General features: G+C 48.6%; 4 protein-coding genes across 4 annotated transcripts; all 4 read right to left on the reverse strand.

The window, feature by feature from the left end:
• Positions 1-5,254: 5,254 nt before the first annotated feature.
• Positions 5,255-16,516, reverse strand: IVD (isovaleryl-CoA dehydrogenase). The gene is made up of 12 exons (XM_005888942.3): positions 16,323-16,516; positions 14,707-14,796; positions 14,420-14,471; positions 12,663-12,832; positions 12,137-12,230; positions 11,000-11,136; positions 9,608-9,704; positions 8,522-8,615; positions 7,929-8,010; positions 7,246-7,350; positions 7,068-7,140; positions 5,255-6,424 (listed from the first exon to the last, which is right to left on the reverse strand). Exons 1-12 carry the CDS (start codon positions 16,473-16,475, stop codon positions 6,291-6,293), a joined length of 1,281 nt encoding a protein of 426 aa, XP_005889004.1. The 5' UTR covers positions 16,476-16,516; the 3' UTR covers positions 5,255-6,290.
• Positions 16,517-29,297: 12,781 nt separating this feature from the next.
• On the reverse strand, positions 29,298-39,242 carry KNSTRN (kinetochore localized astrin (SPAG5) binding protein). The gene is made up of 9 exons (XM_014483018.2): positions 38,899-39,242; positions 38,641-38,735; positions 35,377-35,506; positions 34,523-34,567; positions 32,925-33,030; positions 32,661-32,754; positions 31,611-31,666; positions 30,784-30,858; positions 29,298-30,088 (listed from the first exon to the last, which is right to left on the reverse strand). Exons 1-9 carry the CDS (start codon positions 39,240-39,242, stop codon positions 29,957-29,959), a joined length of 1,077 nt encoding a protein of 358 aa, XP_014338504.2. The 3' UTR covers positions 29,298-29,956.
• Positions 39,243-49,351: 10,109 nt separating this feature from the next.
• Positions 49,352-64,115, reverse strand: DISP2 (dispatched RND transporter family member 2). Its single transcript, XM_070378530.1, has 8 exons — positions 64,000-64,115; positions 59,004-59,333; positions 58,688-58,717; positions 58,422-58,545; positions 58,049-58,164; positions 57,594-57,724; positions 57,127-57,224; positions 49,352-56,677 (listed from the first exon to the last, which is right to left on the reverse strand). The coding sequence occupies exons 1-8, from the start codon at positions 64,113-64,115 to the stop codon at positions 53,411-53,413; spliced, it is 4,212 nt and encodes a 1,403-aa protein (XP_070234631.1). The 3' UTR covers positions 49,352-53,410.
• Positions 64,116-65,827: 1,712 nt separating this feature from the next.
• On the reverse strand, positions 65,828-67,426 carry LOC138989533 (mRNA decay activator protein ZFP36L3-like). Its single transcript, XM_070378531.1, has one exon. It carries the CDS (start codon positions 66,229-66,231, stop codon positions 65,830-65,832), a length of 402 nt encoding a protein of 133 aa, XP_070234632.1. The 5' UTR covers positions 66,232-67,426; the 3' UTR covers positions 65,828-65,829.
• Between the last annotated feature and the right edge of the window lie 2,006 nt (positions 67,427-69,432).

Raw genomic sequence — 69,432 nt, forward strand, 5'->3', positions numbered from 1 at the left:
TGTTAACTGCTAGCTCTGGACCTTGGAAGTAGTCTCAGCATTGGAGAGCAGATCCCCGCTCTCCCCAGCCAGTGCAGTCATACAAAATTCACATCCCTGCAGTCTTCATGAACAACCTTGCAATGGCCCCAACCCCAGCCTTTCACTCTGGGCCAACAGCAGGAGTCTGGAAAGAAAGAAAGGGCTGGGTAGGCTACAGCCCAGTTAGGAAGGATGTAAGGTCTCACATCCCTAGCCTCTTCTCATTTCCGAGTCCTCCTCCCCTGATTTTAGATCTTAATTCATCTTACAATACATTTAAGTAAATCATTTTACTTTAGCAAGTAAAAGGACCTACTGTATAGCCAACCTTGCCCAACATGGCAGCATCAGGCAAGGTACACAGGTATGGACAGAAACTTTGCTACTCTGTTCCCATAAATAGAACCAGCATTTGGGATGGGTCCTGGATTGCCCTGAAAATATTCAGCTTTGCAGAGGCTGCCTCCTGAAACCCAGGCAGATGCACCCCAGGGACTCTCAAGGCAGGCCAGGCAGGTGGCCCCCATTGCAGGGCTTATCTCCCTTGGGCAGCTGCCAGCTCACGCTCCTTGCCTCCATTCCTGTGGCATGTCTAACAGCCTGTCTCTTGGTGAGTGCAGCCATGTGAGCATCTGTATGTGTGCATGTGTGTTTGCCCAGTGGGCACAGGGCATGGGTGTGTTTGGATGGAGATGGGCCTATCTCTGGGGCTCCCTGCATGGCCCTACTTTTCTCTCCTTTCATCCCTCGGTCTATTGCTGGTGAGGGAAGCCCTCTGTACTTCCTCCATTGAGCCCCTATCCTCTGCAGAGGGAAGATATTGCCTGTGCTGAGATATCCCTAGGCTGGGAATATCATTCCTCTCTCCAAGACCACTCCCACTTACCTGTTTAGCCTGTACTCTTCCATGTCTTCCAGGGTAAAGCTGTATCAGGCTGCCTGGCAGAGTAAGTGGAAATAAAACTGTCCCTCTCTGAGGCTGGTCTGTGCTAATTCAGTGCTGGTCCAGGGCATGGTTCTCAGCTTGTCCATAAAGGTTTGTTGACTATGGCTTATAGGCCTGGGCAGGAAAGCAGTGATGCACACTCTTTTGTTATCTGACTATTCCTTTTGCTGAGAAGAAGCTCATGGTATTGGCCACAGGGCTGGTATGCCACCTCTACCTTGGGTCACTTCTGGTGGCATCACTGTAAAAAATATAGGCATAAAACAGCTTTGGAAAACAATTTGGAATTACCTAATAAAGGTGATCATGTGTACCTACAACATAGAAATCCCATTCCTGGGAATGTACCTGGAGACTTATACACTTATAAACCGGGAGACATATACAGAATATTTTAGAATAGCCCCAAACTGGAACCCACCCAAGTGTCCATCAACACAAGAATGGATAATTAAATTGTAGTATTTTCACACAATGGAATATGATACAGGGCAAAAGTGACCAAATTAAAGCTCCACTCATTAATGGGAATGAATCTTTAAAAACTACACAATGATGAGCCAGAGAAGCAAGACAGAAGTATATATTTAGTATGAGTCCCATTGCACAAAGCTTAAACAGATAATCAAAATAATACCATTAAGGGAAACACACAGAGGCAGGAAATCATAAAAGTGAGGAGAGGACTGTCACTAAATTCAGAATCATGAGGCACACAGGCTCCTAAAATACTTAGAATGTTCTCTTCATTGGCCTGGGTGCCGGGTACAAAGGAGTTTGTTGTCGTTTTTCACACTGCATACATACATGTTATATACTTTTCTGTATATGTTCAATACTATATGTTTTATTTAAGGAAAAAAAAAGGATGGTGTGTGCCCTGACTCTGCCCTCTTTTCACATCCAATCTCTACGCTTGTCTTCAGCTGGCAGAGAGGGGGCGGGGGTCCCTTATCACAGTTCCTTTCTGTTTCTGAGGGGGTCAGAGGACTATGGGAGGTGAGGGCCTTCCCTCTGCAGCTGGGCCCTGCTACTCCAGAGTGGGAAGGCCTGGGGGAAGCAGGGCCAGGAGAGGCCGGCTGGCTCTGCTGTCTCTGCCAACTCTGGGGATTAGGCCAGGGCTCTGGCCCACCTGTTGTTTCACTCATTCAGCGTGAACATAGCCACTGAGCACTTACTGTGAGTACTGGGTGCTGTCAGGAGGGTTCAGATAAGTGAGAAATGGTCTTTGACCTCAAAGATCTGTACCGTATACAGAGGTAATCACATATACAAATAACTATGGTATCAATACAGGCAAAATGTGAGCTTAGTATCACATGACCTCTCATTTGCACTTTCAGTAAATGTTTGTTGAACACCTATTATGTGCCAGAAACTGTGCTGGATAGTGAACATAAAAAGGCAGTTCAATCACAACCCTGACCCTTAAGTTCTTAGTCTAATGCATGGGAACAGACACAGACGAGATACTATGACAGTGGGGAAAGCCCCTGATGTAGAGATGCCCAGGAGAAGCAGGAAGAGGCACCACTCAGGATGGGTGAGATGGGGACAGAGGACTAGGAAAGGTTGGAGAAGGGAGGCCTTCCTGAAGGAGGCAGTTCCTGAACTGAAGCTTTCAGGGATGAGGAAACAAGACCAAGATGAAGGGCTAGGACATCCTCTGCAGAGGGATAAGCTGGAGCAAAGGTACAGGGTAAGAAACAGTTTCAGGAGGACTGTTTCCAACCAGAATACAAGTACTCAGCAGGGATGGGAGAGGAGCAGCTGGAAGGGATGGCCAAGGCAGATCAGGGTCACATTTGCCTGGCAAACTTTAGATCTTATAAGTGCTGGGAGCCACTGGAGGCTTTAGAGGGGCTTGATAGTTACCCTAGCTCAATACAGAGGAAGGGTTGAGGTATATGGATTGGAAGAAGACAGGCAAGTTGTCAGGTTGTTGTGGATCAAAGAACTATTCTGACAGGCTAGCTGTGTCTGAGAGTGGGTGGTGGGTGCAGGAGAGGCCATTTTCAGGAACAGATCCTTGCCAGAGTGACCAGGTGTGTCACACAGGGCTCCCCTCTGGGACTAGTGTGGGAAGAGGCAGGGACAGCCAGAAATGTGGATGGGGCTTTGAATCATCTGATCCTGGGGCCCCACATGCTGGCCTGTGGACATGAGTCATGTAGTGAACTTCTTATAAATCAAACGTGTGCACTTCAAAGATCTATCTGCAATTAAACCAGTAAAGTAGCCATATCGCTTAAAAGCATGAAGTGAATTACCAACAGAAAGCTCTTAAAGATTCAAAAGGAGTTTCACCGTGGAACTGGATGGAGGGGAGGGTTTGCAGTTTTTGTTTCTTTAAATTAACATAGTTCAAAAACCATTCACATAAAACAAATAACTCCCACCCCCGCACAAACCGGCCTTTGTTCTGAATTTATGTTTTTTTTTAATTGATAAAAAGTGGCCTTTCTTGTATGAAGCGATATAAGATAGAGAATAGCCGGCTGTTGTTGAGCCCTATGCATCTTGAGATACGAGTTTGGTAGCCGCCAGTCGCAAGCACCCTGCAGTTGTGGCGAGCGGCCGACAGGGGTCAGGAGAGCTCCACGCAGGACTGGCGGAGCCGCGCCCGAGCCCGAGCTCGCGAGCCAGAGCCAGAGCCAGAGCCGAGCTCCGCGGTGCGCGCGACGCCTCGGGTGAGACGGTCTGGCAGAGGGAGGGCCCTGGACCCTCTGGACCCTGGACCTGCCCTAGGCTGGGGTTCTCGACTGAGGGTCCCGGGTCTCGGTTCCATCAGGCGGACGTGGACTGGGCGTCCGTCCCCAAATCAAAAAGAGGCGTTCCTTCTCAGTCCCCCACGCTTGGCTGACACCAGCCTTGGCTCCACGTCTGGGCGTGGCTGGTTCACCTACGGTTTTTTCGCCTACGGTGGGCAACTCACCCATCTTCCGGAAGCGGGCCCGGCGCCAACTTTGTGTCTTGGACCGGATTGTCATGATCAAGGAGTTAGTATTGCAAAATGAGACTTGAAATATTTATATAGGGGAAGAAGTGTCGTTACCAGGTTATATGAGTTTGGGACTCGGGCCGCTGGAGGCGTGTCCTCAAGGCCCCAGCTCAGCTGTTCTAAAAGATTGCCTGTACCTCCTCATTATCCCTGGAGGTGTGATTAGGTCTGGGGCCCATATAGGAATCCGTGTGTGTGTGTGTGTGTGTGTTTTCCCCACAGGGTTGCCAAGTTTTGATAAAGGGTGTGCCCAGACCACACTTGGAAAACCATTCCCTTAGCTTCTGTTGCCGTCAGGACAGGCAGGCAAGTAGGAAAACAAAGAACGGGATGGTCGTCAGCAGGGGAACTGGGCTGATAGTGACCTGCCTAAAACTGGAGTGGAAGGAGGCAGCCCCCCCGGAAAGAGCGGTGCTGGCAGCTCGTGCTGCAGAGTTGCACAATGCATGTAATCAACCCCACACTCCAAGAACCCCGTGGCCCCTGCTTTCCCATTGTTCACGACTCAGACTTCACTTTTTTGGCTTTACTTTTAAATATTTTTATTTCACATATAGCATCTGTAAAATCATTGTTCTCCCCACGCTGGAGGCAGAGCTACATTATCCTCACTGACTGGCTGAAATACCCCATTCTGATGTTTTTGGGCTTCCAGCTACACTTTATTATTTTGAAAACTTTATTATTATTTATTTTTTGTCTGCACCATGCAGCATGTGGGATCTTTTTTTATTTTTTTATTTTTTTTTCCAGAACACATTTCAGTTGGTGCCAAAGCATGTGGGATCTTAATTCTCCAACCAGGGATCAAACCTGCACCTACTGCATTGCAAGCACAGAGTCTTAACCATTGGATTGCCATGGAAGTCCCCAGTTACATTTTAAGTCCAGCAAGACCACCATTTTAGCCACATTCATCTCCAACACAGTAGGGAGCAGGGTGGGAAACTGAAGGGACAGGGCTACAAGCCCCTCAGCATAGGACTGGGCTGGGGTTGGCAAGGAACGGATAGCACCTGTCACAAGCATCAGGCTGGGAACAGCTCCTGGCTACAGGCCAGGACCAAACGTCAGAACAGGCGCCGCTGGGCTGCGGACCAAGAAAACCAGGTCTCTTTTAGGGAACTCAGATGGAGTGGGACAACCCAAAACTGTCACACCCTGACTGTGCTCCATCCAAGCAGCCATGCAGTGGGGCTCCACGCTGGCATTCTCAGAACCCCTATTTCTGCTGATCTGGATTCTAGCTCCAGTTCTGATTTGGGGAAAACCAAATTGTTTTGATCTTTTTAAAAAAACATGGGGATGGTTTCCAGCAATTTATGTTTCCTTCTGGCTCCAAGACTTTTTCCACCCTGGGCTCCCTCCTTTCTTTAAAAATCACTGCAAGATCTGGAAAAGGAGGACTGAGTACTCCTCTCTCCTGTGGGTTGATTCCACCCCTGCGTCTCCCATCACCAGTGAGCAGGCTGGAAGCAGGGCCTGGATCAGCTGCGCTCCAAGGACACAGGGCTGGAGCCAGACAGAAGGCAGGAACAAGTAGACTGCTTCTTTCCCAAAACACCAGTTTAGAAGCAGATGGGTTTGCTTCATGATATGTTTAATACAAAATGGCAGCAGCCACTGTGGAGTGATAACAAATAGCCATAGGGTGTCCAGAGAAATGTGCGCAGGCAGCCTCGGCTGGAGTCGAGCCAGCCAACCCAGGCCTGCTGCCCAGTCAGCTGGGGGCTGTCACATGGCCAGGAATGGACAGTGACACTGGCAGGGTAGTGCTGGAGGCATCGAGCCCGGCCTTCACGAGCATGCAGACCTCTGCCCACTGTGGACTCTGGGTGGCACAGGTGTTCTGAAATGCCTGTTCCTAGAGCTCTGCCCAAGTGATGGAATTCCAGCTCTAAAAAATGAGGGACGGAGGAGGCTGCACTGACACACTGATGAAAGCTAATGCCCCACAGAAACTGGCAGAAACAAAGGCTGGGTTTTGTGGGTATTTTTCCCCATAAAGAAAAGAGACTACCAAGTTCAAATTAATGAACTTGGTAATACTTCTGGTGTACTTGAGCAGAGGGTTCCCTGGCACAGGCTCATCCGAGGAAAAGGTGCCCCTCCTGGGAGTGGGAGCAGCAGGCTCTGAAGTTACAGAGCAAGGGCACAGTCACCAAAGCCCCAGAGAAGCTAGCCTGTTTCCTGAGGAGTCCATGTTAAATCACTGCACACTTCTGGGCCGGTGGGTGGGGCTTGTTGGGAGGAGAGATGTGGCAGTTGTCCTTCCAGAGAAAGGCCTCAAGGTGCTGGGAAGCAGGGTGAAGGGTCTAGGGGTTAGTGGAAGTCTGCATTGAAAGCTCTGCCGATGACGAGCCGCCTCACTTCGCTGGTCCCAGCCCCGATCTCATACAGCTTGGCATCTCTCAGGAAGCGGCCCATGGGAAAGTCGTTGATGTAGCCATTGCCACCTGCAGCCATGGATGGGGCAGAGAAGAAAGACAGTGGGAAAAGTGATAGGCAGTGGGCAAAGCAAGGGAAGCAAACAAGATCAAACATCTAGAAATGGGCCAGGAGGAGAGACTGATTGAAGAGAAGCAGCAAAAGGTGGTGAGAGGGAGGGTGGACGGGGGTCGGGGGGTGGCCGGAAGGCCACTCAGAGTGCTGAGGATGCCTGGCAGAGGCAGGGGAACCACTGGCAGACATGGAGAAGGCGGCGGGAGGAAATTGCACAGTAGTTATTGGGTGCCAGGCCCAGAGCTGCACAAGTCACAAAGCCAGCCAGTGGTAGAGCCAGGATTTGAACCCAGCCATCTGGCCCAAGCCTGCGCTCTTAACCACTGTGCAGCAGTGAACTGAGGCTGTTCTACCTCTGAAGTGTCTCCTTTCCCCCATTTCCCAGTAACGGGACCAGGCTGGGGAGATGAGAGGAGGGCACTGCCGAAGACAGTAGCAACTTGTGGTCTCTGGTGGTTTCCCATTTGCTTTTCCATGTCCTCCCGGTAACTGTACTAAAAGTACAGGTCAGCTACAGCACAGGGTGAGGAGTGGAGGGGAGCCTCTTCCCGGAGGCAGCCACAGGCTCTGGGAATAGGGAGTGAGAGGGGCACTCACCCAAACACTGGATGCCGTCCAGGGCTACCTGTGTGGCACACTCGGCCGAGTAAAGAATCACCCCTGCACAGTCCTGCGGGCGGAGGCTCCAGGTCAGCAGGGTCAGCCGGGACTGCGCGCAGGGGGCCCAACCCCGCCCCTTCCCTGGTGTGTGCCATCCCCTGGGGCTGGCCCTCACCTTGGTAGTGCAGTGGCCCTCATCACAGGCCTTGGCAACGTTGTAGACGTACTGACGACAGGCCATGAGACGGGTGTACATATCTGCCATCTTCCCCTGCATCAACTGTGCCCAAAAGTAGGCCACAGGTCAGTGTGCTGGAGACACGCTCCTCTCAGAATCGCTCCCTTGTCTGCAGTAGCAACCTGAGAGCCAGGACTGGGGGCCCTCAGGCACAGAGAGGCGATGGGACTTGCCTAGGAGGGCAGACACGGCAGCGGGCCTGGAGTTCAGGCCAGAGAGCTGCCGCTGAATCGCAGACCTGGTCATCTACTCACAGACCAGAAAGCATGCCTTGGAATGTTACTCCCTCCCCACAACCAACTGGGCTTCACCCTCCAACCCTCCTAGGTTATTCACCTCAAACAAGCAGGAAGGTGACAGGAGACGGACTGCCTGACGGCTTCCAAAGCCAGGTAGCAGGCTGAGGAAACCAGTGCCCCAAGTATTCAAATGCATTTTTTGTTTGTTTTTTGGCCATATCTCAAGGCTTGCCGGATCTTGCCGAGGCTTGCTCAGGGAAGTCCCTCAAGCTCATTTTTGGACAAAGAAGAGTAAATGCCCACAGCACATGCCCCATTTGCTCATTTGTTAAAACCTGAAACCAGAGAATGAGTACATCTTCACAAAACCATGCCACTCACCTGGAAGTGGCCAATCTTCTGGCCAAAGGCCTCCCTCATGTGCAGGTAGGGAATAGTGTGGTCGAGGACGGCCTGCATGATCCTGCGAGAAGGAGAGAAACACTGAGGAGGGGCTTCGCTCTTATCCCACTGCCAGCTGTGTGTGTGCCGGGGGGATGCTAGTGTGGAAAGGCCTGAGGTGGGGGCAGCCAGGGGAGACAAGGAGCTGGCGTCCGAGGCAGGAGTAAGGAGCCTGAGGACGTTCATCACCCCTGCTCAGGCACTGCACTGACGGCCCAGCACTTGTGTCCCTTCCCCTGAGACCAGGTGGAGTGGTGGGACCCTGCAGAGATGTAACCCAGGCACCCTGCTGCTTCAAGTTCTGAGTAGCTAGTCAGGATGGCTCCTCAGGGTTTTGTCTGTCACCTAATGATATTTGTCTTCAGTGTGAAGAAAGCAAATGTGACAGGAAAGGTAACTTTTTTGTCTCTGGGAGAGGAGGCGCAGCAGCTGGGAGGTGGCCCCCGTGGGCCCCCAAGGGGAAGCTGCAGTGGGGCCACCTGCCAAAGAGCTGTGAGAGCCCCCCCACCCCCACCCCCAAGCCTTGCACTCACCCAAGGGGCCCACCGGCCAGCACCAGCCGCTCCAGGTCCAGCCCACTCATCAGCACATAGACGCCCTTACCTAGGTGACCCAGGATGTTGGCAGCTACGGGGAAAAGTGCCGGTCAGAGGGGAGCGGGCAGTCCACAGCCTCTTCATTTTTAGAAAAGCTGCTGGGTTTAGTAACAGGGCTCTCTCACAAGCCAGGTTATGTTGAGATGGCTCTGGTCAATACAGCCCTCCTCCCTCCCTAGCGAGGCCCATGGACAAAGCTGTCCAGGAGACGGGCCCTTTGGAGCTGGTGACGGAAACTGCTGAGCACATCCCCACCCTGGAAGCGAGGACACTGGGTGGCCTCGGGGGCTGTGGGTGAGAAGCTGAGTGCAAAGGGTTGACACCCCTGACCTGTCTTTAACGTTAGTGGAGTTTTTTCTTGCCGACAGAGGAGAGTCTGCACCGATCACCCTTCTCTAGATGCACCTTATAACCTCAGATGGTGGATTGCAGCAGGGAAGGGATGGTTTCTGGCTAAGGCACAGAGCCAGCTTAACTGATCAAGTCTGTGCCCTCCATCTCCTCAGTGCATCACGGGGCTGCTGGCTCTCCCACAGCATGGAGCATTTTCACTTCAGGGCAGAAATACTCGTAGACTGAACTGCCTTTCCTTCACTGACTCCAGTTCCACCCATTTATTCAGACAGCTTTTCAGCATCGTTAATGATTACCTCACACTGGCTCCACAGGCAACTGTACGTATGAGGCAATCCAAAGGATGAGAGTGGGGGAGGGCAGAGCTTACTTTTCTAGCCCAGAGACTGCAATGCCAGCCCCAGGCACGGTGTGTGTCCACACAGGAAGCATCACCCATCTCTGCAGTGACATTCGGGCATGCAGCTGCAGGGGCTCTGGCCAGGAAGGACAGCTGTCCAGCCTGAGACCCACACTTCTGGGCTAGTGGGCCAGGGCACAGTGGCAGGCCTACTGTCTGGCCACATGTGGTTGGTGAGCTAACACTGGTGAGGCTCTCTGACCAAGAGTCAGGCTTTCTTAGCGTGTGACGGGGTCAGGACAGGGCCTCCCTCATTTTCAGAGACTCACCAGGAACCTCGCAGTCTTCGAAGACCAGCTCACAGGTATTGGAGCCCCTCATCCCTAGCTTGTCCAGCTTCTTGGAGGTGCTGAAGCCCGGCATCCCCTTTATGGGAATAAAAGGAGGTCCTAATTACAGAGCAGCCCCCAGGGGGCCAAGGAAAGGGAAGACCCCTGGGAAGCATCCATCCTCCCATCCAGTCCCCATCCTTGCCTGATACACCAGCGTTCCACTCACCAGGCCCCTACTCTGTGTGTGACTGCCCCATTCCTGGAGAAGCCAGCCCTAACACCTTACCCCAGCCTCTCTGCCGTTGGCTGCATTTCCCCCAGTTCTCACAGGAGCAGTGTTTTTCCCAGCTAAATACCTGATCCCCGGGGCCCTCCTGACTCTTCCTGGCTGTGGTTCCTTTCCTCTGGGGAAGTCATTTCTAAGACACTGCCCTGGCCCACTCAGTTCCTTTGCCCTCCTTGTCCCTCTGCGACCTGCACCTCATGGAGCTCCCCCTGGGGTCAACTCAACCACTTGTGTGCTTTGCACTCATCAGATGCAGAACGGTCGGTCAGGCAGGTGCCCAGCGGAGCAATGCCCTCCAGGAGGGCACTTCCCTTTCCTCTAGGAGACGCAAACACCTCGGCTCAGCCAGGAGAGTTCTCGTCTCGGCCACGTCCGTGTCCTCCAGTCCCTGTAGGACAATCTCCACCCTCTCCCCACACAGGGTACTGGAAACCTTTACAACACTCATCCTTGGGTGAGTGTCCCACCCACTGTCCACTCCCCTGCCCACCCTCCCTGGGGCCCTGGCCTGCTCCTTAGGAACCATTAAGCAGCTGGTTCCTCCACTAACTAACAAGGTCGGGGTTCCTCCGACCCCGCCTTGCTTCCTCTCCCTCAGTTCACCATTGTGCTTTGCTTACTCGCTCTCAGACATCTCACTTTCTCTCTCTCCTATTTTTTCTCTTTACCAAAAAAATGGTTCAGTTCTCTCCCATTCCTAAAAGCCAACTGAAACTGCCAACTTTTCATTCTAACTCCTGCCGTCTGGCCTGTGCCTCTACTAACAATTCTTGGAAGGTGCAGTCTCTGGTCCCCACCAGCATCCTCCCACCCTCACCCTGTGGGTGGCTTGCTCCAGGTCCACCCGACACCCTGATGGCCCTCATCTTCCAGGATGTCCAGACAACCTGGCTCTGTGGACGGTTCCACTGTCCTCGGATTTGACCCCTCCTCCCCAGGCTCCACTTTTCGGCTACCCTCCCTTCAGCCTCCTCTCTTGCTCCAGCCCCATCCCAGGAGGGAGCCTTGGCAGAGCGCACCACACTGATGGTCTGTACGATCACTTGAAGGAGGTCATCTCTGGTGCCATTCTCAGCCTCCCACCATAACTCCCCCACATTCACCTTCTCCACAATGAAGGCTGTGATGCCCCGAGAAGCTGGCACAGCAGTCACATCAGTCTTGGCATAGACAACAAGGACATCTGCATCAGGACCATTGGTGATCCAGAACTTGTTGCCATTCAGGACATAGTGATCTCCTAAGGAGATTGCCGGGAGAAATATCAATAACCTCAGGTATGCAGATGACACCACCCTTATGGCAGAAAGCAAAGAACTAAAGAGCCTCTTGGTGAGAGTGAAAGAAGAGAGTGAAAAAGTTGGCTTAAAACTCACCATTCAAAAAACTAAGATCATGACGTCGGGTCCCATCACTTCATGGCAAATAGATGGGGAAACAAACGGAAACAGTGAGAGACTTTATTTTGGGGGGCTCCAAAATCCACTGCAAATGGTGACTGCAGCCATGAAATTAAGGGACGCTTGCTCCTTGGAAGAAAAGCTATGACCAACTTAGCATATTAAAAAGCAGAGACATTACTTTGCTAACAAAGGTCCATCTAGTCAAAGCTATGGTTTTTCCAGCAGTCATGTATGGATGTGAGAGTTAGACCATGAAGAAAGCTGAGCACAAAAGAATTGATGCTTTTGAACTGTGGTGTAGGAGAAGACTCTTGAGAGTCCCTTGGACAGCAAGGAGATCAAACCAGTCCATCCTAAAGGAAATCAGCCCTGAATATTCATTGGAAGGACTGATGCTGAAGCTGAAACTCTAATACTTTGGCCACCTGATGCGAAGAGTTGACTCATTGGGAAAGACCCTGATGCTGGGAAAGGCAGGAAGAGAAGGGGACAACAGAGGATGAGATGGTTGAATGGCATCACCGACTTGATGAACATGAATTTAAGTAAGCTCCAGGAGTTGGTGATGAACAGGGAACCATGGCGTCCTACAGTCCATAGGGTTGCAAAGAGTCAAACATAACTGAGCAACTGAACTGAACTGAACTGAAGAAGAGGAAGTTGGCTACTTGTACAAGCGGTGTGGGCCTGTCTCAACCAGTCAGTCCACCACCACTTCTGTTGACAAGAAACTGTCCAGCTGGCAAATGCTTCTGGAAACCCATCAGAGGCACCTCCAATCAACCCATAGGTCTGTCCCTCTGCCCATTCCAGCTCCCAAATCAAGAGCAGCCTCACCTTTCTTTTCTGCTTTCAGCTTCATGGAGACAACATCAGAGCCAGCATTGGGCTCACTCATGGCCAGGGCTCCGATGTATTCACCACTTATCAGCTGCAAGAAAAACCCCAAAGGGCCTCATTATGACCTGAAGTACCCAGTAGGGGCTCACTGGGACCACTTCTTGCCTGGTCATGTCACACCCCTACAAGTCCTCTCAGATCCGGGTACAGGAAAAGTCCTAGAAGAGAAGCTCTGTATCCACAAGGCTGAAGTTCTTTCTCCTTTTCCCATCATTCCCTTTGCAAGGGAAGCTAGTCTGAGGCTTCTGTTTATTAAAGTGCTCAAGTAAACGTTCAGTGACGCCTTGGGTGTTCTGGCCCTGTTTAATTATTTTTTTGACTGAAGTATCATAAAGCAAATCTCTGACCCCTTCCTAGCCCTAGCAAATTCAGGGCAGCCCACTACAGAAAGCAAGTCTGACCAGCCCTCCCCAGTGGGAGAGGAGCCTCATGCTGGTGTGTTCCTCCAGCCCCATTTCCTCACCTTGGGGAGGTACTTCTCCTTCTGGGTCTCGTTTCCATTCCGCACAATTTGGTTGATACAGAGGTTGGAGTGGGCTCCATAACTGAGCCCCACTGCTCCAGACACTCGGGATATCTCCTCCATCACCAGCACGTTTTCCAGGAAGCCCAGGCCAGAACCACCGTACTGAACTGGGGGTGGGGAGTGGGGGGTGCAGGGGAGTGGAAAAGGCAGACCAGGTTAAATGAAGACACTGTCTTACCTCTGTAGAGGAATACTGTGACAGCACCTATTCCAAGTTCCCTCTAGCAAAGTCAACAGGCGGATGGCTGTGGACCCTGCTTGCAAGCTCACAGGACTCGTTTTAGTTTTTTCTGCCGCCTCTGGTCAACTAAGGACTTCCCTGGTGGCTCAGATGGTAAAAGCGTCTGCCTACAATGAGGGAGACCCAGGTTCAATTCCTGGGCTGGGAAGATCCCCTGGAGAAGGAAATGGCAACCCACTCCAGTAGTCTTGCCTGGAAAATCCCATGGACGGATGGAGGAGCCAGCTAGGCTACAGTCCATGGGGTCGCAAAGAGTCGGACAGGACTGAGCGAATTCACTTTCACTTTCACTTGGTCAACTAAGGTGTGGTTCAGAAAACAGTCATTGCAACTCCTGCTTTATCCCAAACAGAGCTCTTTTTAAAAATGATTTTATTTATTTATTTGGCCACACCATGCAGTTTTGGGGATCTTAATTCCCCAACCAGGGATTGAACCCAGGCCCTTGGCAGTAAAAGCGTGGAGTCCTAACCTGTGGATCACCGGGGAATTCCATATTTCAGACAGATCTCTTAATGAAGACAAGAAGACCTGAGCATCCACTACTCAGAGAGCTTAAGAAGTGCATAAGTCTAAATTAATTTTTAAGTGGTTACATCATTACTCATGATGTAAAATTTCTACAATCAGCTTAAAATCCCAAGAACTGCTCCAAGTGGTGAGGGGGGTGCTGTAAGGAGAATTTTGTGGTCCACCTTTACTCTAATGCCCAGTGAACACAGGCCAGAGCAGGGTGGGCCATCCAGGTTTTGGCCGGTGAAGCTGCAGGCTGATCTCTTTACTGGGTACTGAAAGCCAGGCTGGCCTTTGCACCAGAGGCTAACATCTGAAACAAAGCCCACCAGCTCCTTGCCCTCATCTCCTGGAAACAAGCAGTAAGGCCTACAGGGGACTCTGGATGGGCCGAGGGATAGTCTATTAAATATACCATCTGGCCACCTCACATGGAGGCTCAGATGGGTGCCCCTCTCCCAAACCACCCCCCAGTCTGCTTCCAAATGAGCTCTTGGGCCAAGCTGTAGGCAGAGGACACACAGGCATCCCCCACAGGGACACACTGCCCTGAGTGGTTCTGCCTTCACACTACTGGTAGGGCAGAACTTAGGGACTAGGGGAGGCAGTAAGCCTGGGGTGTTAAGATCACTGCTCAATCTGGAGTTTTCTAAACTCCCCAGATCATTTGGGGGAACTTCTTAAGTGTGCAGAGTTCAAGAGTCTGGGTGACCCAAGTGAACCACACTGACCTAAATCCTTTATCTTGTTAACATCACCGCCTAAAGAAATAGCTCATTCTTGTCTGGGTGATTTATTGGGTACTTTCTCAGGTCCAAGGAGGAGGAGACTCTGGGTTACTTTGAGTAAGATCTTTTCTCTCCTTTCCTTCTTCTTTGGGGAATGTGTTAAAGGGCATGCAAAAAAAAAAGCTCTCTTTTGGGAAAGAAACCACACTCACCAGGGGCTGTGATGCCCAAGACTCCTAGGTTCCCCAGCTGCTTCCAAAACTCCTGCCAACAGAGACGCACAGTGGGTTGTGAGAAGGCAACCAGTTACAGGTGCCAGGCACCTCTGGAACAATGAGATGCAAGGGCTTCCCAAAAAGGGGCTGCATTCTTAGGGGTCTTTTATTCACCAGAAGACTGTGTGAGTCTTGCCAGGAAACAGTGCAATTCCCAGCCCAGCCTGGTCCAGCTCCCAGACTGCCCCACCCCTGTCCCTCTCAGTCTGGGCCTCACGACTTACTCGCAGGTTCTTGAACTCGTTACTTTGGTCGATCTCCTGGGCCTGGGGGGCTAGATGCTCCTGAAGGAATTTAGCCACGGTCTGACGAAGCTAGAAGGAGAGAGGTGGATGGATGTTGCCAAAACAGTACATAATTGCCGCTGGGGACAGTGTCTCCACTACTGAGGACACTTTCAGGGAAACAGGACACAAATAGCCTCACCAAACAGCATCAAACTGAGAGGACCCACTAGTTTATGCTTCCTTAGAGGTGATCCTCACCTCTCTTTTTAAAGATTATTTTTTAAATGTCACTCCCCTACGGATATCATTCCATGGGCTTCCATTGTCTTTAAAAGACAAACTCCCTATACATGTATAACTGAATCACTTTGCCGTACACCTGAAACTAGCACAACGTTGTAAATTAACTATACTTCAATTTTTAATTGTTAAAGAAAAAAGACAAACTCCTTATCCAGGACCAGAAGGCCCTGTGAGGTAAGCCCTGCAGCTCTTCTAGCCTTCCCCAGTGCCCTTCTCATCTCCCATTCACTGTGCTCCAGACACGCTCCCTTCAGTTCATGGCACGTGTCAGGTTTTTTGTTTTTTTTTTTTTGCTCATTAACTTTTGACTAAAAGGAATAATTCAAAAAGAGAGTAGAGCTTGTTCCTTGGAAGGAAAGCTATGACAAACCTAGATAGCATATGTTCATTGGAAGGACTGATGCTGAAGCTGAAGCTCCAATACTCTGGCCACCTGATGCAAGGAACTGACTCATTGGAAAAGACCCTGATGCTGGGAAAGATTGAAGGCGGGAGAAGGGGATGACAGAGGATGAGATGGTTGGATGGCATCACCGACTCAATGGACACAAGTTTGAGCAAGCTCTAGGAGATATTGAAGGACAGGGATAACAAGAACAAAAGAAATTAGAAACTCCTTCTGGCAGGAAATCTTGAGAACTGGAACTGAGCATTTCCTGCCTGAGAGGATTCAAAGCTCGGTCTGCTGCCTACTGCAACTGGATTTTTGGAGTTTTCAGCAAGCTTAGGCCCACAGGAGAATCACATTTCTCGGAAATTCAAGCCAGTGTCCAAGTGAACAGTCTCCTTCCGCCAGGAATAACTCCGGTTCCGCTTCATTTGTAACAACCTCTTTAAAGTTTTTTTCAGCTTTGTGCTTTGACCCCCATAGGTTGAAGAAATAGCCAGACTCCCTTGTGCATTTCAACTCCACCCTCAACCCCAAGTTGTGTATTTGAAAAAGATTTAATGGTGATGATTAACCAGGTTTGAGAACCACAGCCTTAGACAGTATTGAGGTGTAAGAGGACTTCAGAGAGATTGAGGGCCCTCTTGGCAAACGAGGGTAATCCTCTGCCGATTCACCAAAACATCCCCTCATGCTCCCCCGACTCCTGTCTCCCAGGAGATTTTCTGTCCTCGACTCCTCGCCTAACTTCCGTAACCAGGCCTTGATGCCTCCACAACGGGATGCTCGGGCCCGCGGCCGCCCCTGCGCTGGCGAGCTCAGAGTCCTCAGATCATTCATTGCTACTGTGTGAGCGCCAGGCAGAAAAGCGCCCGGGTGACCACCGACCACCGATAAGAGGCAGGAGGGTGAGCCTCCCTACCTGCTTCTGCTCCTCGTTCAGCCCATTGACTGCATCGTCCACAGGCAACAGCGAGTTGGTCCGCTGGGTAATCAGGCCAGCAAGAGACTGCAGCGGCGGTCGCATCCTCCAGCTCGCCACGCGCCGACCCAGTAACCAAGCCGCAGTCGCCATTTCTGCCTTGCCCCTGGAGCTGAAGCCCAGGCAGCTGAGAGCCAGCCCTGCGAGCTCCACCAATCCCCGGCTTTGCTGCCTCCACCCAATCGGCGAGGGGGTGGGTCTCCAGCAGCCAATCATCCTCAGCTGACCGCCGAAGGACAAGCTATCCAGGCACCAGCCAATCAGGCACAAACCCGGCGAAGTGGGTGTGCTTGGCGAGTAAGCTGTATTTGCCAGGGACTTGTCCGGGTTGCGTTTTTGTTTTTGTTTTTGTTTTTAAAGTGGAAGAGCAGAAAGTCTTTTTGAGTAGAGGATGCAGTATCTCCGCGGCGTTAAACATAGCAGTACCTAATTGCAGACATCTGTGGGAAAACAACTGTTAAAACCATAATCAGGAAATTCGCTGAACGTCCCTCAACGCTTCCACTCACCGAGGAAGGTTCGATTCCTGGTGGGAGAAATAGGATCTCGCCCGCCAGAGACCCGGGTTTGATCCCTGGGTGGGGAAGGTCCCCTGGAGAAGGAAATGGCAACACTCTCCAGTATTCTTGCCTGGAGAATTCCACGGACAGAGGAGCCTGACGGGCTACAGTTCATAGGGTCGCAAAGTCGGAGAAGACTGAGCGACTAACACTCACTTTTTCACTTTTGACGCTGGCGGGGCCAAAATAGTTAACAACCACAGTTCAGTCGCTCAGTCCTCAGTCGTGTCCTACTCTTTGCTACCCCATGAATTGCAGCACGCCAGGCCTCCCTGTCCATCACCAACTCCCGAAGTCCACCCAAACCCATGTCCATTGAGTCGGTGATTCCATCCAACCATCTTATCCTCTCCTGTCGTCCTTATCCAAGGAAAAACACGTCCTTATCTATCTTGTCCTCCCCTTCTCCTGCTCTCAATCTTTCCCAGCACCAGGGTCTTTTCAAATGAGTCAGCTCTTAGCATCAGGTGGCCAAAGTACTGGAGTTTCAGCTTCAACATCAGTCCTACTAGTGAACACCCAGGACTGATCTCCTTTAGGATGGACTGGTTGGATCTCCTTGCAGTCCAAGGGACTCTCAAGAGTCTTCTCCAACACCACAGTTCAAAAGCATCAATTCTTCGCCGCTCAGCTTTCTTTACAGTCCAACTCTCACATCCATACATGACCACTGGAAAAACCATAGCCTTGACTAAACGAACCTTTGTTGACAAAGTAATGTCTCTGCTTTTTAATATGCTATCTAGGTTGGTCATAGGGAGAAGGCAATGGCACCCTACTCCAGTGCTCTTGCCTGGAAAATCCCATGGGCGGAGGAGCCTGGTAGGCTGCAATCCATGGGGTCGCTAAGAGTTGGACACGACTGAGCGACTTCACTTTCACTTTTCACTTTCATGTATTGGAGAAGGAAATGGCAACCCACTCCAGTGCTCTTGCCTGGAGAATCCCAGGGACGGGGGAGCCTTGTGGGCTGCCATCTATGGGGTCGCACAGAGTCGGACACGATTGAAGTGACTTAGCAGCAGCAGCAGCAGCAGCAGGTTGATCATAACTTTCCTTCCAGGAGTAAGTGTCTTTTAATTTCATGGCTGCAATCACCATCTGCAGTGATTTTGGAGCCCAGAAAAATAAAGTCAGCCACTGTTTCCCCATCTGTTTGCTCTGAAATAAGTGATGGGATCGGATGCTATGATCTTAGTTTTCTGAATGTTGAGCTTTAAGCCAACTTTTTCACTCTCCTCTTTCACTTTCATCAAGAGGCTCTTTAGTTCTTCTTCACTTTCTGCCCTAACAACCACGACAAATCTGCAAACGGAAAAACATGGAATGCCCCATGCTTGGCAATACATTGTCAGAGTAAATCTAGGAGAAGAACCCTTGCTCTAGGGTGCACGCTGGTTATAACTCAGGAAATTTGCTTTATTATGTAGCAGAGTTTGACTTTGATAGAATTTTATGGGAAGGGGGTTGTTAAGGAGTTGCTGTTTTCCTAATTAATGTACCTAAGAACAGAAGTCAGGGCTTATTTTTAACAGGGGTGGGGTAGAGGTGGACCCAACTCAGGTTGGGCTGCTCCCCACTGGAAAGACTTGTGTTGGTTGGATAGAAAGGATTGCTTTATTCAGAGGGCAACCTGGGTTGAAGGCAGATTCTTGTCCAAGAACCAACTCTGTGAAGATTTTGCACTAACTGAATGTTTTTAAAGGGAGAGAGCGGGAAAGCTAACTGCAGTTAACCATTTGGGGTGGTGGGTAAGGGGATGGGGGTCAGAGTCTTCCTGATCTTCCACTATGTGCAGACTTTCTTCTCAACGGTTGGTGGTGAGGTAACAGGGTTATTCCAGAAATCTGGTGCTCAGCCTAAAGTTCCTGTTCTCCACAGGGGTGGCCTTAGTTCCAGCAGAAGAACTCAAAAATATTGTTAGGTATATTCCTTGAGGAGGAACCAGTCCCCTGCTTTGTTATTGTACTATAATTTCTTGACTGCTCCTTTGTTTCTGTCGTCCCTCATTTTTCTGTTTCAGTTCAGTTCAGTTGCTCAGTCGTGTCCGACTCTTTGCGACCCCATGAATTGCAGCACGCCAGGCCTCCCTGTCCATCACCAACTCCCGGAGTTCACTCAAACTCACGTCCATCAAGTCGGTGATGCCATCCAGCCATCTCATCCTCTGTTGTCCCCTTCTCCTTCTGCCCCCAATCCCTACCAACATCAGAGTCTTTTCCAATGAGTCAACTCTTTGCATCAGGTGGCCAAAGTACTGGAGTTTCAGCTTTAATATCATTCCTTCCAAAGAACACCCAGGACTGATCTCCTTTAGGATGGACTGGTTGGATCTCCTTGCAGTCCAAGGGACTCTCAAGAGTCTTCTCCAACACCACAGTTCAAAAGCATCAATTCTTCGCCGCTCAGCTTTCTGCACAGTCCAACTCTCACATCCATACATGACCACTGGAAAAACCATAGCCTTGACTAGACTGACCTTTGTTGGCAAAGTAATGTCTCTGCTTTTGAATATGCTGTCTAGGTTGGTTATAACTTTCCTTCCAAGGAGTAAGCGTCTTTTAATTTCATGGCTGCAGTCACCATCTGCAGTGATTTTGGAGCCCAAAAAAATAAAGTCTGACACTGTTTCCACTGTTTCCCCATCTATTTCCCATGAAGTGATGGGACCAGATGCCATGATCTTCGTTTTCTGAATGTTGAGCTTTAAGCCAACTTTTTCACTCTCCTCTTTCACTTTCATCAAGAGGCTTTTGAGTTCCTCTTCACCTTCTGCCATAAGGGTGGTGTCATCTGCATATCTGAGGTTATTGACATTTCTCCCAGCAATCTTGATTCCAGCTTGTGCTTCTTCCAGCCCAGTGTTTCTCATGATGTACTCTGCAAACAAGTTAAATAAGCAGGGTGACAATATACAGCTTTGATGTACTCCTTGTCCTATTTGGAACCAGTCTGTTGTTCCATGTCCAGTTCTAACAGTTGCTTCCTGACCTGCATATAGGTTTCTCAAAAGGCACGTCAGGTGATCTGGTATTCTCATCTCTTTCAGAATTTTCCACAGTTTATTGTGATTTTTCTGTTTAGCAACTGTTTAAACCTGCCCTTTGGCACTCAGGGAAGGTCTAGGAGGCTGAAGCCTCTTTACTACAAATAAGAAACAGGGACATAGGGACATAGAAAGGATTTGTACCCATCACAGGGTCCTAATCTTGGCTCCCTGTCCACCAATGCCAAATAGGTATATAGAGACAGGGTTTGGAGGAAACAGAAGAGAGGAGCTTTATTATTTTTGCCAAGCAAAAGGGAAACAGCAAACTAGTGCCTCAAGAACTATGCTCCCCTTTTGGGGAATAGGGAGAGGTTTTATATCCTCTTGGAGGTCTTACTTTATTTTTTTTCTCTTGCAGAGTTTCTGATGGCCACAGCTGGCATCAGACAACTTAGCAACCGATCTTGTGTCCCTGAGGTTATCAGCCCATGACCTTCTTTCTGAAATGCAGAATGCTACAAGAGAGTGTAGGGGGAAAGAATGCCAAGTCCAGAGGGCAATCTATAGAGAGTCAGAGAGACATTAGCTTTGTGAAGTACAAGTCCAGCTACAAGTGTTTGCTAGTAATAACAGATAAAGAATAATGAAGATTGTTTAACTCTCGTAGGCCTGTTTGGCTGTTATGTGCCAAAGGCTGTTCACTCACCTCTGTTTTTGCTGCAACACCGCTCCATTTCAGGGAGGCAGAAAGGAAGAATCATGTATGAGGGGAAAGAAGAGAGCAGATAGAATTCAGCTTCTGTCCCTTTCCCTGCTTTGCAGTTTTCCACTTCTGTTGTGAGTTCGTGTGTGTGCGTGTGCATGTGTGTGTGTGCGTGTGTGTGTGTGTGTGTTTAGGGGTAGGGGATGATGTCAATGCTCTTGAACAATTCATCTCAGATAGTTTAGTGCCCTGAGTCCAGGAACAGTGTTGCAATCCTGCTGTCTAGATATGGAATTTAGACAAGTTTCTTGGATCTTTTCAGACTTTACTTCATTATATACATATATTTTTTTTTTGGCTGTGCCACATGACTTGTGGAATCTTAGTTCACAGTTTAGGGGTTGAACCTGTGCCTTTGGCAGTGGGAGTGCAGAATCCTAACCACTGGACTGCCAGGGAATTCCCTTTCATTGTCTTTATTTTTTTAATTTATTTATTTTTTATTTTTCCCCTATTTTTTGGCTGCAATGCTGCATGCAACTTTTAGTTCCCCATCCAGGGAAGGAACCTGTGCCCCCTGCAGTGGAAGCTCAATATGTTGACCAATGGACTGCCAGGCAAGTGTCTCCTTTCATCATTTTTAAATGAAAATAATACCACCTAATGCAAAGAGGAATAAAGGAAATTACATATTTAATAGCAACGCTTTTTGATCCTTCTTACAGTACCCCATTAGTCCAAGGTTTCAAACACAGCTAAGACAGAAGCCAGGCTCTGTCAGCTTGTCTAGACTAAAATGCTTTCTTCTTCAGCTCACTGCCTTTCATATCAAGCCCTATCCCCTACCCCACAGGTGGGGAAGATTTTCAGAATAACCTGATATAGATTGTGGTCAAGTTCTCTACATTTCTGGTGATCTGCAGACTCATGACTGTGAAAATCTTCTATGGGTGCCTTCCAGTTTATCTCTTGGAGCCATTCCCTTGCTTTACTTGCACTGTCAAGAACTAGTAAGTACAAGCTGGTGTAAGTTTGAATATCCAGGCTTATAAATTCTTACTATAAAATGAAATTATTTAGCAAAACCCAAGGGATCCTGTGAACAATCTGGAAATTCCTTAGTTAAGGTCTTAAAATTCTGTCCTAGTCCAAGGGTGTAAAGGTAAGAACAGGCTCCCCTCTACGTGTAGGTTTCTCCTTAAAGAGGGTGACTATTACCTAAGGGGTATCTTTGTCCTTTCCCTTAGATTCCACAAGTTCTTCCTTTGGGATTACAGGTGGAAGAGCAGAGGGATCAGGATAGGGATGCTCAGAAAAAAGAAGACACAAAAGAGCCAAAGTAGGAGAAGAGAAAGGAGGAGAAGCAGTGATGACTTATGAGGTCTTTTCTAATCTAGTCACTGTTTCTGATAATTTCTGATTTGTCTCTTGCAGTGAAGCCATTTTATCTTTCCCTTACTTTGAGGCTTCCAGGTGCCAATTAAAATGTCTCCATTCTAGCTGTTTGATCGTAAGCCTACTTTTTCTAAGTTAGTGTGCAAATAAACCAACTTAGGTAAATCAAAAGTGCCCCATTTTAGCCATCTCAGGAACAAATGATTTTTGGTCAGACCTTGCCGTTAAGTTACATACTTGCAAGTGTCAGTTTCTTAAACCCAGCTGAAGTTCCTATAGGTTCATCCAAGAGTTGTTCATCCAAGAGTTGCTGGGCCCTTGAGGCACAGGTTCCCATTATTGATTTGGTAGTCTGGTTCAGGTGTGAGATACCATCTGAACAATTTTCTGAGGACAGTGTGGTGGACTGGGTGTGCACTAGTTTCCCCAGGAGTTACCCTTGGGTCAGTGCGCCTCTGTCATGTGTCTCAGTTTCTCCTGGTGACAGTCTTTAGACTGTCATGCGTGCTTGGAGCGCTGTTATCAGCCTCTGTGGTGCCCCCCAGAGGGGCAGTATTTACTTAATGGTCATAGCAGGTTCCTAGCAGGTTCCCTTGTAGGACCACTGCATGTGGTAAGGATTGACACATCTGAGGGTAGCCTGTGGCCGATAGGAGCAAAATGTCCCTTTATTCTTCAGAGCTGAAGAACTCTCTCTCATTTCACTAACAAAAAATTTTGTTCAGACCATGTATCAATTTACCCTTTTTCTTTAGTTTAAGTTGAACTTAACAAAAATCAGCCACATATGTTTTCCCTGGACTTACTCTGCAGATCCCCTTGGGACTCTGCCTAGGAAATGCATGGATGCCCCTTAAGATGAATAAAAACTAGTCCAAATAAAACTTTCAGGATCATCACGATGCATACATGAGCTCTGGATGTATGAGGAGAACTCACCAGAACACCTGGTGAGAGATGCTGAGAAGCTAGTGAGGCTCAAAATACCCATGCTGGTACTGAGTACCAATTTGAGGTGTCTTCCAGGTATCTTCTGGTGGGTGTCTCTGGTATTCTGCCCACTACACCAAGCGTATATCAATGAAAAATTAATCAAGTCAATCTATGAAAGAAATTTGAGCCAAATTTGAGGACTGTAACCCTCAAATTTGGGTTCTGAGAACTGTTCCGCCTGTGAGAAGTCAGTTACATAAACTTTCTGAGACAGAGGGCCATACATTAGATCTGGGGTCCCCAACCTCCGGGATCTAATGCCTGATGATCTGAGGTGGAGTTGATGTAATTACAATAGAAATAAAGTACATGATAAATGTAATGCACTTGAATCATCCAAAAACCACACCCACCCTGCCCTACTCTTGTGAAAAATGGTCTTCCACAAAACTGGACCCTGGTGCCAAAAACTTTGGAGATCATTATCATTAGATGATGTGTTTACACAATCCAGTTTATGCAGTTTACTTAATCCAGATCAGTGCACTGTCATAGGAATCTGATTTTAAGGCGTCTTGTTGATGCTGGAATGTTGCTGTTTGCGGTCGAGCAGGAGTTACCCTTGCATCAGTGTGTCTCTGTTGCGTGTCTCAGTTTCTTTAGACTGAGACAATAGTCTAAAGACGTTCTTTAGACTGTCTTGTGTGCTTGGAGTGCTAAGTTATCAGCCTCTGTGGTGCCCCATTCCTGCCAATGGGGAAGGTTTTGCTGATGCAAAATGCAAATACACAATGCACAATAGAGGGGAGACAGGAAGCTAAAGGGCAGAGAACATTTTTTTAATATTGTTTATTCTTATCTTGGGACTTCTCTGGCAGTCCAGTGGTTGACTCTTGAGCTTCCAATGCCAGGTTGCCCTGGCCCCAGGGAACTAAGATCCCACATCCTATGTGATTCGGCCAAATAGACAATTTTTCTTGTCTTGCCATAAAATTTTCTTTCATACAACCTTATCAAAAGCTGCTTTGGTAGAGTAATGAGACATGAAGCCAGATTACCCATAGGTGAAAGATGAAATCACAATGGAAATTAGAATATGCTTTTAAAGGAAAGACAAATAATGAAAATAGGACTTAGCAAAACTTTCGAGATTCAACTACCTGGCCCTTAGAGGGAAGTTTATAGTTGTCAATGCATATACTGTAAAAGGTAAGAGTTGAAATGGATTTATCTATCCTTCTATTTTAAGAATCTAGAAAAAGAACAGTAAATTATAACCCCAAATATAGATGGAAATGAATAATAAACAATAGAATTATGAAATAGATAACCAAAAAAATCAACATAAAAATTATAAGCCCTAACAAGACAGATCAAGAAAAAAGATAAATTGCAATTTACTAATATTGAGAATAAAAGGGCAGACTTCAGATCCTTTATAGATTCAAAAAACGATATGTTGAGCAATTCGTTCTGTTCTATTTAACAGTGATGAAATGGACACATCAATTTATGTGAAGTTCGAGAAGAGACAGTACTCATAGAGGGTGATTTCCTGTCAGATTAGTGCTCATCTCTGGAGGGGGCAGTAATTTATCGACCTGTATGCTTAAAGTTGGTACACTTTGTTGAGCCTCATTACATTTTATTTTAAAATTCTAGTGGTGGTGGTGCTTAGTCACTCAGTCATGTCTGACTCTTTGATCTATAGCTGATGGGATTCTCCAGGCAAAAATACTGGAGTGGGTAGCCATTCCTTTCTCCTGAGGATCTTCCTGCTCCAGGGATCAAACCTGGGTCATCTGCACTGCAGGCAGATTCTTTACCATCTGAGCCAGGGTAAAATATACATAAAATTTGCCGTATTTAAGTGTTCGGTTCAGTGGCATTAAGTACGTTCACAATACAGTGCAGCCGTCACTACTGTCCATTCCCAGAACTTTTTCATCATGCCAAACAAAAACTGCAGATGTTAAAATAACTCCCCCTTCACTTTTCCTCTCTGTCCCTGGTAACCTGTAACCTGTATACTTTCTGTCCCTCTGAATTTGCCAACTCTAGGTACCTTATAAAATCGTTTTCACTTTTAAGCCAAATTGGAAGGCAAGAGAACAATGAGTTCTTGAGATTGTTTGTTTGTTTTGGCCGTGTGGCACAGCTTGTGGGATCCTGGTTTGCTAATCAGGGATGGAACCTGGGCCTCCTGCAGCGGAAGAGCAGAGTCTTAAACGCTGGAGCCAGGGGATTCCCTGTATTCATTTTTAATGTGGAATATTTTTTTTAAGTCTTTATTGAAATTATTATAATACTGTTTCTATTTTCTATTTAGGTTTTTTTGGCCTCGAAGCATGTGGGATGGAACCCAAATCCACTGTATCGGAAGGCAAAGTCTTGCACTGGACTGCCAAGAAAGTCCTGGAATGATAAAACAATTTATTTAATTAAAAATATTCATTTATTAATTTTGAGACTTTTGACTGTTAATCGAGGGTAGGTAGTAACTTGGAGGGAATGGCAGTGGGTGCTTTGTTTTTTAAGGTGGTTGTAATTTGAGCCCCAGTTAAAGTTGAGAGTTCCCAGTTGAGAGGGATATTGAGTATTGGAGGCTTGCCAATACAAGGTAAAATCAGGGAACTAAGGAGAGAGAGCCAGAGACAGAGAAGAGAGAAGAGAGTAAGAAGGATATAGTGTACAGTAGTGAAAGTTAAAGGGCAAGATTAAGAAGATTATCATTTGCCAAGGTACATTTTGAGCTTTATCAATAATCATCAGGATTTGAGTACCTCTGCCAGACGAGAAGGCAATGGCACCCCACTCCAGTACTCTTGCCTAGAAAATCCCATGGGTGGAGGAGCCTGGTAGGCTGCAGTCCATGAGGTCGCTAAGAGTCAGACACGACTGAGAGACTTTACTTTGACTTTTCACTTTCATGCATTGGAGAAGGAAATGGCGATCCCAGGGACAGGGAAGCCTGGTGGGCTTAGTTGATGGCATATGGGTGTCGGGGGAAAGAATCTACATACATAAAGGTTTTGAGCGAGGGTGACAGAATAAGAATTGGTTATAAAATTAGGATATAAAAACCAGCTTGCAGCCCATTCCCAGCCTACTCACTAAAAACTGGTCTTTTGCAAATTCTCTCAGTCTAATTTCTTACCTGTTAAGTAGAGATAATGTCTGTCTTAATGGATTGCTGTAAAAGTGAACTATGGCCAGCACCAAAGTCTGGCTGCTGCTGCTGCTAAATCGCTTCAAGAGTGGGATTGCTGGATCATGTGGTAGCTCTATTTTCAGTTTTTAAAGGAGCCTCCATGCTGTTCCCCATAGTGGTCAAATCTTTCTTTATACCTTTGCTGTCATGGTCCTAATACATTTGATTCCTGTTTTCCCGATGTCTTTGACCCTATTCTCTTAATCCTGCCATCCATCTTTCATACAGTGCTAGATTAATTTTTCTAAACATTCATGATGATGATTACCTGATCAAAATGTGTTAGTGAGTCATTATTACCTAGATTAATGGTTCCCAGATTGTGATCCACGACACCACTGGGCAGCAAGCTCCCTGGGATGCTACAGAATAAACTTTAGGGGAAATCATAGTGATACATATTAGACAACATGTGAACTACTAGCTTGAAGAAGGCTAATTTCAAGGTTAGATCATGCAATATTCCTCTCAGTATCAAACAGGAAAGAAAGGTGGTAGTGTCCAGTTTGATTCCAAGGTCTGAGAAGCTAAGGTGCCCAACATCTTGTTAGTAATAACTGCAGTTATTTAAAAATAAAAATACCTTTAGATTTTTGTGTATTCTTTTTTCAAATATCTATTAAGTTGTTCAGACATTAAGTGCTTATCATTTGGATATTAAAAAAAATAGAACTTTTACATGTTTATTTCGGCATGTCATAAAATATTGAGATACTAGGAACACTGAACTAAGACAGTTTGGAAACCTCTGGCCTGCCTTTGAAGAACTTAAGGTTCTTCAAAACTTCTAGTAACACCATGTACCCATAAACATGTACAAATAAACATCACATATAGTATATTACAAGTGTTCCCTTAAGCATCAGAACTAATCTCTTAAATTCAACCCTCTGACCAAGCCCAATCAGTGTTCTTACTCAGTTCTTCAAGACTCATCTGGATATTCCCTCAAGTGTTTTTTTTTTTTTTTTCCTCTATCTCTCATAGTTTTTTCTCCTTGGAAGTTCCAATTATCCCTTCCTTGGGTTTGACTCGCTAGAATGCTCACAGACTCAGATCTGGTTTATTATAAAAGGATATAACTCAGTAACAACCAGATGGGAGAGACACACGGGGCAAGGCAGGGGGAAAAGGCATGAAGCTTCAAGGTCCTGTGTGCGCTCCTCTCCCCTAATCTCCGCACATTCATCAACCTGGGAAGTTCTCAACCCTCTAGCTAACCTCTCCAAGTATTACTTTTCCGTCAACTCCCAGGCTACCTCCTCCATCAAGCCTTCCCTTACCAAACTGTTAACTACCATAGCACATAACCACATCACAGGACCCACTGTGTAATAAATCATTGCTTTTGTTATTTACCTTTATGTCACCTGTGCAATGTTTCGCTGCGTGTACTGCAAGCATCTTTGAGGTGAAGAATGTCACGTGACATTAAAGTTTCCTATAGCAACTAGCAACATGGAGGTTGCAAATCACAAGGAGTTCAGGTAATGCATGAATTTATCCAGGCTCCAGACCAGATTAAACACCCACATACCTCCACATGTACAAAAGGGAGATGGAGCAGAGGTTGGAGGGCACAGGAGAAAAGGCAAAGTGCACAAATGCTGATTGGTGGAGCAAAGCAGAACTGTGGGGCAAAAGGCCCCTGTGAGGCCAGGCCTCGAGCTAACAGGGTTTGTACATTGGGAAAAATGAGTCATGGAGAAGCTGACATAGGTTCATTCTTAGGAGTTAACTAGGGAGGCAGGACAAGGAGGTGAGGATCTCACAGCTGAGTTTCCTACCCTTTCTCTCAAGAAGCAAGTAGAACTCTTAAGGGGACCAGAAACGCCAATTACAGATTCACTTGGGTAAATAACCTTTTGGGGCTTCCCTGATGGCTCAGATGGTAAAGAATCTACCTGCAACACAGGAGACCTGGGTTTGATTCCCGGCGTCAGGAAGGTCTCCTGGAGAAGGGAATGGCCACCCACTCCAGTATGCTTGACTGGAGAATTCCATGGACAGAGGAACCTGGTGGGCTACAGCCCATGGTGTCACAAAGAATTGAACACAACTGAGCAACTAACACTTTCACTTTTTTTCTTTCAAATAACCTTTTAAACATTCTGAAAATGGTTAGAATATCCAGCTCTTCTGTGAATTATTTAACTGGGTTTCCCCCTCAAAATATTTGAGACATAATCAACTGTGTGAATGCAATATGGGCATGAAGGCAAAGAATTTTAACCCTATATATTAGGGTGGGATGTTACTTGAGTTGATTGGGTGCCTCTGGACAGTTCCAGTAATAATAAAGAGTAGGGGGAGTTGGTGAAGAAATTGGGAGGTCCAGGGAAAAATGGGAGATGGCTAAAGTCAAAGTCTGCCTAGTTTGACTAAGAAATGAAATATGGGGAATTCCTAGGAGGTCCAGTGGTTAGCGGCTTCCCTGGTGGCTCAGATGTTAAGGATCTGTTTGCAATGTGGGAGACCTGCATTCAATTCCTGGGTTGGAAAGTCCCCTGGAGGAGGGCATGGTAACCCACTCCAGCGATCTTGCCTGGAGAATCCCATGGACAGAGGAGCCTGGCAGACTACAGTCCATGGGGTCATAAAGAGTTGGACATGACTGAATGACCAAGCACACCAGTGGTCAGGGCTCCACACTTTCACTGCTGAGGGCCCGGGTTCAATCCCTGGTTGGAGAACTGGGATCCAGTAAGAAAAAAAAAGGAATTATGGCTGCACCTTTGGTGAACCATGGGGGAAGGAGGGGGAGAGAAGGTCTGCTGTGGACTTCAGATGACTAATAATCCAGCGGGCCAGGTCCAGGATTGGCCACGCAAGGCAACAGCAGAGATTAAGCATATTTAGGAATACAGGCAGCTGGTGACACAAACCTGGTGGAAGGAGTCTGGCACACACTGCTGCAAACAGGGAACACCCACAGAAGACTGACTAATGCTCACAGAAGAGGGGGTGGGGAAGGGGGCCAGTCATAGAGCACTTAAAATGAGTAGAAGAAAAATACTCTGGGTTAAATAGAAGAAAAACATTCTGGGTGAAACTGTAACCTTGAACTTGTTAACAGATTAGTTCAGTAGTATTCAGTGGCCATATTTAGATTAAAAAGCTATTTTCATTTGTCAATGCTGCAGTCTGAATAGTTACAGAAATATTTATTTAAAGTAACACTTTATAAAAAAAAAAACAACACAGAAATGATTTAGATTAAAAGCTCCAAGGTGTATTGTTTCATACCTGTTATTGCTATCTATACCTTCACCCCATTATTAAGCCACTTCAGGTAACTTTCAGTTCATAAATTTACAGTGAGGTTACAAAGCCCAGTCAGGATGGGACAGAATGTGTTCCAAGTTAGGAAGGGACCACGTGACTCTTCAGTTATGTCTCCCATGGAGCATGTATGCTTCACTGTTTCTTCCTGCACATCTTTTGGCTTCTCTGGTTGTGGCTGGTTTACAGTCTCCTGATGCTAATGATGTGCTGCTTTTTGATCCTAGGAGGCTGATCCAAGCTTTCAGGCCTCCTCTCCTGTAGGCCCTAATTATGAACTGTGAGGTTCAGGAGAGCTGGACAATCTGGAGGCTGGGAACGAATGCTTGCTTAAGGGAGGAATTGCCATTCCAACATCAACTATCTTTAATCCTACTGCAGAAACTGTTTTCATTCTGGGGATGGTGAGTCCTAGAAGATCATGGCCAAGAAGCAGATGTCCTAGGTAGCTTCCTCTGAGAGTCTATCTCCAAGACAGAGCCATGTGGCCACCTGCTTTTATCATATTTCTAATAGCTGCTCCATTTCCTCAAGGGCTGTTGTGAAATCATTTACTTGATTGCTACATAAGGTCTGTTGTTCAAGGAACTGGGCTCTCTCTTCTTCTTTCATTTTCAACTTTACCTTTAAGGCCTGCACAGAAAGACATTAATAAACAAAAAACCCCACAAAACATTGACTCAGAAAAGACAATAACCAGAACATTCTGTTCCATTGAGGAAGACCACTGGAATACTAACACACACTGTCTCTTTTTAGATTTATCTGTGTTGGCTTTAAGAACTGTCTTTAATACAGAATCTGTTATCTCAGCTGGAGCAATGAAATCCTCTAGGATTCCATGTAGTATCCCACGGTTCATCCAAACAATTCAAATAAGTCCAGACCCAAGAATCTGGGTTTCCTATTACAGGTTTCCCTGAGATATCAAGTGTCCACAGCATAGGTTTTGCACAGGTGTCAACTCTCACCTGGAGTAATCTGGCATGTGCACACTGTCTTGTGCCCTGTGGATGTGAACATTTCTACGCATCTTTAGAACAAAAAAATTAGTTGAAAAAAATAGTGAAATCAAAGTCTTGGAATGTAGTTAATAGTAATGCATCAATATTGGTTTCTTAGTCCTGACAAATATACCACGACAATGTAAGATGTTAATATTAGGGGAATTGAATTCTCTATTATTTTTGCAACTTTGTCACAATCTAAAATTGTTGCAAAATAGTTTATTAAAAATGAATAAATAGATAAATAAAAGAGTCCTCCAAAGACCCTCCTATTGTGGTAAGAAATGGTAATTTTGCCTTGGGGTGATGTCTGCCTCTCACCTGTAACTCCTCCATCTGCTTTTTGGCTGTTTCGTTAAAAAGCTTCAGTTCATCTTGCAAAGTTTGTAACAGCAGCTAAGAGAAAAGCAGTAGCAAATATAGTAACAGATCTTTATTGAAAGGTAAGAACTTTTCTTCATATAAACTCTTCTCCTCACAGGAGTTGAATTAGATGATCACTAACATCCCTTGCATTCGGTCATTTACTGAGTGTCCACACACGTGCCAGGCTCCTCTGAGAAACGGAGTCCACAGGAGGGACAGAGGACTACACCTCCACATGCTCCGTGCTACACAGGCACTATGAACAAAAGGCAGGAGCCACTGAAGGGCTGACTAAGTTGCCTTGAGGAGCTGAGGAAGGTGTCCATGCCTAGTATTCTAAGATGACAACTGATCTTCCTGGGGAAGAGATCACAGAAGCTCAAAAGGCTTTAATCCCCAAAAATTACCTTCCTACTTCGGGGAAGGAACCAAAGAGAGGACTAATTTAATTCAGGCTGGGCCTTTGTAAGACACAGTCCTTAGCAAAGGAATAAGGGGAAAAATTTGGTAAAGCATACAACAGAGAAACCAGAAAGCTGTCTCCACTAGTCCACCCTACTATGGGTTTTAAAGTAGTACATTTTCAACTTAGACTCACTCTTTTGTAAGCACAAAGTCACCCTTAAGGAAAATATGCTATTTTGAGTACACATCCACCAACCCTCTTCCTGGATAACCAAAGGCTGCTTCGTGGGCTTTGCCGACAATATGGCAGAGAACTGCTTAGATCAGCAAGGCCCCACGCTCACTGGGCCCTCACCCCCTCACACCTGCCCCCTCACCATGGAGTCCACGTGATCTGCGGTGGAGTCTTGCTGTGACGCCAGGGTCTCACTGCCTAAAACCAGTAGATACAACAGAGTCAGCCCTGCCTAGGGAACTGCAACTTAAAAGAAAATAAAAAGCCCTCCACAGGAGTATTCATGAGGGAAACTTCTCTGAGGGTCTGGGCCTGGACTTTCTCTCCTAAGCTTTCACCTCGCAGTGTCCCCCATGCCTGCTCTCCAGAGCTGGATTTTACTTCCCCTTCCTCTCCAGGTATGGATATGGCCAAAACTTTCTTCTCAGCTCAGCAGAAAATTTGTCCAAAAGAAATGTATAGGTTTTGGGTCTGTTTACAGTACATAAAACTATTTCTAAAATCTCTATAGGCCTTCAACATTTTTATTGTAAAAACAATGCACATACATAGGCAATTAAAATCATGCAAAAACGTACATGGTGACTACAACAAATATATCCTAAAATGCACTATTTTAATGGCAGTATTCAAAATCAGTACTCTAACTCAAAGAAGCATGGGCTCCTTCCCTGGTTATTCTCAAGTTCCTCAACTCAGGCTCTCTGACAGTCTCTGGGTAATGCCTTCCGTTGTCTCCTCTTTGTTACAGACTACCCTCTAGGGACAGGGTAAGAACAAGAATCACATTTTGACCATCATGACTCAGAGATTACTAGCCAGCTTCAGAACCTTTTCAACAGTATCATCTCTCTCTCTCCACCCATGAAGATTCCTTGTGTGCCATATCCCTTGAAACAAAGAAGATATTTCTGATCTATTTGCAAGATCATACCTGTCAGCATCAAAAGAATGGCATAAAGTGTTCAGGTAGGAAAGAGATAACCCTGTCTCCATAACATCTGAAACGCTTTTGGGCAGGCAGAGTCAACACCACCAGAGACCAGAGAGGAGCTCCCTGAAATCTTCAGGGCTTTACTAGGCAACCCCTGCCCTGACCAGGTCAGCTGACACCATGCTGAACTCCTGCCACACAGCCCAGAATCACTCAGGAAAGGGCATATGCACGGACTCCTCCGAAGGCAGTTCTTACCTGGGTTGAGGCCTTTGCTTTCTAAAATTGCCAAACAGTTGTCCTGAAACTTCTCCAGCAGCTCTACTTTTTGAGTCAGGTCTTTCAGCTCTCCCTGTTGGGGTGAACATGCAGACAGGTCAGGCCCATCCCATTCCTTGGGAACAGCCACAGCACAAGCCCAGTGTCTTTTCTGCCTGCCCTCAGGACCACTTGGTGTGGTCCCTCAGGAGTCCACATGCATCACCAGGGCAGCTGATGGCAGAGGTCTGGTGGGTCTCTTACCTGAGTTTCAATCAACTTCTGGTGCAACTGCTTGTTGACAGCCTCTAAGAGCTGGTTCTTATCCTTGAGCTCTTCTTCCGATTTCTGTTTACTCAATGGTTTGTAGCTGTAATGATAATTGTACTTAGATGAAGAGGTGGAGGGGTTAAGAGTATGGGCTATGGAGTTACACAAACAGGCTGGTTCAAATCCTGGCCTCACCACATAGTGGAATATGAACTTCAGGGAGCTCTGTAACCTCTCAGGTTGTTTCCTCATTTGTAGAATTAATACCCTCACCTCATATTATTATTATTGTGAAGGGTAAAGGAGAATATACATGCAATTTGTGACAGAGCTACTGACCCATAGTAAATTTTAATCAGTAATAACCATTATCATCATCAATACTGAATCTTTTTATGGCATCCGGTCCCATCACTTCATGGGAAATAGATGGGGAAACAGTGGAAACAGTGTCAGACTTTATTTTTTTGGGTTCCAAAATCACTGCAGATGGTGACTGCAGCCATGAAATGAAAAGACACTTACTCCTTGGAAGGAAAGTTATGACCAACCTAGATAACATATTCAAAAGCAGAGACATCACTTTGCCAACAAAGGTCCGTCTAGTCAAGGCAATGGTTTTTCCTGTGGTCATGTATGGATGTGAGAGTTGGACTGTGAAGAAGGCTGAGCGCCGAAGAATTGATGCTTTTGAACTGTGGTGTTGGAGAAGACTCTTGAGAGTCCCTTGGACTGCAAGGAGATCCAACCAGTCCATTCTGAAGGAGATCAGCCCTGGGATTTCTTTGGAAGGAATAATGCTAAAGCTGAAACTCCAGTACTTTGGCCACCTCACGTGAGGAGTTGACTCATTGGAAAAGACTCTGGTGCTGGGAGGGATTGGGGGCAGGAGGAGAAGGGGACGACAGAGGATGAGATGGCTGGATGGCATCACTGACTTGATGGACATGAGTCTGAGTGAACTCCGGGAGCTGGTGATGGACAGGGAGGCCTGGCGTGCTGCGATTCATGGGGTCGCAAAGAGTCGGACACGACTGAGCGACTGATCTGAACTGAACTGAGTCTGTTTTAATAGTATTTTGTCTTTAGAACTTTTAAGACATGCTCAAATAATAGATGTGGAGTTACAACATATTTCTACAAACTTTCCAGCTTATATTATTTCTGCCTTCGGGACTACAATGGCCAAGCAAGCCTCAAGCATAGCAAGATGTAGTTTTCTCCAAGATTTTACCACTAGCAGAACACTCATTTTGAAATCACTAATACATGCAGCTTCTCCCATCCTGAGGGCTTCCTGCCCTTGTTAATAGGCCATCACTGGGTTTAAGCCGTGGTCCTGGCATGGAGCCTCCAAACTCCTGTCTGTAACTCAAGATTGTTGCATCACCGACTCTTGCCCTGACATTGGGTCTTAGGCCTGGCTGTGTCTCACCCCTGAAAATTCCATTCCAATTTCTGAGGTGGCACCAGACTCCAACATGATAAAACAAGTCCCATGAGTGATTCTGAGGTACAACCAGAGCCACCACTCTGTATTAAGCCCCACTACCCTAAAGTGGTGGCCAAGTTTTGTTTACCCTGCTGCTCACCTCTTCCTGAGGTTCCTCCTGGAGGTGTCTGTAGCCTTCACCTGCCTAGAGAAGCAAAAACAAATCAGGATGTTAACTAGCCTTACTGTGGTGATCATTTAACAGTATACACAAATATCAAATCACTATGTTGTATACTTGAAACTAACACAATGTCATATGTCAACTATACCTCAATTAAATAATAACAACAAAGGAATCAATCACAGAGAATCATGGTACTGTTGTTACGTATGTTGTGAACAAGGCAGAACAAAAAGAGCTTGATTTTCTAAGGCAAGAACCCAAGGTTACATACAGTGCAGACAGTACAAGCTTGAGAAGCTCTGAGGCACCACACACTTTTGTTTCCGCCCAGACTATTGAAAAAGGCTTATGAATAGGGAATGGGCTCCCTTCCTGATCGCTTTGACAGCCTGAGAGACCTGCTCCTGCTCAGAATGGTGTGGCTCCCACATGTCAACCTGACTCAGTGGGAGCTGAGCACTGGGGGAAGGACACACACACACACTACACCAGGCTGGCCTGTGCTCACACTAGCAACTTAGGCTCACAACTAGCACCCACCTGCCATGACTACCACTTAGGGCTGGTGTTTGGCTGCAGTGCTGCTATTTGCACATGCAGAGCAAATGCTGAGAGAGGAAAAAGTATCTATTATAACCCTGGCTGCACCTCTTCTGAGCTATCAATACCGAGGGTTCTGAAAAACAGCTCAGCAATGCTGTGATGCTCTGGGCCACTGACTACAGGCCAATCCATGAGACACCTTTTGCTCTTCAAAACACTAATTCTTGGTACTGAGCAATTTCTAACAAGAAGTTCTATTTGGATACTGATGTTCTGACTCTCACCCATTCTCTCGTCTCGGTTTGATGATTTTTGTAACATCATTCTCTGAAGCTCCTGAATGAGGTCTGGAAACATCAACTTCTTTGGACTTAACAGGTAACTGGCTCTTAAAAGTGGCTCGAGTTTGTGCATCTGCAAAGGAAAACAAGAGGGTGAAACCTCACATATCATGACCAACAGCTGCCAATTCTATAAATCCTGAAGAATAAGACTTGTAGACCAATTGGGAATAGAAACCAAAAATTCTTTAAATGTGACAGTGCAGTGTGTTTGAGAGTGGCCAGAAGCTTGACGATATAGCAAACCGAATGGCCAGAGGGTGTAGCTGTGAAGGTGGAGATTCATATAAGCAAAGACCACAAGAGGCAGTGTGGCTGCCAGCAAGGCAAAACACAGCTGAACCCTGCCTCACACAGCAATTCAATGAACTATCTCATTCTGCTCTTAAGCACTTTGCCTGCTCCCCTAAGCTACACGCAAGCTGTTTCAAGCTTCAGCTGTTGCTTAGTTATTTTGACCAGACTGGCTCACTAACTAGCTCTCTAAGACAGTGGTCCCCAAACTTTTTGGCACCAGGGACCAGTTTCCTGGAAGACAATTTTTCCTCAGACCAGGGGTGGGGTGGGGATGGTTTCAGAATGCTTCAAGTGCATTACATTTATCCTGCACTCTATTTCTATGATTATTACATCAGCTCCACCTCAGATCATCAGGCATTAGATTCCGGAGGCTGGGGCCCCCTGCTTTGGAGATGTCTTTGTACCTCAGCATCTAGGAGACTATCTGGCATATTAGCAAAAATTCAAAACCTGCTTACTGAGTAAACGGAACATGTCAGTTTCACAGACCATCTCTAAAGTAGCTCCTTTCGTTGTCTTCCCTCTTCCATGCTGGCCTTTACCATCATCCATTTTTGTTTATCCATCTTTAAGTTTAGAGTTTCATATTAGGTTCCTTATTTGGCATTCTGTTCTGATCCTGGTAGGCTATTGCCAGATAACCAGAGAAATGGCCCTGACATGACACTCTTCTTCCCTAGAAGAGAGCATCTGCCTCCTAGCCCTTATGCTGCCCTCTGCCACACATCTCTTTCTACCACTTTCATTCCATAGCAAATCCAAGTAACCTGTTCTGGAGTTAAGTCCTCACCCTACCCCATCTAATACATGCAAAGGATTCTTCTACTTTATACCAACTTTCATTTTGTTCATTGTAAAATGGCCCCTTTAAAAACCTGGGCCCATACTCTGCTTTTTGAGATTTCATATGCCCCAAGGCAACTAAGCCTGCGTGCCACAATCACTGAGCCTGCCTAGAGCCTGTGCTCTGCAACAGGAAAAGCCACCACAATAAGAATCTCCCGCTCTCCAAAACTATAGAAAGACTGCGCAACCAAAAATAGTTTTAAAAACCTTGACCTATCTTAAGTTGAAGAAATCAACGATTAAATCAAGATGAAGAAATGAGGTACAAAGCACTGAATTGCAGGCATTAGGAAACTTTGTGTTTGATAAAGATTTATTTTGATGACTTTAGCTGCACAACAGTTTGGAATAAATATGATTTCTCAGGCTAACAAATTATTTCACTTATAGGTACACTCAATGGGCACTTACATCCTATTTTCCACACTCTTTCACACAAAGCAAGTATTAAAAGGGTTCTTTCTGAGATCTGTCAAAAAAGGTAACCTTGGGTGAATGAATTTACCTTCTCCTCTCTCAGGTATTAATAAGTCATATATGATAAGAAATATCTCATGTAAAAAGGTATCAACAGCAAACTGATCAAAATTAACACTCTTCATTGACTGGAATTGGTTCCAATAACCCATATTTGTTAGAACCTAAGGATGGTATTGTAGGAAAAATTTAGCAGTGTTTAACAAAGACTATCTTCTTAAAATGAGAGATGCTAAGGAGGGAACTGAATGGCTAGTGCCAAGGATGGAAAGACTAATTTTTCACTGTATATCGTTTCCAAACTTTGGAATTTTTTTTTAACAGGTGTATATGTTATCTGGACAGGGAGGCCTGGCGTGCTGCGATTCATGGGGTCGCAAAGAGTCGGACACGACTGAGCGACTGATCTGATCTGATTTGATCTGATATGTTATCTGTTAAAAAAAACTAAAAAACAACCAACCCTTGCCTAACATCAAAAAACCTGGGAGGCAGCCTAAAATTTTTTAAATATTGAGGTTACATATGACTGTAAAGCTGTGACAGGGAAAGAAGCAAAGAGATGAAAACCTCCAGTTTGGGTGGGGAGATGCCAGTCACTCCCCACTGCACTAAAGATGCCGCTTTCTAAGGGAAAGGCAGTGTTAAGACTGACTCTAGTTCTTCCATCAACTCCTAAGCCCTGCTGATGACAGGATTGCCATTCAGGTGTTCTGAAGCAATATAAGACAAACAAAATCCTGGAAGGCCTTTGGAGAAAAGCCTATTTACTTCATAGGTCAATCCTACTAGCCTCATCAATCAGTTGCATGGAGTCACCTGGGAAACGATCTTAAATAGCTGCTTCAAAACCTTCCACCACCACCCAGTTCTCATGTTTAAAACCAATTCTCTGCAATAATCTCTAGATTAGGCAGCTCAACAGTTGCAGAATTTAGGAGATGATTTCAACTCCAAGCTGAGTCACACAAAGCAAAATGGCAAAGCAATCAAACATTGCTTTTAATCATGCCTCCTCTCCCAAAGTTTTGGAGCATTAGTTAGGCCTGATCCCTCTCTCTCACTTTACTCAACAAATGTTTGCTGAGAATGTACTATATAAAGGACACTGTGCAGTTACAAATGGGAACCAGACACAGTGTGAACTCTAGTGCTTCTCCCTAACTACGCTGCTTTTTAAATGACTCTCTTCTCTCCTCCCTGACAACAAACCCAGTCCCTCAGGACAGCCCAATTCTGGAAATAAAACAGATACGTATAAAAGGGATCCCTAGCTTACTGCGAATAATATTGTAGAATAGTTAGCAACTTGAATCTAATTGGTGAGTGCAGCAGAGGTCGGTTTGAAGAAGCAGGGGGGTGGGGCAAGTCTAAATTTCTACCTTACTGCCCTTTCCCTAACTCCCATCATAAACTAGACAGCCCGGTTCTAGGGAAGTTAGTAAGCTGTCAAAGCCGGTAGAATGCCCTTCCTTGCCGGTGCCACCCATCCCCAACAACAGATTTGACGCCCCCAGACTCCTGGCCTGACCACTCCAGGGCCGGTTCGCAGTGCCAGGGGGCAAGAGCCCCGTGGACACCCACCTGCAGGGAGACCGCTGCTCAGCACACTGGAGGGCTGCAGGGTGTACACTGTCTTAACCACGCTGGTCATCGTAACGAGGCGGCACGGCTGGGGCCTAGAAGTTACAAGGTGAATGGTTACCCAGGGCTGGGCCAAGGCGACCAAGCAGGCGGAGGCCCCAGGAGAGCGCGACTCAGGAGAGCGAAAATCCACCATTCCCATCCCATCCCATCGACTTCCCACATCCAGCCCAGTTTCCTGCCCCGGGAGAGCCGAACCCAGGTGCCTGCTGCTCCTGCCCGCACGCCTCGTCGCTCTGGTTCAAAAGATGCTCGGCAATAACTGCCGTACCACCGACCGCGTCTGCCGCCTGGGTTTCAAAGGGAAACTTCCGGCGACCGGGCGGAAGGAGGTGTGGTGCGCTCTCCGTAGGAGGCCATGTTGTACGGCAGTCACTGGCGTGGGCGACGTCTTCGGCAGCTGCCATGCTGTACGGAAGATCTGAGTCGATGCCAGAGTTTGAGCTTCCTGGCGCTGGGTATAGGAGTCCCCAGGTCTGGGCGGGGGAAGGGAAGTGGTGCACTTTGCCGTCTTTAATGGAGCTATGAGCGACTGCCGTCATATTCTGGCCTTGGGACGGAAACGCAGTCACGTTTAGTGTCCTTGTCACAATCCTCTTTATTTGGTCTGTGATTGTTAGGGATGGTGCATGATGCCGGAAAGCCAGGAGCGCAGAGAGGGATTGGTAGAAAAAAACTACACGGAGGAGAGTGGCAGGTGAGATTTGGAGAGGGCTTGTGAGCTGAAATACCTGAGACACCTATCCTCAGTCCTAACTTTTAAAACACTTATCCAGAATTTAAGCCGAAATTCAAAGCTACTCCTAGCCAATGGGGCAGAGTTCTCTAACATTTAGTGCGCTAATTCATTTCATTCGACAAATATTCATTGAGCACCTGCTTTGTGTCAGACCATAATTCTAAGTGGGCGGGTGGGGTGAGGACAACAAATATCAAAACTAACTTGGACTGTGCCCTCCTGGAGTTTACAACACAGTGACCAGCAAATAATCATACAAACCTGTCAATTATATCTCAATTAAACTAGGAAAAAAAACAAACATGTATTTATCAACTATAGTAAAACTATTAGAGGAGAGTACAACGTGCTATGAGAGAAAAGCAGGGAAACCTAGTTTAAATTGCAGAGTCAGGGAAGGTATCTTAAGTGATGTTTGACTAAAAGGGGGAGTAGGAGTTAACCTGATGAGAAATCCATAATCCCAAGGTAAGAATGGGCTTTTCTTCAGTTCAGTTCAGTCACTCATTCATGTCTGACTCTTTGTGACCCCATGGACTGCAGCACACCAGGCCTCCCTGTCCATCACCAACTCCCAGAACTTGCTCAAACTCATGTCCATCGAGTTGGTGATGCCATCCAACCATCTCATCCCCTGTCGTCCCCTTCTCCTCCTGCCTTCAATCTTTCCCAGCATCAGGGTCTTTTCAAATGAGTCAGTTCTTTGCATCAGGTGGCCAAAGTATTGGAGTTTCAGCTTCAACATCAGCCCTTCAATGAATATTCAGGACTGATTTCCTTTAGGATTGACTGGTTGGATCTCCTTGCAGTCCAAGGGACTCTCAAGAGTCTTCTCCAATACCATAGTTCAAAAGCATCAATTCTTGGGCGCTCAGCTTTCTCTATAGTCCATGACTATATACATGACTACTGGGAAAACCATAGCCTTGGCTAGATGGACCTTTGTTGGCAAAGTAATGTCTCTGCTTTTTAATATGCTGTCTAGGTTGGTCATAGCTTTTCTTCCAAGGAACAAGTATCTTTTAATTTCATGGCTTCAGTCACCATATGCAGTGATTTTGGAGCCCCCCAAAATAAAGTCTGTCACTGTTTCCATTGTTTCCCCATCTATTTGCCATGAAGTGATGGGACCGGCTCAGAAAGCTGAGCGCCGAAGAATTGACACTTTTGAAATGTGGTGTTGGAGACTCTTGAGAGCCCCTTGGACTGCAAGGAGATCCAATCAGTTCATCCTAAAGGAAATCAGTCCTGAATATTCGTCGGAAGGACTGATGTTGAAGCTGAAACTCCAATGCTTTGGCCACCTGAGGTGAAGAACTGACTCATTGGAATAGACCCTGATGCTGGGAAATATTGAAGGCGGGAGGAGAAGGGGACGACAGAGGATGAGATGGTTAGATGGCATCACCAACTTGATGGACATGAGTTTGAGTAAACTCTGGGAGTTGGTGATGGAGAGGTGTCAGAACCAGCTGAACAATGAACCGACCTGAGGGAGCAGTACCGCAGAAGAATAAGGAAAAATAAGACTCAGAAATAAAGTGGGGATCAGGGGGCTGATGCCATTCACAGGCAAAAGCCCAGATCCTAATCCTTGCATGCCTTTTATTGTTAACATCTACTTCCTTGTACATGCTCTAGAGATATCTGTTCTTTACAATCTCAGATTGGGGATAAAGATATAAAATGCATAGTCCTCAATGTCAAACCTTCAGGCCTTTCATGACTCTGTTTAGCCCTTCAGCTAGTGACGCCCTTTCTCAGCAACTCCCTTAAAGGCTCTGGTTATGGAAACAGTCACTAACGGTTTTCCATCAGTCACATCAGTACATCAATAGTTTGTTTTCAAGATATTTTTCCACAATGTACTTTTTACTTCTCCGAGCCCTTCACCTGGGGTGATGAGAAAATCATTCTTATTTTTCAAAGAAGCCCTGTTAATTATAGTAGAGGCCTGTGCATAGCCTATTCCCTACAACAGGGAGGCCTGGTGTGCTGGAGTCCATGGGGTTGCAAAGCGTTGGACACACCTGAGTGACTGAACTGAACTGATGGGATCGGATGCCATGATCTTAGTTTTCTGAACGTTTAGTTTTGTCAGGCGAGTTGTATGCTCCTCGGTTCTGTCTCGTCACAAACAAAGAGTTGGAGTGACGGACATTAAAGCCCTCGGCGCGTCACAGCTCTTAGGTCTTGGACAAACTGTGTTTATAGCTCTTAGACAAATCAGTGTGACAGCTCTATTTTATTTAGAAGATAGCAGGAGAATCCATACTCGAAGCGTGAGGGCATGCCAACCCAAAGACACTAAGAGAGTGGAGGAGCATGCCAGCGGGCAGGGGAGGGGGAGAGAGAGAGAGTGAGAAAGAGAGAGAGAAAGAGCGCAGGCGCAGGGTGGATGAGGGGAGAGAAAGTTCTTTGGCTTCTCCTTTTATGTTTTTTCCTCCACCTGGGCCTGCCCTATGCAAATTGGGCTTCGCCAGGAGTGCTGTTTGTTCTACCTGAGGTCTTCACTCCAGTCCTCGGACCTTCCTTTGACCTTCCTTTGTTCTATTTTCGTGGGCTTTTCCCTTCCTTGTGTTTTAGCCACCGCCATTTTGGACTCCTTTTGCCTATTCTAACTACCTAACAGTTTTAAGCCAACTTTTTCACTCTCCTCTTCACTTTCATCAAGAGGCTCTTTAGTTCTAATTCACTTTCTACCATAAGGGTGGTGTCATCTGTATATATGAGATTATTGATATTTCTCCCTGCAATCTTGATTCCAGCTTGTGCTTCGTTACAGCCAGCCTGTAAAGAACATATATAACTTTAATATATAAGTTAAATAAACAGAGTCTCCTTTCCCGATTTGGAACCAGTCTGTTGTTCTGTGTCCAATTCTTTTTATTTTTTTTTAATATTTTTTATGTATTTATTTATTTTTTTCCATGTCCAATTCTAACTGTTGCGTCTTGACCTGCATACAGATTTCTCAGGAGGCAGGTAAGATGGTCTGCAATTCCCATCTCTTGAAGAATTTTCCACAGTTTATTGTGATCCACATAGTCAAAGGCTTTGGTGTAATCAATAAAGCAGAAGTATATGTTTTCTGGAACTTTCTTACTTTCTCTGTGATCCAACAGATGTTGGCAATTTGATCTCTGGTTCCTCTGCCTTTTCTAAATCCAGCTTGAACATCTGGAAGTTCTCAGTTCCCATACTGTTGAAGCCTGGCTTGGAGAATTTTGAGCATTACTTTGCTAGCATGTGAGATGAGTGCAATTGTGTGGTAGTTTGAGCATTCTTTGGCATTGCCTTTCTTTGGGATTGGAATGAAAACTGATCTTTTCCAGTCCTGTGGCCACTGCTGAGTTTTCCAAGTTTGCTGGCATATTGAGTGCAGCATTTCACAACATCATCTTTTAGGATTTGAAATAGCTCACCTGGAATTCCATTACCTCTACTAGCTTTGTTCGTAGTGATGCTTCCTAAGGCCCACATTCCAGGATGTCTGGCTCTAGGTAAGTGATCACACCATTATGGTTATCTGGGTCATGAAGATCTCTTTTGTATAGTTCTTCTGTGTATTCTTGCCACCTCTTCTTAATAGCTTCTGCTTCTGTTAGGGCCATACCATTTCTGTCCTTTATTGTGCCCATATTTGCATGAAATGTTCCCTTGGTATCTCTAACTTTCTTGAAGAGATCTCTAGTCTTTCCCATTCTATTGTTTTCTCTATTTCTTTGCATTGATCATTGAAGAAGGGTTTCTTATCTCTCCTTGCTATTCTTTGGAACTCTGCATTCAAATGGGTATATCTTTCCTTTTCTTCTTTGCCTTTAACTTCTCTTCTTTTCTCAGATATTTGTAAGTCCTCCTCAGAAAACCATTTTGCCTTTTTACATTTATTTTTCTTGGGGATAAAGGTGGAGAGATAGGAAATCAAATGGAAATCAAAGTCTTTGTAGACCAAAAGTAGAGAGATTTCCTAAGACTAATTAGAAGTCATTGAAATATTAGAGGAGAGTGTCATTCAATATATAAATATTTTTGGCACACTGTCTGAATTGCAGGATTTTAGTTCCCCAACCAGGGGTCATACCTGAGCTGCTGGCAGTAGGAGCCCAGAGTCCTAACCACTGGACTGCCAGGAACCCCCCATTTATATTTTAAAATATAATATTTTAAATATATTTATATTTATATTTTTTAAAGTTTCCTCTGGTTACTCCATGGACAATGGATTGAAGGGGAGCAAGAGAGGGATTGGAAAGAGTTGGGAGGCTACTCTAATCATTCAAGTGAGAGATTATGGTGGCTTGGATGGAGAGAGGCAGACATATTTAACACCATTTTTGAAGGCAGAATCTCAGGACTCAGTGCTAGATTGCATGTGGGAGAAGGAGGGCTGAGGGGCAGAGAGATCTTAAGGATGACTCCCAGGCTTGAATAATCTTGTGGGTAGAGTTGAGAGAGTTAATTCTTAGGTAGGTTGATAAAGAGTCCAAAGTCCTCAAGGAGGAAGGGGTCTGGGGCCCTCAAGGAGGAGAAAGGGGTCCAGGGCTCTGGAGGAGGAGAAAGGCACAAACTTTTTTTTTCTACATTGCTTTGTCTTAGTCACATAATACATTTTTTTCTTAAACTCTGAGTTGTTATGACAACAATCTTTAAGACTAACTTTCTTGAAGCTCAGAGCTAATGATTATTAGCTTATGATTAAAGCTAATGGTTATTAGCTTCCCTGATAACTCAGTAAAGAATTAGCCTGCAATGCAAGAAACCCTGGTTTGATTCCTGGGTCAGGAAGATCCACTGGAGAAGGAATAGGCTAGCCACTCCAGTATTCTTGGGCTTCCCTTGTGGCTCAGCTGGTAAGGAATCCACCTGCAATGCTGGAGACCTGGGTTCTGTCACCTACAAATTGGCACTTACCAAGAGCATTGCCAATGACTGAACAACAAAGGCATTTGCCATCTGCCTCTATGGAGAGTGAACCCCATGCTGCTATAGCTGTTGACCTTCAAAAAACCCTGAGGGAATTCAGGGTGGAGTGAGGCACTCTGTGCTCCAGGGAATCTGCTGGGACAGGTCTTTAGATAGTTGCATATTTTTAGGAACAGATTTTATGATCTCAATCCTCAATCTCTTCATATCTAGAAACGCACTAAATCCTGTCATGGTGACATCAGATCCTCATGAATAACAAAAAACCTTTTGTAAAAATGAGTGCTTCATGGTATTGAACTCCTCCTTCACCAAAACCTTATATATTGACCTTCCCCCTCTGCTACTTTGGAGCAGTCTCTCAGAGCTATCTGAGATGCTGCCTCCTGGGCTGCAGTCCTCATTTTGCCCCAAGTAAAACTTAACTTGCAACTCTCAAGTTGTACATCTTTTTTCAGTCGACAGTTTGATCCCTGGGTTGGGAAGATCCCCCGAAGAAGGGAAAGTGAAAGTGAAGTAGCACAGTCATGTCCAACTCTTTGCAACCCCATGGACTGTAGCCTACCAGGCTCCTCTGTCTGTGGGATTTTTCAGGCAAGAATACTGGAGTGGGTTGCCATTTCCTTCAGGAGATCTTCTCAACCCAGGGATTGAACCCAGGTCTCCCGCGTTGTAGGCAGACGCTTTACCGTCTGAGCCACCAGGGAAGTCAGAGAAGGGAAAGGCTACCTGTATCAGTATTCTGGCCTGGAGAATTCCATGGACTGTATAGTCCATGGGGTCACAAAGAGTTGGACAGGACTGAACGACTTTCACTTTCACTTCAGTGATTAAATAACAAAACAACTCATCTTGTTCAAAGGTATGTTTTTCCTTAAGCCCTGTACTAATGATTATATGATTTAGAAAAGACAGAGGAACCAGAGATCAAATTGCCAACATCTGCTGGATCATTGAAAAAGCAAGACAGTTGCAGAAAAACATCTATTTCTGCTTTATTGACTATGCCAAAGCCTTTGACTGTGTGGAGCACAAAAAAATGGAAAATTCTGAAAGAGATGGGACTATCTGACCACCTGACCTGCCTCCTGAGAAATCTGTATGCAGGTCAGGAAGCAACAGTTAGAACTGGACATGGAACAACAGACTGGTTCCAAGTTGGAAAAGGAGTATGTCAAGGCTGTATGTTGTCACCCTACTTATTTAACTTATATGCAGAGGACATTATGAGAAATGCTGGGCTGGATGAAGCACAAGCTGGACTCAAGATTGCTGGGAGAAATATCAATAATCTCATATATACAAATGACACCACCCTTATGGCAGAAAGTGAAGAAGAACTAAAGAGCCTCTTGATGAAAGTGAAAGAGGAGAGTGAAAACGTTGGCTTAAAACTCAACATTCAGAAAACAAAGATCATGGCATCCGGTCCCTTCACTTCATGGTAAATAGATGGAGAAACAGTGGGAACAGTTGCAGATTTTATTTCTTTGGGCTCCAAAATCACTACAGATGGTGACTGCAGCCATGAAATTAAAAGATACTTACCCCTTGGGAGAAAAGTTATGACCAACCTAGACAACATATTAACAAGCAGAGATGTTATTTTGCCAACAAAGGTCCGTCTAGCCAAGGCTATGGCTTTTCCAGTAGTCATGTATGAATGTAAGAGTTGGACTGTAAAGAAAGCTGAGCACTGAAGAATTGATGCTTTTGAACTATGGTGTTGGAGAAGGCTCTTGAGAGTCCCTTGGACTTCTAGGAGATCTAACCAGTCAATCCTAAAGGAGATCAGTCCTGGGTGTTTATTGGAAGAACTGATGTTGAAGCTGAAACTTCAATACTTTGGCCACCTGATGTAAAGAGCTGATTCATTTGAAAAGACCCTGATGCTGGGCAAGATTGAGGGCAGAAGGGGACGACAGAGGATGAGATGGTTGGATGGCATCACTGACTCAATGGACATGAGTCTGAGTAAATTCCGGGAGTTGGTGATGGACAGGAAGGCCTGGTGCGCTGCAAGTCCATGGGATCGCAAAGAGTCAGACTGAGCAACTGAACTGAACTGAATGATTATGAAACACTATGTATCTTGCTCAAGGTCATGTTTCTCCTTCCTAACAATAACATTCTATTAATCTTTTAATCCAAAGTGTATGTTGTAAGAGTGTGTGTGGTAATACTTTTCTGTTGTTCTGAAAGTGAAAGTGAAGTCGCTCAGTCGACTCTTTGTGACCCCATGGACTGTAGCCTACCAGGCTCCTCCCTCCATGGGATTCTCCAGGCAAGAGTACTGGAGTGGGTGGCCATTTCCTTCTCCAGGGGATCTTCCCGACCCAGGGATCGAACCCGGGTCTCCCGCATTCCAGGCAGATGCTTTAACCTCTGAGCCACAGGGAAGCCCTAGTGATTAGTTCTAATCTTGTTAATTTAAGATGTATGTTGTAGGAGTGGGTCTGGTAAAAGCATATAAGGCCTTGATAAGACTAGGAGTGGGACACTTTCTGTCCCCCTCCTGATGTCTATGTCACAATAGAACTTCTGCCACACAAAAGCTCTGAGTGATCAAGCCTGGTTCCTGGTCCCAAAACTAAATCTTCTTCTTCAGAGATCATGAATCTGACATCAATCACTGTAAGCTATCAGAGTCATTATTTTGTGTTGGAGAGAGATTAAGAGTTCAGTTTTGAGCATGACAGACCTGAAATGCCTTTGAGACATTCAAGCGGGGTTGTCAAGTAGGCAGTTGAAAACATACCCTTTGAGCCCAGAGGAGAGCCTGGATTGGTTATGGGCATGACTGAGGGACTAACACACACACACACACACACACGTATTTAAAACTGCAGTGTTGGATGAGATTACCAAGGGAAGAAATGTACAGAGAGCCTTAGGACCTAGGACATTGATGCCAGTACTCAGAAGTTGCAATGATAAGAAGGTGCCAAGCCAAGAAATCTGATAAAGAGGTGCCAGAGAGGTGAGAGGAAAACAAAGAAAGAGTGGGGTCCTAGAAGCTAAGAAGGAGGAAGTGGTAAACTGCTGAGGAAGGAAGTGATAAACTATTGAAAATAACTCAAGACTTCCCAGGTGGTCCAGTGGCTAAGACTCCAAGCTCCAGATGCAGAGGCTCTGGGTTCCATCCCTGGTTGGGGAACTAGATATCTTACATGCTGCAACTAAGAATTCACATGCCTCAACTAAAAAGATCTCGCATGCTACAAAAGACCTACTGCAGTTAAATAAAAATAAAATAGCTATTAAAAAAATAAAGGGCAAGCAAGATGAGAATTTAAATGGATCCATTTAATTTAGCAACAAAGAAGTCATTGGTGAGTACAAAATCCTGCAATGAATAAACTCATGCATATGTTTTCTCATACACACACACAGAAGTCATTGGTGAGTATTAGGAAGAGGAATTCTGGTGGAGAGGCTGGAGTGGAAGCTACCTTGGAGCAGAATGAAGAGTACATGAGAGATGAGGAGGCAGAGATGGCAGGTGTCAAAGAGAGTTTGTAAATGGACTAGATCAATTGGGCAGTAACTGGAGGTGGGTTTTGGTGGTCAAGGTAGAACTTTCTCAAAGATGTAGATACTGGTGGATACATGTGCTTATGGGAATGAGCCAGCTGAAAGAAAAGGATGCTTCAGAAGGAAGATGGGATGATCAAAGGAGCAAAGTCAGAGAGAAAGGGGCAAGGGAGATGGTACCTAGAGCAGCATCTTCAGACTCCTTTGTTCATATTCCTTCACAAAATATTTATTTTTAAAAGGTACCCTCTTCATTTTTGGTTATTGCCTAAATTATTTCATAATTTTGAATAACTGTAAAGGACACTTTTTCTGTATTTATTTCTAAACTTATTTTTTCCCTTGATGTTTCATTTTAGGTAATTTCTATTGCTATATCTTCAAGTCCACTAATCCTTTTGATCTAAAACTTCTAAACTGTTGATTTCATCCAGGGATTTTTTTTTTAAATCACAGACATTTTAGTTTTCATCTCTACAAGTTCAATGTGGGTATTTAAAATATGTGCTCAGTTGCTTCAGACTCTTTGTGACTCCATGGACCATAGTCCACCAGGCTCCTCTGTCCATGGGATTTTCCCAGCAAGAATACTGGAGTGGGTTGCCATGCCCTCCTCCAGGGGATCTTCCTGACCCAGGAATCAAACCCATATCTCCTGTAACTCCTGCAGATTCTTTACCTGCTGAGCCATCAGGGAAGCCCCATTTTCTTTATACATATATATTCTCCAAGTCTCTACTTAAGCTATGTGACCATATGGAATACAGTTATGATAATGTTCATATGTTCTTGGCTTTGCTCTCTCAAAGACTTCCTCAAGCAAAACATTCTCAAGTAGTCCTTTTATTTATTTTTTTATAGTGCAGAAAATGGTGCCAGAGTAGTAGGAGTCAGAATGAAGGAAGGGTCACTGCTGGAGGGGAGAGATTTCTGGCCAAAGACTCCTTCTTAGGCTGATCAATATGAGGAGAGGGAACTTATGAAGAAGGAAGCTCTTGAAATTGACTTCCAAGCTATCTATATCTACCTATCTGCTATAAATCATTGGTGGGGACATTAAGTGCTTCCTTCTTTGTAACAGAAAGGATGAGGCGAGAAGCCAGTAGGAGCAGGGTAGGTAAGCTGGGGACTTGGTGCCTTGAAGGTGAGGAAATTTCTATCTGATGCCTCCAGATTCCATTATGAATAATGAGTTTTTTGACTACTGAAAGTAGGTGTGCAGAGAGGTGAAGGGCATCTGATGTTGGAAGCAAGAGGAGAAAGTATGAAATGACTGCTGCAAAGAACTGAAACTAGTAACTAGAATGGAAGCAGGCTAGGCAGAGCTGAGGTTACAGGTGAGGCTGGGATCATGAATTCAAATCCACATCAGTCTGCCCAGCTGAGGGATTCTCTTTAGTGATTTTGAAGCTCTAATCTGTTGTCTGTGAATTTGGTAAACTGTTGATCATCCCCTTATGTTGAGGTATAACATGAATAACCACACAGAGGCCTGATGATCACGATAAGTTTATCAAGGTCCTTCCAGGGCTCTTCAGCACAAGGTGGCTTGGGACAGCCCACCATTTACATAGCACGCGGTGGCTTTCTTTTGTTTCTCATCTTCCCAGTGAATTCAGTGACAACTTCTCCTAAGCATAAATACCTCTACACCACCTTGAGCTACTGTCATCCCTGTGAACAAGGGTGAGGGTAGAAAGGGTAAGGAATGTCTGTTTTTTCCCATTCCCAGCAAATCTTGATGCATGTCATGGATGCCAGAGAGCTCATAATTGCCCACATGTATTATCAAAGGCCAAGATAAGGCCACCACGAAAGAAAAGATCAGAAACTCTCCAATGTATCTTCTTTCCTGATCCCCTCACTTGCCTTGTCATGGACTGGAAGGAGAGGAATGAGTTTGAGGGGGCTAAGGGCATTTGGCTTATAAATCTCTCGTGAGATGTCTCTTTCAGAATCAGGCTCAAGCTGAGATACTGCCTAAATATCATGGTATAGGGTAGGCCCTGTGCCTGTAAAATCTAAGATTTACCAGTCAACTCAATCTCTGACATTGTCACCAAAGTGCCACAGCCATGGAAGGATGGGTTTTCCCATAGTAACAAACTATACCAAGTTACATTTTTAAAACATACAATAACACATACTCATGCTCTGTGTATGAGTTCAAGGATCTGTGGCACAAATAGGAGAAATGACTGCAAGTCCCAAATCAGTGTTAATGCAGTGTCTCAGTGCTAAGGAGCCATTTCTTGAATTTTCCAGAGCCTCACAGCATGCTTCTAAGCTTCTCTCTATGTGTGTCCAGGGCCATACACTCTGTAACCACCATAATGATGATAGTAAATCTTTTGAAAATACTTCAAATTGCTTTCCAAAGCTGGGGCAAGGGGGACTTTCCTGGGAGTCCAGTGGTTAAGACTCTGCACTTCCCCTACAGGGGACACAGGTTTGATCCCTTGTCGGGGAACTAAGACCCTGTCAAATTAAAAAAAAAACACCAAAGTTGGAGCTAGAGATGCAGGTGGGATTACCCACCGCTGTGATGCCTGCTGTTGGTTTGGGCCACTCCAGGTTTGAGGTGCTGACTGGGATTACACTGAGTTCTTCCAGTCCTTTGGGCACGCTGGTATAAAGAACAAATCCAGTCAGTACTTTGGCTGCTCCAGCTCATCTGCCTTCCTGAAGGGTTGTGTGGCCCTGGCCTGTGAGAAGGGCACCCAGAAGTCCCCGAGGAGGGCTCGTCGTTGTGCTCAGATGATGCCCACCCCATCCATCCCTTCATACTCTCTCAAACATGTCAGTGGTTGTGTTCAGGCCTAGTTTCTGAAGCCTCAGTCCCAGACACCAATGTCTCCCCCTATAAGACACAAAAGAGGGTGTCGGGGAGCAGGTTCTTTTGGTCCAGGGCCCTGCTGTCCTCCTACATCACAGGGCAGAAGCGCTGCAGTGAGTCACTGAGAGGCAGCTACAACGATGGAGTCAAGGCCAGACTTCCGCTCATGTTCAGGAGGAAGGGCTCAGCTTGTCCTCCCTCTGGGTGATGATCCCAGATGACCAGAGCTCTGCCGACCTGGCTGTGTGATAACAGGAGACAGTCTGTAGTCAGGGAAGCCAGGACTCAGAGGTGGATGAGCAGCCCTAGGCCAGAGAGGCTGAATTCCTCTCTGACGTGAAGAGAGAGAGGTCCCTCAGAACTCCAGGGAGATGGTCCAAGTTAGTGCTAGTCACTGTCTCTCCTTCCTGACACCGGGAGTCAGATGGGCATCTTTATCTTGCAAAGCCGATGTACCTGTCATTCCTGCCCATGGTCTTCTGGCACTTCCACAACTCCCATATCTCATTGATATCGCCATATCCCACTTCTTATAAGTTGGCGTGGGAGGTAAGTCTCAGCTATATATATATATATATAAAAAGCCCAAAGCCCCGAATTTGCCTCCAGTTCTGTCTCTTTGGCCCCAGAAAAATCCTTCCCCTCTGTGATGCTCATCTGTAAAATAACCTGGATCAGTGGTTTTCAAAACACATTCTTCAGAGCCACCAAGAGCTTTCAGGGTTCCCCAGGGTCCCCTGAGAGGCACAGTAAAAAAGGAGGCTGACCTGGCTCTGGACTTCCCCACCCCCAGCACCCAACAGTGTAGTTGCTTTTTCTCAGCTTTATATGCAGTGTTTCCACACAAGGATTCTTTGAACAAAGGGTCCTGAGCCTCCAAAGTTTGAGAACTGCTGAAACAAATGATTGTTAAGGTCACTTCCAGACTGAGATACTGAAGCCCAGCTCAGGAATCCTTCCTGGTTACCAGTCCTGGGTGCTTGAGCTCCAGCAATGCTCATGGTGACAGGCATATGGCCCTCAGCAAGTGCTGTATGGTGCCATCAGTGACCCACTGATGCCTACATGTATGGGGTGGGGGGGCTGTTTCCCCAGCTAGAGGGTGAGATCCTTGAGGGCAGATGTCTGATTTTCCCTCCATGCCTCTGTCCTCTTATAGTGCCAGAGGTGGAGTGGTGCTCAGTAAATTTGTTGATGTTCCAGGTGTCATGAGCTCTCATGTGAGATAAAACCTTCCAGAGAGACCCTTTGCTTTGGGGAAGGAGAGTCAGCCTTTTGTCTGCTGAGTGCCCCTAGAGAGACCTGTCCTTTGGGAACCAGAACCCTGACCTGCGAAACACCTTCAGACTGCCATACCCCCAAAGAGGGCAGGCCTGAGTTCCTGCCTTAACTGGATTCTGCTCAGCCTCAACTGCCCTCAGTGCCTCTCCTGGCAGGGGCTCTCTGCACACTGAAGCCATGGACAAGGCCTTCTCCTGACCCTGAACTTGGGAATCAGATCAGCTTAGGTGCCTCATGGATGGTAGGCATCTCAGCTGGAGCTGGAAGGAAGCCCAGGGGCTATGCGGAGGAACTCCAGGCTTGCTCAGAGTGTAGCTTCTTCTGCAGACGGAGGCCTAAAGTGGTACCCAGAGGCACCTCTGAAGACAGGTTGTTAAAAGGTGCCAGAGCAAAGATCAAGACAGCTGTAGGCCAACGTCCCTTGGGCAGGTAAACAGGAGGAGAGTGGGAGCTGCTGTGGAGTCAGTTAGGAAACCTGCTCTGCCACCCACTCACTATGGGACTTTGTGAAAACAGATAACCTTAGTTTTGTAACCTGGGGGCCAAAGGACCTAACCAACTACAGGCTACCTCACACAGAAGTGGTGAGATTCCCAGGACACAATGGGTATGGAAGTGTTCTGCAAACCAAAATAGGCGGGATGTAAAGGATTCTTACTGGTGTTAACAGGGGAGAGGACACTTCCATGCCAGAGCATCTTCCCATGAGGGACCGTTAGCAATTCAGGGATGCTCTGGGACTCACCATCTCTCCACCACCTACTTTACTCCCAGAAGCCATCTTTGCTTGGCTGGCACCAATTTCTTGACAGATTGGGTAATGTGAGGGGGGTAGACCATTCAGGACAGAGACCCCAGCCCAATTATGACTCCAAGAGGCTCTCCCAAAGAAAAGGAAGTGTCCTGATAAAAAAAAGCCTCTGAAAAGTGAGAGAGGCCCAGGAGGCTGCTGAGGTTTCCCAGGGCTCTTGGTTGATGAAGGGGCCCATAGGATCCCAAGGACTGGGTCCCTTAGTCCCACTGACCTTCATGCCCCTTGGCATGGAGGCCAAGTCAGCCTCCCCTGATACATGGAGCTGCACACATGACCTTTGCCCTTCTAGGGGGTGGGTCCTGGTTGGCACTGTGGGAGCAGATGAGCCCTTCGCAGGTCACAAGGAGAGCTTGGCATTTCACTCCAGAGACCACCCCCCTTATCAATCCTCCAGGTGTGGAGAGTAAGCAGCAGCCCAGACCAGGGCTAGAACATCTGGCAGGGTTTAAAGTCCACAGCTGGAGAGCGAGACCTCCCCACGCTGATGTGGGGAAACACTATCAGGCTCTAGCCTGGTGCTGCTCCGGCCTCATCATCCCTGACAGGCTCTGTGCCCCATTCGGGCCTCCCTGGGCCTCCCTCAGCTACTGTAGCCTGAAGTGTGGGTACTGGGCCTGCGGACCCAAACATCTGGCAGATCTGGTTGGCTGTTGGGCAGCACCACAGGGCTGCCATCCCCCGGCCCCCCACGGCCTTTCCAGGACAAGCTACTCTGGTGTGAGGTGGGCAGAGAAGGGTCGTAAACAGTCTCCTTGAGCGCCAGCCATAGTGTGTCCCGCTTCTCATTGAGCTGGCCCCGTTCAGGTACTGTCTGCTCAGCTTCATCCAGGTCCTCTGGGGAGGCACCCACGGAATCTGGCACACGGGCACTGGGCTCAGAGGTGCTTAAGCAGGTCTCATCAGAGACGCTGAGCCCCTCCAGGGTGCTGGCTGAGGAGCAGAGGCAATCAGAGGGCTCCACGACCTGGGGCTTGGGCCTGGGAGGGTGGGCCGGGGCTTCTAGTGAGGCCTGCACCAGCTCAGCCTTCTTCCCTGGGGAGTCCTGCCTGGCCCGGGTTTTGGGGCTGGGTCCAGCTTGCTTGTAGGGAGAGGAAGTCTGCAGGGCCGGGCACTGACTGAAAACTGCCTGGTGGTCCAGGAACAGCTCTCTTGGGGATGCAGGGCCTGGCGGGGGCCGGGAGCAGTAGGGGCCATCATGCAGCTGTAGATCTTCAGAGAGCACTGAGGGCCGGTGAGACAGCTTGCTGGTGGCTGTACTGGTGTCAAAGCTGGGACTCCGGCGTCGTGCCAGCGGCTGTAGCTCGTACTGCTCTGAGCAGGACCCGGGTACCCCTCCCACCGGCCCTGGTCGTGGTCGACCTGCCTTCTCCCCACCAGGCTCCCCAGTTCCGGAATCCCACGGCAGGTGTGCACAAGGCCAGAGGATCTGCCCACAGTTCTTCTCTGGTCCAAAGAAACAGCAGAGAGATTGGAAGAAGAAGCTGGCGAAGCCGCAGCTGACGCACTTCACCATCATGAGGACGATGCCCAGCTTGCGATAGAGCAGCACCGTGGCAGGCAGCATGAGCACGCCGGCTGCAAACAGGGCTGCGGCCCCCACTGCTGTGGCGCAGCTGGTCTGGCGCAGTGAGAAGGCCACTCGACTCAGGCGGTCAGGGTGCGGGCACAGGTGGTAGGAGATGCAGTAGTTGACAGTGAAGTCCACGGAGAGGCCCACCGAGGCAGAGAGGAAGAGGGCCTCGGCAGTGTTGAGCTGCCACTCAAGCAGAACCAGGAGCCCCACGGTGAGCAGCACGGTGCCTGCCACAGCTGCCACTGAGAACAGGCTAAGTGGAACATTCCAGGTGCCCAGCAGCAGTGTGGCAAAGGCCAGCGCCAGCGCCAGGCCCAGCACCACTGCAGGCTCGGTGCTCAGGCTGTGCTGCAGGCTGTACAGCTCTAGACGGCTGGTGAACCAACCCCGGCGCAGGCCAGGGGGTGCCCTGCCCAACTCTGCTGCCAGCCAGTGGTTGACCTCAGTGTAGAAGTGGTGAGCCTGGCTATAGTCTGGACTGTAGGGGCAGTTGGTCTGGAACTGCAGGACCAGGGCAGCCAAGCCGCCCTGGGTATTGAAGCGGGGTCCCAGGTCCCGGGGGCCCTCCAGGCCTTGCTCCAGAGCCATCATCTTGAGGCAGTGCAGGAAAAGCTGCGGGGCCCAGGGGAAGCCCGAGTGGCCACAGCAGAGGCCTGGCCCCAGGCGGGCACAGCCGGGGCTCTCCATCCAGTGCTGGAGGGCCTCCATGAAGCACAATGTGGGCCAGCCCTCCGGCTGGGCCCCGAAGAAGCTTTGATTTCGAGCTCCGTGGCAGAGGGCTAGCAGCCAGCGCTGGGCCTCAGGACCGCTGGCTGAGAAGGCAGGGTCGCTCACCAGCGAGCTGTTGCTGCGAGGGTCCAGGGGGTCGCCCGTGTCCACGGGCAGGATGCCCCACACCAAGACCACGGGCATGTGGCCGCCCTCGCCCTGAGGCAGCCGCTCAAACAGAAACTGCTGACGGTACTCGGCGTCGAAGCGCTCGAAGGGGTGGCTGGGCCGGAAGACTTGGCCGCGGGGCGGCGGCAGCGTGGGCAGCCGCAGGCGGGGGCTGACGCCGGCGATGTAGGCGCCCCCAGCCGCCAGCGCGGCGAACCAGCAGATCCAAATGTAGCGGAACTTGATGACCCCGCAGGGCAGGAGGCGCTGGAAGAGCAGGCGCGAGGTGCTGGCGGCCGCCCTCCGGAGGCCGCGGAGCCGTCGGTGGAGTGCCAGTGCCAGTCGCCGGGGCGCGCTGCCGGCCCACGGGCCACGCGCCTGGGACCCACAGCCGCGCGCCAGGTAGCGCTCGTGCAGCACCGCGGAGGAGGGCAGCCAGGCCAGCGTGAGCGCCAGGTGCGCCAGCACAGCCGTTCCCATGTATAGCGCGAAGCAGCGCACGGCCGGGAGGCGGCTCAGGTAGCTGGCGTAGAAGGCCGCGCCAGTGGTGAGGCCCGAGACCAGCAGCAGGTAGCCGAAGTGGTGCATGGTGCGGCGCACGCGCTGCGCCAGCCCCCCGGAGGGCAGCTGGCTCTTGCTGAGGCGCCAGAGGTCGAAGAAGATGAGGGTGTGGTTAGCGCAGACGCTGCTCAGCAGGACAAGGGCTGCCAGATTGACGAAGGGGAAGTAGGCCATCCGGAAGGCCACTCGGTAGAGAAAAAAGGCAACCAGCAGAGAGCCCAGCACCCCCAGCAGCACCATGAGCGTGAGGAAGAGCGAGCGCAGGTAGAGGGCGATGCTGAGGAAAATGGCGGCCAGGGCCAGCAAGGGATACACCGTGTCCTGGGCCAGGTAGTGCCTCAGCAGTTCCTGCTTGAGGCCCAGGTCCATGCCGGTGACGGACGTGTAGTTGTCGGAGAGCCCCCAGGGCATAGCGAGGCGGTCCAGGTAGATGCCCATCATGGAGGCACCCTTCAGGGTGGGCAGGAAGAGCAGGCTGTACTTGAGGGAGGGCACCTGGTAGTCTGCAGTCTGGGGACTCAGAAAGTCCCTGTCCAGCAGGAAGTGCAGGAGTTGGTAGACAGCACTGCTCTGGGAGCACTTGGTGGGAACCTGGGTACAGCGTGGGGGCTTGTCATTTCCGGGTCCCAGACAGGAGGGCACCAGGGCACCACGGTGATAGTAGAGGGCACAGGCCCGCAGCAGGGCCAGTGTTCGCGTTGTATCGGCTTGAGTAATGTCTAGGCAGGAGGAGCGATTGGAGAGCGCAGCCACAAAGTTGCCCAGGGACCAACTTGGGCAGCACTCGTTGGCTGCTGTACGCTGGCACAGAGCCCCAAAGCTGGGATGGGAGCGGATCTGTAGGGCACACACAGCAGGAGAGAGCTCAGGGGAACTGCTGGAGCCCAGGTTTCCAAGCACTATCCCAGGCTCTCTCACCTCTTTTGAGGCAGCAGGGCAGAGGCAGAGAGGTATCTTGACCTGACTGGTTAGGCCCCTGTTCCAGCAGCTACATCTTGACTCCTTTAAGGAGGAGCCTCAGGACCTTTTGAAAATCCCCGGGCTCTGAGGGTCTGTCTCCCAGCAGCTATGTCTTGGCACTTCTGGAAGCAGCTGACTCTTCGCTTTCCTCTCCCCTACAACCTGGAGCCTCTTAGCAGGGTTGCAATAATTTTCTAAGCAGGGAATGTGTTTTCCTAGCCCAGCCTGGCAACCTTGGTTCAACTGTATTTCCTTATGATCAGGTCCCTGGTGTCCCTGGCTCTCCCCAGCCCCACCAAGCCCCGGCACCTCCTCAGCTGGCTCACCTGGTCATGTTCCATGCGACACATAGAATGAATGGCGTGCAGGTTCCACAGGCTGCCCGCTGAGGTGGACATGAACACCAGCTGTGCGTAGCTCTTCTCTGCAACACACGGCCCAGAGCTTAGTGCTTTGGCCCCAGATCCTGGGCCCACCAAAGGGAAGATGCTTACTCTGGACCATATGAGGCTCAGATTCTCAGGAGCCTCAAACCTGTGCCTGGCTGCCTGATGCTGGGCCTACATCCCTCCCCTGTGCCACACCCCCGTCCCGCTTGACCCTTCCTGGCTGGAGCAACTGAGACCTGCCTCATCCTCCCATCTGTAACCCTACTTCCTTGGTTTGAATGTGACTGGCCAGTCTCCTTCCCCTTCTGTCTGCCCAGATTTGTTCTCCTGGGCCCTCCAGTTCTAGTAGATGGGGAGAGGGAGAACCACCATTAAAGCCAGGAACCGGCCAGGCTGCAGCTTACCAGGGGGGCCACAGAAGAAGCTGTCCTGCCCTCTGTCCTCCAAGGACTCCACCATCCTCCGAGGCCGGACCATCCCCTCTTGGGCACTGCTCCAGGGTGTGGCAGGGCTCAGGGTGGTGTGGGGGTTTGAGCTAAGGTGGAGAAAAAATCTTTACCAGGCACTCTCCAGAAGGTGAGGGGCTCAGAAGAGGCCAGATACCATTGCCTAGGGGGTTCCAGCAAGGCCCTCTGACCTGCCTTTTTTTTTTTTTTTTTACTTTTTTTTGCCTGCACTACATGGCATATGGAATCTTAGTTCCCCAACCAGGGATCAAACCTGTGTCCCCTGCAGTGGAAGTGCAGAGTCCCGACTGCTGGATAGCCAGGGAAGTCCCCTGACCTGTCTTTGGCTCCTCTCTGGAGACCTCGTTCTATTTCCGGTTGCCCCCAAAAGTGGAAAGATGGGAAGCCATTACCTGTTCAGCTCAAGGTCTGGGGAAAGGGAAAGCAGCTTCCTGGGGCCTGTGAGGGCCTGCAGTGCTCTCCAGACCACTAGCTTGCGCCCAATGTCCGTGTCCCGAGGCTCAAAGCCCTGGAGGGAGGAGGGCAGAGAAGATCAGACCAGAAAGAGGGGGAGTTCTTCTTCCTTCTCAGTTCTGCTCCTTTGGGTCCCTGGAGCAGGGAGGGCTGGCCTGCCTGGCTGTATGGTTGGACCCGAGGATCACCTCTGTACCCTTTCTGAGCTCTCACTGGAGAGTCCACTCCCAGCAGGACCACTCCAAAGTTCTGCCCCAGATCGAGCTGAGGTTGTCAGGCATGGGGGCCCCGTCCCTCCCTGTGGCCCCTCACCAGTAAGGGCTTGGAGAAATCAGGTAGCTGGCCCCCCAGCAGTCCAGCCAGGGTGCAGAGGAGGATGAAAGCCAGACACAGCAGCAGCACGGCCACTGGGCACTCCGCAATCAGCTGGGAATAGCTGGGAAAGAGGAAGAGATCCCCCATGAGTTGGCGTTGGGCATGGCAGCAGGGAATGGGTGAGCTTAGAAGCCACCAAGAAGGGATGGTGGAGCTAAACTGGGCCTGGTCACCCCATGGGTCCAGAGAAGGCCCAGGCCTACCTCTTTGGCATCCGGAAGGCCCGTTCCTGCCTATGGGAGAGAAGAAAAGACACTTGCTTGCTAGAGTCCTCTTGTAAGGTGGGAGGTTGGAGTAGGGGTAGAGGGTAGAGGAAGTTGGCATCGACCCTTGCAAGCCTCCCCACTCCCGAGTTGCAACCCTTCCTTCCTCTTCCCTCCAGGCTGCCTCCTCCATCAGAGACAGGAGACACTTGGGTTGCCTCCTAGGGAAGGAATCTAGACCTCAGAGAGTTGGCCCCACTTTGAAGCCCTGCCCTACCTTCCAGGGCAGCTGGCCAGCTGCTGGACTCCTCCTTACCTGACGCTGACCACGTGGTGCTGCACAGATGCTGGCTTCCAGGTCCCATCACGCTGTGAGGGGGCTGGCGAAGGGCTGAGGCTGCAGCCATGGGAGCACAGTCCTGCCTGGTCCCCAAGCCCTGGCAGGGAGCTTCCCCCCCGGTACTCCTGCTGTACTCGGGGATAGGTAAAGTGAGCAGGGGCCAAGGGGCTGGACGGGCCCACAGGCTGGAGGGTGGAAGTTGCTGGTGGTGGTCCAGAAGAACTGGAAGGGTCCTCAAGGGGGCAGCTGTGGAGGGAGCAGCTCCTCTCTGGGCTGGCCTCCGGGGCCACAGCCTTGCTCTGGGACCTGGGGGAGGAGGAGGCAGGGAAAATGGGGGTGGGATAGTGGTGGTCCATACCATGCCCCAGCAGTGTTCAGTGAGCTGAGACGGATGGGGCTTGGGTTTTTCTGTTACTGGTTCTGGCAGGAGGCGACGAGGATGGGGGCTCTGGGTCTACACCTCCAGCCTACTTCTTGGGGTTCATCGTCTCATTCCCTCATCGGTCTCTGCACCCCCAAACACATATGATCTTAATTTGCACCTTTAAAAACTGTACAGGGGAAGTACTTTCCTTTTATAGATTTGAGAACTGAGGTTCAGTGAGCCCTGAAGAGCTGGGCCTTGAGCCCAGCTCTGTCTGCTGCAATCGTCTCTTCATTCTCGTCAGACGCTGATTAAGCACCTGCTGCACTTCTGTTCCCACCTTAAAAGCCAGGGAAAGTTTGGCATAAGCAATTATTGCCTTTTTTTACCAACCCTAGGATTTCGGGAAGAGGTTTGCTCTGCAAGAGTGTGCACAGTTGGGAAAGGGAGTTAGGACCCCCAAGGGACTTGCCAGGAAGGAGTCAGCAATAGATTCATCTTTCCAAATTACTCATGGGGGCAGTATTCTGTGCATGGACCCAGCCCCACTCCTTGGGTGCAGGGGGAGTTGAAGTCCTACCCCAGTGGCAGGATTGCTAGACCTAGGACAGAAGATGGTCACAGAACCAAGTGCCTGAGGGCCATGGGTGATTCCCAGAGGGTTCTGGGCCCACCAGTGAGTCTCCTTCCTTCCATCCTCCTGGCTCACCTGGCCTGCTAGAATTTGCATAGCTCCCATGGAACAGCCAGGTGTCTGCTGATCCAACCCTGGCTTCCAGTCTTGCCTGCTGCACTGCTGAAGGGGCCATGGGCCAGGGTCCTGGCTGTGATGGCAAGTGGACATTGCCCAAAGAGGCTGGGTTCTGCCCAGAAATCAAGTAGAGGAACTGAAAAAAAGTAAGCTCCTTCTCTTCCTGCCAGAAAGCTGGGTGGCAGACAGTCGAGGGGGAGGGGATAACCCTCGTGCTGAAACTAAAATGAGGGAGCAGTGGAGGTGGGATCCTGGCCCCATCATCCTTTAGCTCTGGGGTCTTGGGAAAGATACACAGTTCTTGGAACATTGACATCCTTGTCTGCTGAGTCGGGGTATGAGAATAAGGTCCCCCCTCTCAAGTTAGTCAGAGAAGGCAATGGCAACCCACTCCAGTACTCCTGCCTGGAAAATCCCATGGACGGACGAGCCTAGAAGGCTGCAGTCCATGGGGTCGCTGAGGGTCGGACACGACTGAGCGACTTCACTTTCACTTTTCACTTTCATGCATTGGAGAAGGAAATGGCAACCCACTCCAGTGTTCTTGCCTGGAGAATCCCAGGGATGGGGGAGCCTGGTGGGCTGCCGTCTATGGGGTCGCACAGAGTCAGACACAACTGAAGTGACTTAGCAGCTTAGCAGCAGCTCAAGTTAGTATGGGAATTAACTGAGGTAAGATCTGTGAGGTGCCTGGCATGGAGCCTGGCATGTGGAAGACATTTGCTTTCCTGCCTCTTCACACTCAGTGCTGCAGGAAGTGTGTAGATTAAGAAGTATATTTATATTTACAATTTGAACTCTTTAGGCACTTCAGATAATATGTCTCCATTTGAGAACTTCTCACGCCTTAAGAATCTCTCTACATATATAATTATAATTACTTTTCTTTTTTAAATATTTATTTGTTTCTGGTTGTGCTGGGTCTTAGCTGCAGCATGTGGGATCTAGTTCCCTGACCAGGGATAGAATCCAGTCCCCCTACATCAGGGGCATGGAGCCTTAATCACTGGACCATCAGGGAAGTCTCAGTACTTTTCTTTTTGTTATCAACAGCTGCATTAGAATTTATCTCATGATTTAAACCACTACTTCTTCTTCTTCTTTTTTTTTTTTTTTTACTAACTCTACATTTAGAAAAATAGGAATTTGACTGAAGTTGTTTTCAAGCAAGACCTCAGATGACCCCATAAAGTTAATGATATAGCAACCAGTGTCCTGGCAGATAAATCCCTTGTACATCCATCCCCATGGGCCAAAGGGAAGCTGGAAAAATGACCTGGGTTTCATATGTATAAGTGGGGATATCTATTTCTTTAAGATTTTTATTCTGCAGGTCTTTTCTGAGCACTTGCCACATGCTGGGCACTGTGCTTGGTCTGGGTTGGACCCTGAAGGCATGAAGGTGATCCATTTTATTTTGTATACATTTTTGGTTGCACCCTGTGGGGTGTGGATCCTTAGTTCCCAGATCAGGGATTGAACCCATGTCCCCTGCCTTGAAAGGTGGAGTCCTAACCACTGGACCACCAGGGAAGCACAAGGTGACCCATTTTAGTCTTAGTCTCACTCTTTAGAGTAGGGCCTGCTTTCCAGAGTCAGGAGGGTGGGGCAGCCAGGGTGCCTATTTCAGCTGCCCATGATCTTAAAGCATCACTGAGCTTTGGGCTTGTCTTAGGAGTCAAGTCCCCACTTGGAGTGTCAGTTTCTTTTTCATGAAGGGAAGCCAGCACTCCAGGGGGTAGTGGCTGAGAAATGAAACTCAGTCCTCCTTAACCAGCCTACCAAATCTCATCAGCGCCCCCCTTGCTTAGCAGGCTTCTGTTCAAGGGGAAATTAAGTCTCCACCATTGGTTTGCTTCTACTGGGATCTCCCTAGCCCAGCCCCATCCCTTTTATCCCTCTCCAGGAACCTAGGATCAGCTGTCTGCCTTGCTTCCCCTGGGGGCTTTCATTCTCACCCTCAGTTCCATGGCTCTGCCTGGGATGAGCAGTTTCCTGGGCTGCTTGCCTGGGCACATTGGCCTGTTGGCCAAGTGACTGGGGCAGGTAGGAAGGTCAATGAAAAGGGAAGACACAGGTCTGACTCATGGCCATAGAAGTCAGGGCCTGGCTAATAGTGCCCCAGACCCTCACTTGGGAGCCCCATAACGGGCAAATATACAGGAGAATTAACCATGCCCCAAGGCCACAGACATATAGCTATATGAACATCCATGTGATCAGGCAGAATGGTCAGGACAGATGAGGGAGTTCCAGTTCATGCCACTAGGAAAATAAAAAGTAATTTTAAAGATGCAAAGAATTAACTGTTTCAAGTTGCCCTGTTGTCTTTACATTAGTAAATGTGTGTGTGTGTGTGTGTGTGTGTGTGTGTGTCTACACACACAAGACGCCAAGACACACCTACACACACCACATGACTGCATGCATGCGCTGTCTTATTCATTCTCCAGGGTGCTGCTTAGTTCAGCAGGAATTTTTGTTTCTTGGACTGAAATGAGTCCCTTTGCCTGATTTGTCCAGGGTCTCTGGGGAGGGGCAGAGAGGGGCCAGAGGTCTCAGGGAGTTACTAGAAGACAGCAAATAGTTCCTGTGTTCAAGTATGAGCCCTATGTGCAGGGGAAGTGAGTAGTCCAAGATAAGGCTGATCCTGCGCAAAATATCTGAGGCAGCAAAAGACTCTCCAGCCCCTTCTAGGGATGCTCCTGGCCCCTGCCCTGTCACTATCTCTGCCTTGGCCATCCTTGGCTCTTTGGTCAGGCCATAGTGCCAGGCAGTCCCCTGGTCCAAGGAGCACATTAATCCTGTCTCTCATCCCATCGCAGAAAGTTCTGTGCCTTTCAGTCTGAAAGGTGGCTAAATCTATCCAGGCTGGTTTGACAGTAGAGGGAAGGAAACATTTCTCTCTGCTTGTGGGATCTCTTCTTCACTCTGAGGTACAGGTTATACATTTAACTGGGGCAGTCTGGAGATAATGTGTTCACCTCTGCTTTTGCCCCCAAAGAATGTTTCCTATTTCAGTCCAGGCAGGAGAGAGAGGCAGCGTCATGTCAGGTGAGGGATCCTGGGGGCGGCAGAACAGGCAGGGCACAGAAATTGCGCCATATTGTTACCTGGCTGGGCTGTTCCCTCACACATATGGTGGAGGAAGGGAGAGGAGAGGCACCAAGATCTGGGCCCTCAGCAGGAAGGTGTTCCTTCTGTCTTGCCAGCCTGGTGCTCCTTCAGGGAAGGTACTGACCGTGACCTGAGTCTCAGAGCCTGCCAACCCATCACATCCAAAGAGTGCAGGTGGCTGCCACACGTGGGGACTCCAGCCCACACGTGCGCAGCTGGCCATGCGGGGCGGCAGACTGGAGACTGATGGTGATGGACAAAGACAGACCCTAGTTTGGCGGCCAAGTGTCTGGCGTCTCCCTAGGACATACACCTTGGCGAGTCCATCTACAACACACACGCACCCTTGAGCACATTGACATGCTAGAACCCGGACTGAGGTTGCTGCAGGCTTGGGGCTTACAGAGAAGACGTGGGGGCAGGGCCTAGAGGGAGGGGTTCTGGAGGCCGGAGGGGCGGGGGGAACTCGGGGTCTTAGAGGTAAGGTAGAAACAGTGGGTGGGGCAGGTCCCGGGGGCAGCGAGGGCGAAGGGGGCTGATATTAGGGGGTATCAGGGAGAATGAAAATCGGCAGAGAGAGGGCGTGGCCAGGGGGCCAGGAGTCTGGAGGCGCCAGAACGGGCTCTGGGAGGGTCTGGGGAATGAATGGGGCGACATATGGCGGCTACCGGGAATATCTGGGGCGCGGGTTCTGGGAAGGACTGAGATAGAGCTGGATCTGCGGAACAGTCCGCCCCTACCTGTCCGGGGAGCTGCCTTCTGGGGCCAAAAGCTCCCCCTCGGGCCGCTGCTCCCCTTCCGGACCCGGGCCGGGAACCGGATCGCTGCTGCTGCTGCTGCCGCCACCACCGTCCATGCCCGTGGGCGGCGCCGCTGTCCGGGCGCCGGTGCTGAAGCGGCGGCGGCAGCGGCGGCGGCGGCGGCGGCGGCGGCGGCGGCGGGTTTCTGCGCATGCATCGACGCCAAGCGGGCCGGTCGCTGGGCGGGGCCGAGGAAGAGCTTGGCCAATGGGCGCGTCACTGGGGGGCGGGGACAGAGACTTCCCGCCGCGGCGCTGTAGGAGCTGGGGGCTCCCTGTCTTTAAAATATCCCCCGAACGTTGTTGTGGGCCCCTCTACCCAAGACATGTCTGACAGCTGCTGTTAGGAGTCTGGCCATCTGGCTGTAGCTCGCACACCGGCGTTTCTGCGGGGGATCGGTCTTCCGTGAGGGACCAGGAAAAGCGACCCCGGGCTCCGTGTCGAGAGCCTCATAACTTGTAACCCTGATTCTTCAAGCCCAGAAGAGCAAGCAGCTCCATGCCGGCACTTTACTGCTCAGAATGCTGAGGGGTTGACAATTGGGGCTACGTTTACTCCCAAATTTCTCTGAGCTTCCCTCAGCGGACCCCCACCACTTCCCAGTGAGGCTAGGCACCTGTTCAAGTTGGGTCTTTCTTCAAGTTGGTCTGGACCTGGGTCTGTGCCCCTCAAATGTGGAGCCTCGATTCTGTTACTCAAGTGCGAGTATGACCCGGAAGAGAGAGAAGCGACTCAGAGAATCCCCAGCTCCTTTTCTTATAACTACCCCACTTCAACCTGGAAATGTAATCATTAGCCACTCACTTCCGAGTTCTTGCTGTCTCCCCCATCAAGGAATGGCTGTAAGAGAGGGGCAATGTGTTGGGAGGTAGAGAGGCATGGTTGGAGAGCTGTGGTAGCACTAGAATAGGTAGGGTCCCTATGAGAAGCCTAGGAATTGGGAAGTGGAGAGGCCCCCAAATGTGGAATTTGACTGGGTAGAAGGGGTTTTACAGCAAGTAGGCTGTCTGTATGTTTGGGAGATGCCTTGGCCGAAGAATAGGGCTGGGAAGAGTCAGAACCCAGTAGTGTCTGGACTATGGGTATCCCTAAACTGTGTGCAAATGCCACTCTATGCAAGATGTAGACCAGTAGGGGATGAGGGTGGGAGAGTCTAGAGGTGTAGAAGTGGTGAGTAGCTTAATTTGGTTGGAGAGATAAAAGCTGTCCCATTAGTTGATGCCAACTGGGTAGGGTGTGGTTGGGCCCATGCAATGGTCGATATAAGCTACAGAGAAAGGAGCAATGTGCAAAGACAGAGAGGACCTCACTCATCCTAAAGGCCTTAGGGAAGGCTTCATGTTGATGGTAGAGCTTTGGTTGGCTTGGAAGGAAGGCATTCCTGACCGGGGCTGAGGTGGAGGTGGTAGTGATGGAGAAACTGTGCAAAGTTAAGGAGTCTGAAAAGTTCTATATATTTTCAGGGCATAGTTAGTTCAGGATCCACTGAAGGTGTCTGTGGATCCTTCTAGAAGGAGGCATGCACAGCCCACTGTGTCTGAGTGTATGTGATGTGGTAGAGGTGATGAGACCATCCTTGAGACCCTTTAATGGGGGATGGGGCAGAAGTGAAAACAAAGGAGGGGTGACCTTATTCAACCATGTGCTGTGGACACCACTGAACCAAACTACTGAGTATGCCTGACTGGGTACCAATTTTCATAACTAGGAAATTCAGAGACCACTGGGCCCCCTGAGCGTCAGGTTGGATGTGAAGGAAGATTGGCTCTTTTAAGAATAGAATATGGCCTCTAGAAGGCTGTTTATTAGGAACAGAAGATTCTGGTTCAGGCCCCATGCTAGATCATGCTCCCCATTCTTGGGTCTTGTTTCTTCTGCTTCCTCAGTGATGTGGGCCGGGGGGATGCCCAGGGGGCCCAGGTGGGTGGCCCCCTCCAGGACAGTGCCCTGATCCAGGGTGGGGACATGGAGGGTGAGGGTGCCCAGGACCAGGGTGGTGCCCAGGGCCAGGGTGGTGCCCAGGGCCAGGGGGGTGCCCAGGGCCAGGGTGGTGCCCAGGGCCAGGGTGGTGCCCAGGGCCAGGGTGGTGCCCAGGACCAGGGTGGTGCCCAGGGCCAGGGTGGTGCCCAGGGCCAGGGGGGTGCCCAGGGCCAGGGGGGTGCCCATGGCCATGGCTGTGCCCCTGTGGAAAATCAGATGAACAATATTAGAGTCAGAGGTCAGTGCCAGTCTTACCTGAGATCAACTCCTCCTCTCCCTTCCCCTTGTCTCTCTGCTGCTCCTCCTCTAGAGGACTCAGGATTCCTGGGTACTAGTAGGGGCTCATGGTAGAGGTCTGGGAGGCAGAAATAGCAAGTGACTGCTCCTAGTTTTAGGCCTTTTGCCTTGATGAAACCAGAGCACAGAGCAGACACAATGGGAGGAAACCAGATCAACTGGTTTCTATTCCTTGAGCTGAGATATGACTCCCATCCTCTGGACCTCAGTTTATTTAACTGTGACTAAGAAGCTGAAGTATCTCATCTTCTCCCTTCCTTCACTCAAGAACCCATGAAGAGTGATTAGAGGTTTTGCCATGTTGACTACTTAGAAATGAAGGTAGGGCTGGGGGAGGCTACAGAGGAACTCAGTGAGAACCAGGGGCATGGAAGAGACAGGAGGTACAGTGAGGAGACATGCAGGAGCCAAGGGGAAGGAGGAGTCAGCTGAAGGGTGGGAGGAGACAAAGGTAAGGATGTGCTTGTTCTCTATGTAGGTAGTACACTTGTGCAGGTAAAGATCTGTACTGCCTCTACATAAAAATAGTTATGTCTATATACATGAGCCTATAAAGGCCTTCTGTGTACACAGGTACATGCCTTTGGGTGCATGTGCCTGGCGATGTGTGTACATGTCAACGGGAGTACATGTGAGCCCATACCTGTCCCTGAGCAGGTGCCAGACTCATGAAATCAGGAAGAACAGAGAGTAAAATCAAGGTTTTATTGCTTGAGACAGAAGAGTCCTGGAATGGGTGGTTTAACCTTCTGTCTTGGCTGGAACCACTCTGAGGCCCCAAGGCCAGAGGAGTTTCTTTGCCTCTTGGCACAGGCCCAGGGAAGAGAGGAGACAATTTTTCTTCTGGTGCTGGGCACTGGGGGCCTGGGGCCCCCCCAAGGGAGCAGGCAGTGGAGGGTTATGGCCCTACTCTGTGTGTGTGCATAAGTCGCTTCAGGTGTATCTGACTCTGCGACCTGACTCTTCTCTTGCCAAGAATACTGGAGTGGGTTGCCATGCCCTCCTCCAGGGGATCTTCCTGACCCGGGGATCAAACCATGTCTCTTAAGTCTCCTGCATGGGCAGGCAGATTCTTTACCACTAGCGCCACCTGGGAAGTCCCTAGGGGTTGGATAACTCCCCAGTCTGCTTCTGCTTCCAAGGGCCTGATAATGGCCTATAACCTCTGGGAAAGAGGCAGGCTCCAGGGTTAGGAGTCTTTTCTGTGACAATATCAAGGCAGCTGCTGCCCCATCCAGGCTCAGTGACTCCTGGAAATTGCCACTTCCCACCCTGCTTGCCTCTTCTATGACTCTTTTGTGGTGGGGGCATTCCAGGCCTAGGAGTTGGGTCTGCTAGTGGTGGGGGGCTGGGGGAGGGGAAGCAGGGAGGAGGGCAGGCAGAGGCAGGTCATGGGGGCCCTGCAGTGTGGTTGGGATTTGGGAGCAAGCCAGCCATCTGAGAGGGCTGTGGGTAGCCAGGAAAGCAGAGAAGCATGGAACAGGAGGGGAAGCAGCAGGAGAGAGAATGAGCTGCTGAGGCAGGGAGGGGATGTGAGAAAAGAAGAGGGACAGATGGGAAAACTGGGGAGGAGTGGAGAAGGCTGCCGCCAGCAGGGGTTGGACTTGTATTGTGATGCTCTTCCCCTCCCCACCCCACCCCCACCCGTGGGGCTGAGGCCTCCCTACTCTACATTTGGGGGATGTCCGTGGCCATGGCCGCCAGACTGTCTAGGAAGGGGACTGACAGCAGGGAGGGAAAAGGGAGATGGCTGGGAAACTTTCCTACCTGTGGGCCTGTGGGAGAGGAAGGAGAAAAAAAACAAAGAGCTTTGGTTATTTGGTTCTGCAGTGAGAATACTGTCTTCTTCCTGGTGCTGATTGTGTGCCCACCTTCCACTGCCCTCCGCCAACAAGGCTCCTCAGACTTGACCAGTTGCTTGACCATCATTCCTTCGTTCATTCATTCACTCAATACATACGTGTGTGTGTGTGTGTGTGTGTGTGTGAATGCAAAGCTCAGTGGTGTGTCCCTGTTTGCTCAAGAGTTGGCTGAGTTCTCCTGGGTGGGGTGCGGCTGGTTAGAAAGTGTGGGTTCTAGTCCTCACTCTGTCAGTTGTCTGCCTCCTTGACCTTTTTTTTTTTAATTTTTTTTTTATCTGTCTGCATTAGGTCATAGTTGCAGTGTGTGGACTCTGAGTTGTGGCATGTGGGATCTAGTTCTCTGAACAGGGATCAAACCTTGACTTCCTGCACTGGGAGCACAGTCTTAGCCACCTGGCCCACCAGGGAAGTCCCTCAACCTTTTTTTAAAAAAATAATTTAATTTTATTATTGGAGTATAATTGTTTTACAATGTTGTGTTAATTTCTGCAACACAGAAACTGTACAAAGTGTACCCTCCCAACCTATGTCAAACTCCATGACGCTAAAGGAGGAGCCCTGGTTCTTTTATTTACACCTTCAGGTGGGCCCCACATAGCCTCCTCCTCTGCTCCCTCCCCCCAGATTCCACTTTTCTCAGGCTGATCTCTGCTCAGATCCTCAGCTGTTTCTTTGCTCCTGCTTATAACCTTCTGGTTCCAGCTCTCAGACTTTGCTCTTGTCTCCTGCCACTTGGAAATCTTTCTTGCTTCACTCTGTGTTACATTCCTGCAGGAAGTTCGCTTGGGTTGGACCATCCTGCCTGCCTTGCCTGCCCAGCTTCGGGTCCAGAGGGCTCATTCTTGCCATAACCTATCTGACTGGTCCTGAGTATTTTGTAGTGCTCTGTTGGTGGGAATCACCTACTTGATGAGATTTATATTGAGGGCCATCATGGTCTTTTGTTCCTTTTGAGGGGAGCCAATGTCATAGCTGCTGAGAGGTGAGTTCTGAGCCCCAGATCCTGCCACACCTCCAGGGCCTCACCCTGAGAAAGACCGATAACTTCCCTGGAGCTCACATGTACAATGGAGGGAGCCCCTGTTTGTTTCATTCCTGAAGTCGAAGACCTAGTGACATGAAGGATGTGTAGGCATGTGTCTTAAACTGTAGAGTGTATTAAAAACATAGGGCTTGTTTTCATTTTGGAACCCTACCACCACACACACACACACACGGCTTGCCGTAGATGTGA

This window comes from Bos mutus, chromosome 10 (genome assembly GCF_027580195.1).
Source record: "Bos mutus isolate GX-2022 chromosome 10, NWIPB_WYAK_1.1, whole genome shotgun sequence".
NCBI classification, from domain to species: domain Eukaryota; kingdom Metazoa; phylum Chordata; class Mammalia; order Artiodactyla; family Bovidae; genus Bos; species Bos mutus.

Coding starts and splice junctions, on each gene's coding strand:
- IVD (XM_005888942.3), bottom strand. CDS start 16,475: ATGGCGACTGCGGCTTGGTTACTGGGTCGGCGCGTGGCGAGCTGGAGG. Junction 12,231..12,662: donor AGGAGAAGTACCTCCCCAAG/GTGAGGAAATGG, acceptor TTTTTCTTGCAG/CTGATAAGTGGTGAATACAT. Junction 11,137..12,136: donor GCTGAAAGCAGAAAAGAAAG/GTGAGGCTGCTC, acceptor CAATCTCCTTAG/GAGATCACTATGTCCTGAAT.
- KNSTRN (XM_014483018.2), bottom strand. CDS start 39,242: ATGACGGCAGTCGCTCATAGCTCCATTAAAGACGGCAAAGTGCACCAC. Junction 35,507..38,640: donor GAGCAGCGGTCTCCCTGCAG/GTGGGTGTCCAC, acceptor TTTCCTTTGCAG/ATGCACAAACTCGAGCCACT. Junction 34,568..35,376: donor AAACCGAGACGAGAGAATGG/GTGAGAGTCAGA, acceptor TTGCTTCTCTAG/GCAGGTGAAGGCTACAGACA.
- DISP2 (XM_070378530.1), bottom strand. CDS start 64,115: ATGGACGGTGGTGGCGGCAGCAGCAGCAGCAGCGATCCGGTTCCCGGC. Junction 58,718..59,003: donor CACCACGTGGTCAGCGTCAG/GTAAGGAGGAGT, acceptor TCTCTCCCATAG/GCAGGAACGGGCCTTCCGGA. Junction 57,725..58,048: donor CCAGACCTTGAGCTGAACAG/GTAATGGCTTCC, acceptor TCTCCACCTTAG/CTCAAACCCCCACACCACCC.
- LOC138989533 (XM_070378531.1), bottom strand. CDS start 66,231: ATGGCCATGGGCACCCCCCTGGCCCTGGGCACCCCCCTGGCCCTGGGC.